This window comes from Triticum urartu, chromosome 6, assembly GCF_003073215.2.
Source record: "Triticum urartu cultivar G1812 chromosome 6, Tu2.1, whole genome shotgun sequence".
NCBI lineage: Eukaryota > Viridiplantae > Streptophyta > Magnoliopsida > Poales > Poaceae > Triticum > Triticum urartu.
In genome coordinates this window covers 231,011,835-231,083,923 of record NC_053027.1, presented here as the reverse complement: position 1 = coordinate 231,083,923, position 72,089 = coordinate 231,011,835, and positions in this window count along the sequence as shown.

Here is a 72,089-nt window from a genome sequence, read left to right as displayed (position 1 = left end):
AAGGGTAGCCCCCGAGTATCGTTCGGGGTACCCGTTGCTTTCATTAAACCCAAAAGGTAGCGATACATACGTGAATATGTCTAACTGTAAAATGAGCGGAGGATCTCTACATTCCAAGGCCGGCTTGTCTCTTCACCGGCTGTGTCTTTTTTGCGCTCGTTCAGTTCTATGCGTCGATGAGGTAGTATGCGTTTCAGTCATAGAGAGCCTTGCTGATGATGATGGGGCCCTCTTAAGAGGAGGCCAGCTTGTGCTGGCCGGCTGTTTGCTAAATGAGCCAGAGCACGAGGTCTCCCTCGCGGGAAGCGAGGGGCTTGATCTTCTTGTTGTGGTAGTGGCGCATGCCTTTCTGGTAAATGGCGGACCGGTTGAGGGCCAGTAGGCGCGCCTCCTCGAGCAGGTTGACACCGTCTTCGCGGGCTTCCTTGGCCTCGGCCTGTGTGTACATGGTCACCGAGGTGAGTCGAACTCGATGTTGGTGGGAATAATTGCTTCGGCTCCATAGACAAGGAAGAACGGGGTGAACCCGGTCGAATGGTTGGGCGTCGTCCGAAGACTCCAGAGGATGGTCGGCAACTCATTGAGCCAGCGGCCAGATGAGCGCACGAGGGGATCGACGAGTCGCAGCTTAATTCCGGCTAGGATCAGGCCGTTTGCCCGCTTGACCTGGCCGTTGGACTGGGGATGTGCGATGGAGGCCAAGTTGAGCCGGATGCCGGGTGTGGAGCAGTATTGAGCCGGATGCCGGGTGTGGAGCAGTATTGAGCCGGTGCTCCCTTGGCGAAGTTGGTGCCGTTGTCCGTGATGATGTTGTGCGGGACACCGTAGCGAACCGCGATGTCTTTGATGAATTGGATGGTTGTTAGCCCGTTGAGTTTCTTGATCGGCCTTGCCTCGATCCACTTGGTGAACTTATCGACGGCCACCAGCAGGTGCGTCATGCCGCCTCGGGCAGTTTTGAAGGGCCCCACCATGTCGAGCCCCCAGATGGCAAAGGGTCAAGTGATCAGGATGGTTTGGAGGGCTGATACCGGCTGGTGGATGCGTTTGCTGAAGTATTGGCAGCCCTCGCATTTGAGGACCAACTGCTAGGCGTCCTTCAGGGCCATGGGCCAGTAGAAGCTGTGGCGGAAAGCCTTGGCCACCAGGGACCTCGAGGCGGCGTGGTGCCCACACTCGCCCTGGTGGATGTCGAGGAGGATCTCTATCCCCTTGTCTTGCTCCACGCATCGCTAGAACACGCCTATCGCGCTACGCTTGACGAGCTCGTGGTTGATGATGCTGTAGACAGATGCCCGGCGCTGCACTTGGCAGGCCTCGGTTTTGTGCATGGGGAGCACTCCGCTCTCCAGGAAGGCGAGGATTGGTTGGGCCCAAGACGGAGCCGTCACCACCATGAAGACAACCACTTGGATGGGGTACGGGGCGATAGCCCCCGAGCCAGAACTGGCAGCCCCCGGGATTGTGTCGGCAGCCCCCGAGGCCGGGTTGGCAGCCCCCAGGGCTGGGTCGGGGCCGGCGACTGTTGAGGCCAGGGCGGCAGTCCCCGCGCTAAGGCCGGATCTCCAGGGTTGGGTGGGGGTACCGATGGTTCGTTCGAGATGAAGATGGACTCAAAGTCAGGAGACAGCTTGATGGACGGCTTCCGCAGGTGATTGAGGGAGACGCCGGGTGGCATCACCTGCCGGGTAGACCCTATCTTGGCTAGTATTTCGGCATCCTTGTTGTCTGCACAGGGGGACACAGAGGAACTCACATCCGTCGAATCCGCCAGTGAGCTGCTGGACCAGGAAGTGGTAGCTGGCCATGTTGGTGTCTCGGGTGTCCCACTCACCGAAGACCTATTGCACCACCAAGTCCGATTCACCGTAGCAGAGGATGCGCCAGATGCCGATCTCTTTGGCCAGCCGGAGGCCGCGCACGAGCGCTTCGTACTCGGAAACATTGTTGGAGGCAATGAAGTGGATTTGCAGTGCATACCGCAACGGGTCGCCCTTGGGGGAAGACAGCATGATGCGAGCTCCCAGCCTGGAGTGCATGTTGGAGCTGTTGAAATGCATGCACTAGTGCATCGAGCCAGGTGCCTGCGGTAGGCACTGGGTCTCTATCCAGTCGACGAGGAAGTCGGCCAGCACCTGGGACTTGATGGTGGTGTGAGGCTCGTAGAGGATAGTGTGGCTGGTAGCTCGATGGCCCACTTGGCCACTTGGCCGGAGGCATCTCGGCAGCCCCTGATCTTGCCGATGGGGGCCGTGCTCACCATGGTGATGGTGTGCTCCTAGAAATACTACTTTAGCTTCTTGGTGGTGAAGTACACGTCATAGCACATCTTCTAGTAGTGGGGGTAGTTCTGCTCGGAGGCGAGAGCACCTCGCTCAGATAGTACACCGGACGCTTGACCGACTGAACCCTGCCCTCTTCAGGGTGCTCGACCACCAGCGTCATGCTGACCGCCCGCGAGGTGGCGACGATGTACAACAAAAGCGGCTCTGTAGGATCGGAAGTATGTCTAGAGGGGGGGGGGTGATTAGACTACTTGACAGATTTTAGCTATCTTAGCACAGGTCAAGCAATCTACACACAGTTCAAGCAAGCATGCAAAAGAGTATATGAGCAGCGGAAAGTAAAGCATGCAACTTGCAAGAATGTAAAGGGAAGGGTTTGGAGGATTCAAACGCAATTGGAGACAAGGATGTTTTGGCGTGGTTCCGATAGGTGGTGCTATCGTACATCCACGTTGATGGAGACTTCAACCCACGAAGGGTAACGGTTGCGCGAGTCCATGGAGGGCTCCACCCACGAAGGGTCCACGAAGAAGCAACCTTGTCTATTCCATCACGGCCGTCGCCCACGAAGGACTTGCCTCACTAGCGGTAGATCTTCATGAAGTAGGCGATCTCCTTGCCCTTACAAACTCCTTGGTTCAACTCCACAATCTTGTCGGAGGCTCCCAAGTGACACCTAGCCAATCTAGGAGACACCACTCTCCAAGAAGTAACAAATGGTGTGTTGATGACGAACTCCTTGCTCTTGTGCTTCAAATGATAGTCTCCCCAACACTCAACTCTCTCTCACAGGATTTGGATTTGGTGGAAAGAAGATTTGAGTGGAAAGCAACTTGGGGAAGGCTAGAGATCAAGATTCATATGGTAGGAATGGAATATCTTGAGCTCAACACAAGGGTAGGTGGTTCTCTCTCAGAAAATGTGTATTGGAAGTGAAGATCTGTTCTGATGGCTCTCTCCACGAATGAAGAGTGGGTGGAGGGGTATATATAGCCTCCACACAAAATCTAACCGTTACACACAATCTTCCAAACTCGGTGGGACCGAATCGTTAAACTCGGTCGGACCGATTCAGCAAACCTAGTGACCATTAGGATTTTCGGTGGGACTGAGATGCAACTCGGTAGGACCGATATGGTTAGGGTTTGGGCATAACGTAATCTTGGTGTGACCGATTACACAAACTCGGTGGGACCGATTTTGGTAATAAGCTAACCAGAGAGTTGGTCAGGTAAACTCGATGGGACCGATTCTCTCTTTTCGGTGAGACCGAAATGTTACGAAAGGGAAACAGTGAGTTTACATTGCAATCTCGGTGGGACCGATCACTCACTTTGGTTAGACCGAAACATTACGAAGGGGAAACAAAGAAATTGCAATCCCATCTCGGTGAGACCGAGATCCCTATCGGTGAAACCGAATTGCTAGGGTTTGTGGCAGTGGCTATGACAAATGAAACTCGGTGGCGCCGGATGGAAAGAATTGGTGGGGCCGAGTTTGACTTTTGGTTTTGGTCATATGTGGACGTGGGAAGATAGTTGAGGGTTTTGGAGCATATCACTAAGCACATGAAGCAAGAGGCTCATTAAGCAACTCCTCATCCCTCCTTAATAGTATTGGCTTTTCTTATAGACTCAATGTGATCTTGGATCACTAAAATATAAAATGTAGAGTCTTGATCTTGAAGTTTGAGCCAATCCTTTGTCCTTATAATTTTGAGGGATTCACTTTCCTCATCCATGCCATGCCATCCATTGAGCTTTTCCTGAAATATTCATCTTGGAATAATGTTAGCTCAATGAGCTATATGTTGTAGGAATTACCAAAACCACCCAGGGATAGTTGCACTTTCAGGCTCCTTATCAGCCGGCGTGGCCAGGAAGGGTGGGGTGGAGAGCATGTGCTTGAGGTCGCGGAAGGCCTCGTCCGCCTGGTCGTTCCACTCAAACACTGACATCTTCTTCATCAGCTGATACAGGGGCAGGGCCCCCAGCTGGCTAAGAAACCGGTTGAGAGAGGCCAAGCAGTTGGTGAACTTCTGGACATCTCGCAGCCGAGTCGGCTTGTGCATGCGCTTGATGGCCTTGATCTTCTCCAGATTGGCCTCAATGCCACGCTCCGAGACGAGGAAGCCGAGTAGCTGGCCTACTGGCACGCCGAACACACACTTCTTCGGGTTGAGCTTGATCTGATACCGATGCAGATTGGCGAAGGTTTCCTTGAGGTTAGCTAGGAGCATGAGGTGTCGTTCTTCTTTGGGACGAGGACTGGATTGGCTAGCCACTCGGGGTGGAACACTCCATGATGAAGCCGTCTACGAGCATCCGGGTGATCGCCTCACCAATGATTCTTCGCTTCTCCTCGAAAAAGCAACGTAGCGGCTGACGGACAGGCTTAGGGTCCTTGCGGACATGAATTTTGTGCTCGGCGTACTCCCTTGGAACACCTGGCATGTCCTTGGGGGACCATGCAAAGATGTCCCAATTCTCACAAAGGAAGCCAACGAGCTTGCCTTCCTATCTTCTGCTGAGGTGGGTGCCCACAACAACGTACTCGCTACAGCTGGGGTTAGCCGGGTTGAGCGGGACCTTCTTGGTATCCTTGGACGGCTAGAACGAGGCCTCGCCAGCCGACTCCTTGGTCGGAGCCGGCACGGCCGGCTGCTCGCCAGCCAACGCCATGATCTGGTCGAGCTGGCGCCTCTCCTCAGCGATGACCAACAACTCGGCCAGCTTGGAGCCGGCTCGGGCACACTCTAGGAATTTCTTGTAGTCGTCAACGATGGTGATGAGGCCCTTGGGACCCGACATATTCAGCTTCAGGTAGGCGTAGTGGGGAACTTCCATGAACTTTGCTAGCGCGGGCCGGCGCAGCAGCGCGTGGTAGGGGCTGGCCAGGTCGACCACCTCGAACACGAGCGAGGAGCAGGAGAGGCCCGACACAATGCCGTGGAACACCGTCCGGGATGGCTCTAGCTGCTGCGCCTGGATGCCGAGCTTGGTCATTGTGTCGCGGTAGAGGATGTTGATGCTGCTGCAGCCATCGATGAGGACTTGCGAGAAGCGGCAGGTGCGCTTCTTAGCGACCATGGTGTGGTCGAGAATGAGAGCATAGCCCCTCGGCGTCGGCATGATGGCCGGATGGTCCTCCCGGGTCCAGCTGAGCGGGCCATCTGACCAGTGCATGTACTGAGGCACGACCGGGACCATGGTGTTCACTTCCTGCCGAAGCCGGCAATCATTGTGCTTGTCGCCGCCTTCGCTGGTGAAGACGATGTAGTAGGCGTTCGGGTTGGGGAAGGTGTCGTCACGCATAGTGCCAGCCGCCGGGTGCGGTGATACCTCTCCAACGTATCTATAATTTTTGATTGTTCCATGCTGTTATATTATCATTCTTGAATGTTTTACAATCATTTTATAGTCATTTTATATCATTTTTTGGTACTAACCTATTGACATAGTGCCCAGTGCTAGTTGCTGTTTTTTGCTTGTTTTTTACATCGCAGGAAATCAATACCAAACGGAGTCCAAACGCAGCAAAGCTTTTTTGTGGATTTTTTCTGGACCATAAGACACTGTATGGGCCAAGAAAGTACCTGAGGGGTGCTCTGAGGGGAGCACAACACACCAGGGCGCGCCTGGAGGCCCAGGCGCGCCCAGGTGGGTTGTGCCCACCTCAGTGGCATTCCGCACCGCCTCTTTGCTCTATAAATACCCTAATATTCCAGAAATCCTAGGGGAATCGACGAAAAATCAATTCCAGCCGCCGCAAGTTCCAGAAACACCAAATCCAATCTAGACACCATCGCGGAGGGGTTCATCATGTCCATTGGTGCCACTCCGACGATGCGTGAGTAGTTCTTTGTAGACCTGCGGGTCCATAGTTAGTAGCTAGATGGCTTCCTCTCTCTCTCTCTCTTGATTCTCAATACAATGGTCTCTTGGAGATCCATATGATGTAAGTCTTTTTGCGATGTGTTTGTTGGGATACGATGAACTTTGAGTTTATGATCAGATCTATGTTTTTATCCATGAAAGTTATTTGAGTCTTCTTTGATCTCTTATATGCATGATTGATCATAGCCTCGTATTTCTTCTCCAATATTTGGGTTTTGTTTGGTCAACTTGATCTATTTATCTTGCAATGGAAAGAGGTGCTTTGTGATGGGTTCGATCTTACGGTGCTTGATCCCAGTGACAGAAGGGGAAATGACACGTATGTATCGTTGCTATTAAGGATACCAAGATGGGGTCTATTTCTACATAAATAGATCTTGTCTACATCATGTCATCGTTCTTATTGCATTACTCCGTTTTTCCATGAACTTAATACACTAGATGCATGCTGGATAGCGGATGATGTGTGGAGTAATAGTAGTAGATGCAGGCAGGAGTCGGTCTACTAATCTTGGGTGTGATGCCTATATAATGATTATTGCGTGGATATCGTCATGATTATTTGAAGTTCTATCAATTTCCCAACAGTAATTGCTTTCCCACTATTGGCTATTTTTCTCGAGAGAAGCCACTAATGAAACCTACGGCCCACAGGTCTCTTCTTTAATATACTTGCCTTTGCGATCTTTTTTATTTGCTTTTATTTTCAGATCTATTAAACCAAAAATACAAAAATACCTTGCTTCACTTAATTTTATTTGCGATCTATTTATCATATCTATTACAACTTTATCACGTCTTCTCGCCAATTTGTGGCATCATTACCCGAAAGGGATTGACAACCCCTTTAACACATTGGGTTGCGAGTATTTGTTATTTGTGTGCAGGGGCTGTTTACGTTGTGTTGCTTGGTTCTCCTACTGGTTCGATAACCTTGGTCTCATCATTGGGAAATACCTACCATCGCTGTGCTGCATCATCCCTTCCTCTTTGGGGAAATACCGACGTAGTTCATGCAGGCATCAAAAGGAATTTCTAGCGCCGTTGCCGGGGAGGATCACGTCAAGATAGTCTCCCGTCAATGCGCTTTCTGGCGCCGTTGCGTGGAGACATCATCATCATCAACCAGTTTCCTAATCACAAATCTCATCTCCTCGCAATTTACACTATTTTCCATTTGCCTCTCATTTTCCTCTCCCCCACTTCACAAAAAATTGCCATTTTATTTGCCCTCTTTTTCGTCCGTCGTTTTCTCGTCAGATCTGTTTTTGAGTGAAATCTCGTTGAGCACCTTTTGTCGTTATGGATGGTTCTTCCTCTATTGCGTACACCCCCGAGAACGAGGTTCTTAACTTTAAACAAAGGGGAGGGGAGAATTTAAAATATGCTTGGTATAGGATTTGCAATGCTCATAATTGATCTATCCGTAAGCAATCTACCGTTGCCCTTCTTCATTGTTTTTATGTGGGCATCACCACTTGGTATAGATTCGTCCTAGGTATGATTAGCGGTGGAAGTTTCTTGATGTGTCCTTCTCTTGATGCATTTAATGTTTTGGGAAATTTAGTGGGTTCAGCACCACTCATGATCAATGAAACAATTTTGACTCTTGAGCATGTTATGGAAAGACTAGATGCTATTGAAAAGAAAATGCTTACCAAAGAACATATTGAAAACTTGGATAAAAACATGCAAAATTTCGCTACTAAAATTGGGTGAAAATTGGGAGAACTTTTTAAGCTGTTAAAAGAAAAGGGGACTATAGTTCATGAAAGAATGGAAGAAAGCCCGACTAGGATTAATAAACCGGAAGAATTTTTTACTAATCTAAGTATGGCTTTTGCTTCCGCCAAAACTCCCGTAAATATTGGTAAGACTACTCAAGTTACTAAAAACAAGGGTGCAACTTCTAGCAATAATAAAGTAGATCTTAAGATGATTAGTATCCATCCCAATTTTATTGAAGTTATAAGAGACCCTCTTTGCAAAAATGATTTTTTCAATCTCGTGCCTAGAAGTATTGTCGTTGAGAATTTATGTGCAAAATCCTTGAAAATTCTAAGTGTTTGGTCGAAGAGTTGGAGTCTAAAGATGACAAAACTTAGATCCTATGCGTTATGCCTAGCAAAGGGCGTAAAACGATAGCGCTCGTTGGGAGGCAACCCAACTTGTATCTTTGTGATTTTTGGTTTTCTTGATGTTTTCAATAAAATACCCAATTAGTCCTCTGATTAGATGTGTTTTTGTGGTTTAAATTAGTGTTTGTGCCAAGCAAGGCCTTTGGGAGGATTTGGGTGAGAGTTGATTTGATCTTGCTAAAAAATAGAAACTTTTACGCTCACGAAATTATTTTTCATGTTTATCAGTAGAGTGATTTTGAGTTGATTCTTTTTGCAGAAGATTAATAAACAAATTATTCACGTCGTCCTAATGTTCCAAAATTTTTGGAGTTACAGAAGTTTTCGAAGTAGTCAGATTTCTACAGACTGTTCTGTTTTGATAGATTCTGTTTTCTTTGCGTTGTGTGCTTGTTTTGATGATTCTATGGTTCTCTTTGAAGAATTTTTGCCATAGAAAAGTTGGAATACAGTAGATATAATGCAAAAATAAATTTTTAATGGGTTTGCAACAATACTTGTAGTAGTGGTTTGCTTTCTTATACTAACAAATCTCACGAAGGTTTTGTTGAGTTTTGTGTGATTGAAGTTTTCAAGTTTTGGGTGATATTACGATGGATGAAGGAATAAGGATTAGCAAAAGGCTAAGCTTGGGAATGCCCGAGGCACCCCAAGATAATATTCAAGAAGTAGCAAGCAACTAAGCTTGGGGATGCCCCCGAGTGGCATCCCCTCTTTCTTCTAACAATCATCGGTATTTTACTTGGAACTATATTTTTATTCGTCACATATTATGAGTTTTGCTTGGAGCGTCTTTTATGATATGAGTCTTTTCTTGTTTTTATTTGTGTTATAAGTCTTGAATCCTTACTGGACACACCTTTTTGAGAGAGTCAAAAAATTATGCTATGCTTCAGTTAAATTTTTAGAGCCTTGGAATTGCTCTAGTGCTTCACTTATATATTTTTGAGCACGGTGTGCTTTGTTATTTTTGAAGAAATGCTGTCATGCTTCACTTAGATTTATTTGGGAGTTAATAATTTTTTTAAGAAATTCTCTCTTGCTTCACTTAGATTATTTTTGAGAGAAAAGAAATATTATGCTCATGTTCTTCACTTAAATTTGTTTGAGCTTTTCAAAAGAAACATATGAAAATAGTCCCAAAATGATAGATATCCAAGGAGGATATAATGAAAACTTTCATGAAGATCATTGAACAAAATAAACTTGGTTCTTCGTAATGGTTTTGAGATATGACGATGCGATATGTGAGTCATGTTGATGAGTAATTATGCTTTAGTAAGAATATTGGTGTTAAGGTTTGTGATTCCCTATACAAGCACGAAAGTCAATAGTTATGCAATGAAATTACATCCTACTTATGGTGCGTTATTCAGTGTTACTTATGCTGAATGCTTGGGTACGAGATTTTTTTGTTTCTTGGTTGGACGCTTCTCAATCTTTTTGCTAGCCTTCATTTTGCACTAAGTACGATCACTACTTGTGCATCCAAAACCCTTTAAACCAGTTTTGCCATATGAGTCCAGTATACCTACCTATATGTGGTATTCCAGTGCCGTTCTAAGCAAATTTGCATGTGCCATCTCTAATTTTCAAAATAAATTTCTCTTTTTGTGTGCTCGTACCGCTCGCGAGGCGGTGAGGAGTGGCCGATGTTTTCCATGCTAGATGTGTTATTCTCACGACGAGTGTTTATTCACTTGTCATTGCACGAGAGTACGACAAAGGTATTAGGGATGCCCAGTCGTGAAATGAAAAATGAATTTACTTTATGTTGTCAAATAATAAATTCCTTGGAAAGTGTTGGTATGGAGGGCACCCGTGGATACGGTTAGCCATGGAAAGTGAAAGTATGGTGGAAAAAGGAATAAACTTTATTTTCTATTTGGGAACCGCCTATGATGTATCTAGCATGGAAAGCATTGGAAACTCTAAGTCATTTTCGTTGGTGGGAAAAGTATGCCTCCCAAAATGATTTTATCTCTCAATTTTCGCTTTGAGCTCTGGCACCTCTACAAATCCCTACTTCCCTCTACGAAGGGCCTTTCTTTTACATTATGCAATTTTTATTTTTAATTTGAGTCTCCATCTGCACTTATAAAGCACCAACTAAGGGGCACTATGATCGTATTTGAGCATTGGGTGTAGCTAATATTCGAGTGTGTTTCATGAATGGATCAATGATTGAGCATGATGGGCTAGGGATAACTTGATTTAGTGTTGATATTTTGAAAGACATGGTTGCTTGTTGATATGCTTGAGTATTAAAGTCTTCATGTCAAAACTAGACTATTCCTTTGAACCATATAAAAGTCCAAATGTCCATGCTACAAAGAAAAGATTATGTGATGAACACGTTAGGCAGCATTCCGCATCAAAAATTCTGTTTTTATCATTTACGTACTCGAGGACGAGCATGAATTAAGCTTGGGGATGCTGATACGTGTCCAATGTATCTATAATTTTTCATTGTTACATGCTGTTATATTATCATTCTTGGATGTTTTACAATCATTTTATAGTCATTTTATATCATTTTTGGGTACTAACCTATTGACATAGTGCCCAGTGCCAGTTGTTGTTTTCTGCTTGTTTTTTACATCGCAGGAAATCAATACCAAACAGAGTCCAAACACAGCGAAACTTTTTGTGGATTTTATTGGACCAGAAGACACCGTATGGGCCAAGAAAGTACCAGAGGGGTGCTCCGAGGGGAGCACAACCCACCAAGGCGCGCCTGGGGGCTCAGGCGCCCAGGTGGGTTGTGCCCACCTTGGTGGCCTCCCACACCGCCTCTTTGCTCTATAAATACGCCAATATTCCAGAAACCCTAGGGGAGTCGACAAAAAATCAATTCCAGTCGCTGCAAGTTCCAGAAACACCAGATCCAATCTAGACACCATTGCGGAGGGGTTCATCATGTCCATTGGTGCCTCTCCGGTGATGCGTGAGTAGTTCTTTGTAGACCTATGGGTCCGTAGTTAGTAGCTAGATGGCTTCCTCTCTCTCTCTCTCCCTCTCTCTCTCTCTCTTGATTCTCAATACAATGGTCTCTTGGAGATCCATATGATGTAAGCCTTTTTGCGGTGTGTTCGTTGGGATCCGATGAACTTTGAGTTTATGATCAGATCTATGTTTTTATCCATGAAAGTTATTTGAGTCTTCTTTGATCTCTTATATGCATGATTGATTATAGCCTCGTATTTCTTCTCCAATATTTGGGTTTTGTTTGGCCAACTTGATCTATTTATCTTGCAATGGGAAGAGGTGCTTTGTGATGGGTTCGATCTTACGGTGCTTGATCCCAGTGACAGAAGGGGAAATGACACGTATGTATTGTTGCTATTAAGGATAACAAGATGGGGTCTATTTATACATAAATAGATCTTGTCGACATCATGTCATCGTTCTTATTGCATTACTCCGTTTTTCCATGAACTTAATACACTAGATGCATGATGGATAGCGGTCGATGTGTGGAGTAATAGTAGTAGATGCAGGTAGGAGTCGGTCTACTAATCTTGGACGTGATGCCTATATAATGATCATTGCCTGGATATCGTCATGATTATTTGAAGTTCTATCAATTTCCCAACAGTAATTGTTTTCCCACTGTTTGCTATTTTTCTCGAGAGAAGCCACTAGTGAAACCTACAGCCCCCGGGTCTCTTCTTTAGCATATTTACCTTCACGATCTATTTTATTTGATTTTATTTTCAGATCTATTAAACCAAAAATACAAAAATACCTTGCTACACTTTATTTTATTTGCGACCTATTTATCCTATCTATTACAACTTTATCACGTCTTCTTGCCAATTTGTGGCATCGTTACCCGAAAGGGATTGACAACCCTTTAACACATCGGGTTGCGAGTATTTGTTATTTGTGTGCAGGGGTTGTTTACGTTGTGTTGCTTGGTTCTCCTACTGGTTCGATAACCTTGGTCTCATCACTGAGGGAAATACCTATAGTCGCTGTGCTGCATCATCCCTTCCTCTTTGGGGAAATACCGACGTAGTTCAAGCAGGCATCATGCAGCGGCGAGGGGGAGGAGGCGGCTGCCCCGCACCCGACGCCGGAGGAGGGGCGGAGGGAGATCGCCCCTCATTAGGCCCCAAGTAATGGCGCACTGCCAGAGCGTGTGCATGGATGGCCTCGCGCCACTGTGGTGCTTGCAGGGAGCGTCGAGCATCTGCTCAAAACTCATGGCGGGTTGCCAGGCAGTCTTGTCGGTTCGCTGATGCCGGCCGCCGCCCTGCTCGGCGGGAGGTGCCTGCCGGCCGCAGCGACAAGGCAGTTGTCATAGCAGGGAGCCGGCTACTCTCCCTTGCATTTGTTGTCGGGGTGGTTGTTCTGCTGGCGGTTGTTCTCGCCAGCCGGCTTGGGGGTGGCGCCGGTAATGTCCACCACGACTTGGACCTTCATGGCAGCGGCCGTGGCGTACTTGTCCGTCGTGGCCATGAGCGCGGCCATGGTGGTCGGCTCAGAGCGGAGGAGCTTGTGCTTGAGCAAGGTGTCGTCTCGACACCCGTCCATGAAGTATTGGATGGCCTGGACCTCATGGACCCCTCGCAGCTGTTCCAGAGCTCGGTCTAGCGCGTGAGGTACTGGAGGCCGGTGATACGTCTGCAATGTATCTATAATTTTTGATTGTTCCATGCTATTATATTATCTGTTTTCGATGTTTTATATGCTATTTTATATTATTTTTGGGACTAACCTATTAACCAAGAGCCTAGTGCCAGTTTCTGTTTTTTCTTTGTTTTTGAGCCTCGCAGAAAAGGAATACCAAACAGAGTCCAAACAGAATAAGACCTTCGCGATGATTTTTCTTGGACCAGAAGGCACCCAGGAGACTTGGAGACCAAGTCAGAAGAGCCACGAGGCAGCGACAAGGGGGGAGGGCGCGCCGGGGGGGGGGGTAGGGTGTGCCCCCTACCTTGTGGGCCCCTCGGTGACCCCCTAACCTATATCTTCCTCCTATATATTCCCAAACCGCTAGAGGCATCCACGAAAACACTTTTCCACCGCCGCAACCTTCTGATCCCGTGAGATCCCATCTAGGAGCCTTTTCCGGCATCCTGCTAGAGGGGTATTCGATCACGGAGGGCTTCTACATCAACTCTATTGCCCTTCCGATGAAGCGTGAGTAGTTTACCTCAGACCTACGGGTCCATAGCTAGTAGCTAGATGACTTCTTCTCTCTCTTTGATTCTCAATACCATGTTCTCCTCGGTGTTCTTGGAGATCTATCCGATGTAATCTTATTTTGCGGTGTGTTTGTCGAGATCCGATGAATTGTGGATTTATGATCAGTTTATCTATGAATATTATTTGAATCTTCTCTGAATTCTTATATGCATGATTTTATATCTTTGTAATTCTTTTCGAACTACCGGTTTAGTTTGGCCAACTAGATTTGTTTTTCTTGCAATGGGAGAAGTGCTTAGCTTTGGGTTCAATCTTGCGGTGTCCGTTCCCAGTGACAGTAGGGGCAGCAAGGTACATATTGTATTGTTGCCATCGAGGATAAAAAGATGGGGTTTACATCATATTGCTTGAGTTTATTTCTCTACATCATGTTGTCTTACTTAAGGCGTTACTCTGTTCTTCATGAACTTAATACTCTAGATGCAGGCATGAGTCGGTCGATGTGTGGAGTAATAGTAGTAGATGCAGGAAGGAGTCGGTCTACTTGACACGGATGTGACGCCTATATTTCATAATCATTGCCTTGGATATCGTCATAACTTTGCGCTTTTCTATCAACTGCTCGACAGTAATTTGTTCACCCACCGTATTATTTGCCATCCCGAGAGAATCCTGTAGTGAAACCTATGCCCCCCGGGTCTATTTTCCATCATATTAGTTTCTGATCTACTATTTTGCAATCTTTTACTTTCAGATCTATAAACCAAAAACCCAAAAATATTTTATCTTTTGTTTATCTATCTCTATCCGATCTCAGTTTTGCAAGTGACCGTGAAGGGATTGACAACCCCTTTATCGCGTTGAGTGCAAGTTGTTTGATTGTTTGTGTAGGTATAGGTGGCTTGTGCGTTGTCTCCTACTGGATTGATACCTTGATTCTCTAACAGAGGGAAATACTTATCTCTACTTTGCTACATTACCCTTTCCTCTTCAAGGGAAAAACCAACACAAGCTCAAGAAGTAGCAGGAAGAATGTCTGGCGCCGTTGCCGGGGACATCTACGCCAAGTCAAGACATACCAAGTACCCATCATAAAACTCTAATCTCTTGCATTACATTATTCGCAATTTGCCTCTCGTTTTCCTCTCCCCCACTTCTAAAATGATTTTCAAATAGATTCGCCCTTTTCTTCGCCCTTCTTTCGTTCGTCTTTTCATTTGCTTTTTGTTTGCCCATTTGCTAGATTGGTTTGCTGTCACTATGTCTAAGTCTGGGGAGATTATCGTTGAAAAGGATAGTAGTAACGATGAGGGAAACTTTGATGATTTTGCTAATATTAATCCTCATGAAGAATCTACTACTTTGCACACTGAAAAACTCTGCATAGGTAGCGGCAATATTATTGGAAAAGGGGTTATTCAAGATTTCTTTACTTGTGTCGGTGCATTACCCACGTTAGGTTGATCTATTCTCCATAAAACTAATAGTCTTGCGGATGCTATATCTTTGCTTATAGTTGAACTTGAAAGACAATTTGTTCATATGCATCCATGCATACAAAGGATTTTTCTAGAGTTTTCTAATATTGAGCATTCTTTTGTTAAGCGCGCCAGCACTATATTTCTAGCCCATGAGTTTAGATTTATTATGAAAGAAGCTAGTGAATTTTTTGCGCATTACAAAGTAGATGGTGGTCGTCCTCCCATAGAGGGGATTCTCTTTAACCAAGAAGAAATAATGCATTTGCGATCTCTCGATCATGTTGCTTATAATGAAAATTTGAGAAAAAGGGTCCCCACTGATGTTTTAGTTGTCACAACCCTAGCTTTGGCCTTGCTTGTCATTGCATCATCATCTTGCATCATGTTTAAATTTCTCAGAAACTTGAAATGGGGACTGACCAAACCCTAGCAACAAATGAATTCAAATAGGCTCAAATAAAATCACTTCCAATAAACCCAAAGTGACTTCAGGAAAAGTCCATCATTTTTGAAACTGGTGAAAACCTCTGACAAAAATTGGTGCATATTTTCCCTAGGTCATTTCAGGTTTTTGGATTAAATCATAAGTATTTGAATTGGACCATTTAATGGCTATAAATTTTTTAAATGCTTCAATAATTCTGAAAACATTTGAGGGCTATTAGTAAACATTTTAAAAGTGCCCACAAATTTTCTCAGGAGTTTTAAAAATGGTTTAGTATTATTACTAAATCAAAAACAGAAAAGCAAAATAGAAAATAGAAACAATTAATAAGAGAGAGAGAAGGACTCACCTGGGCTTCTCTCCTGCAGCAGAGCCGGCCCAGCTCCTGATCTGGCCCAGCCCACCAGAAGGACAGAGGCGCGTGGCCACCGCGCGCCGGCACGCGCCCGAGCTACCTCCTGCTTCCGCCGCTTCTGGAGCCAGCCCCGAGTGCCACGCACTCCCTCTCGACCCCCTCACTCTCTCCCTGGCCCCCTCCCCCTCCTCTGCTCTCTCCTGCAGCACCACCGAGCGCGTTCGCCGCTGCCGCTCGCCATAGCCATGGCCACCACCTCTCCCATGCCCCCTGGAGCTGCCCACGAGCTCCGCCTCGTTCCTCTCCTCCTCCTCATTGAGCCTCCCGACGCCGGAAGCCCCAAAAACGTCGCCGTCCTCATCGTGTTCACCATCGGGCACCGGAGATCGCCGCCGCCGATTCATCGTCCACAGGGCTTCCCCGAGCACGCTGGCCATCCCTACGGCACCGCTGTGAGCCCCCGAGCGTTTTCCCCCTCTCCCCGCAGTCAATACCATCATCTAGCCCGCCTAGCCACCGGAGCCGAGAGCTCCGTGCCACCGGCCATGGCGCCGCCATGGCCAGAGCCCGAACCAGCCGCCCCCGAACGCGTCATCGTTATCCCCGCCTTTGTAGGAGCCCGTAGCCACTTCCAGCTCCTCCTCCCGTACACAACAACGCCGTCCCGGCCAACTCCGTGCGGGAGCCGCCACGGATGTCCTCGTCGCCGTCAGCTCCGGCGACTACGCGACCAACCAGTGGCACCGTTGGACGCAGCGCATCCCCAGGGTCCCGTAGAATCCACCCGCGCGACGAATGGTCGTCGGAACAGAGATTCCGGCGTGCCTCCGCCGTCGGTTGAGGTCGCCGGCGGCCTAACACTGCCCGGCTGACGTGTCAAATTATACTAAACTAATTAGTCACTAACTACCCTCCCTAGTCACTGACATGTGGGCCCATGCCCCGCTGACACTTTTTAGTTAGGATTAAATTAGCACTAACAGTCTCTGTTAATTAGCCTAGTCACTGACGAGTGGGTCCTAGCGTCAGGTTTGACCTGGGCTGACGCTGTTGACTCGATGACATCATTCTGATGTCAGGATGACGCAGTAATGCTTTCTGGGATTTTAATAAATCAGAAATGATTTATTATTTTCAGAAAATGCCCAAAACTTCTAAAAATCATATAAAATCAACCGTAGCTCAGAATAAAATAATTTATATATGAAAAATTATCAAAAAATCCAATCTATCCATTTATGCTGTTTTCATGCATGACAAAGCAACTTAACCTTGCTGTATAGATCAAAACATGATAATGCACATTATAAATTCATAACTTGAGTTTGGATTTGAACCCTTGGTTCAAATTAGCTCAAATCCTTCTGGTTATAGTTGCATTAGCTCAAATCACATCATATTGCCATGTCACATTCATGCATCATATTGTGCATTGCATTGATTGTGTTCTTCCTTGTTTGCCGGTAATTGTTCCCTCTCGGTAGACGCTGCTCCGACGCTGTGATCATTGACACTGATGAAGACTCAATGTTATCTTCAGAAGTGCCAGGCAAGAAAAACCCCCTTTTTCATTCCGATACAATCCCATTCTCTCGCTCCTGCTCCCTTTTACTACATTAGGACAACAACGATTCAACTGTTACATGCTGCGGTAGTTGAATCCCTTTCCTCTGCATGACCTGTCATTGCAACGGTAAATAGATGAAACCCACTAGCATGAGTAGAAGTTGTTTGAGCCCTGATGTGCCTACTCATGTATGCTTGTTTGTCATGCCTGCTACTGCTTAGAGTTGAGTCAGGTCTGATTCACCGGGGATGAATTGGAAAGTTGTGAACATGTCCTACTGTTGAGAGCTAAGTGTGTGAACACGATTTGGTAAAGGTAGCGGTGAGAGGCCATGTAGGAGTACATGGTGGGTTGTCTCATTGAAACCATCCTCAGGAACTGAGTTCTGTGTTTGTGATCCATGAACAGTTACTACCACACATTGGGTTCTGGTAACTCGACCCCTCTCGGCTTATTAACCGCCTCGATCTTTGTCCAGGAGTTGCCACTAGTTTCTGGTGTTTGTAGGTTGTGTTAGTAGTCTACCAAGTGGCACCCGGTACAGGTGGGCTTGGGACAGACTAGGCACCGTGGCACGGTGTACCAAGCGTAGATCCATCCGTCGAGGTGGGCTTGGGAACCCTGCACACATCGTTTGGGGCCGTGAGCGACACCCCGGCCGGATCTCCTTGCGGATAGAACCCGAATAGGCGATAAACCTGGACTAGAGACTTGTGTGGTTAGTCAGGTTGTGGCCGACTCCCTCGCCAGGCTTCCGCTTGAAGGTTGCCGAGATACACGACGTGTACATGGTGGTAAGTGGCGAGAGCGTGTGTGAAGAAGTACACCCCTGCAGGGTTAACATCATCTATTCGAATAGCCGTGTCCGCAGAAAAGGACTTCTGGGTTGCCTGTACAGTTCATAGACAAGTGAAAGTGGATACTCTAAAATGCGCAAGATAAGCGTGATTGCTATGGATGGCGTTCTCGTAGGGAGATGGGATCGGATCCATAGTGGTGTATTGATATGGTGAATATGTGGACTCGTGTGCGCCACCTCAAAAGAGTTACTTGCAGTCGTAGTTCAGGATAGCCACCGAGTCAAAGCTGGCTTGCTGTAGTCAAACTCCACCACCCCTTTATTGATACCGATGCATATGTAGATAGTTCTAATGTAAGTCTTGCTGGGTACATTTGTACTCACGTTTGCCTATTTTATGTTTTGTAGAGAGACGTCAGTCTCGCTAGTAGTTCCGTGTGGACTTCGGCGTTTAGCTTGATACCTCAGCTATGATCTTGTGCCCTCGGCAGGATCTGGTAGATAGTCAGTCTTCTCAGCCTTTTTCATTTGTAGATGTCTGTACTCAGACATGTTAAGCTTCCGCATGTGCTTTAACTTGTATGCTTTGAATGTTGGGTCATGAGACCCATGTTTGTAATATCTCGCTCCTCGGAGCCTAATGATTAAATACTTGAGTCGTAGAGTTATGCTGTGATGCCATGTTGTATTTACACATATCGAGCATATTGTGTGTATGATTGAAATGCTTGGTATGTGTGGGATTCGACAACCTAGTTGTTTATCCTTGGTAGACTCTCTTATGGAGAAATGTAGTCTTGTGCTTCCATGAGCCATAGTAGTCCGCTACAGCCCGGTTCACCAGAGTCCTGCTAGCCCAGCACTACTGCTCCGGAACACTTGACTGGCCGGCATGTGATTCACTTCGTTCCTATGTCTGTCCCTTCGGGGAAATGTCACGCGGTGACATCCAGAGTCCTGCCTAGCCTGCTACAGCCCGGTTCACCGGAGTCCTGTTAGCCCAGTGCTACAACCCGGATTCGCATGCTTCTGACCGACATGCTCGATGTTGATTCATGTATGCCTGTCCCCGTAAGTTAGTGCCACTTTGGGTTCACGACTAGTCATGTCGGCTCGGATTCTCTGTCATATGGATGCTAGCGACACTATCATATACATGAGCCAAAAGGCGCAAACGGTCCCGAGCCATGGTAAGGCAACACCCATGGGAATACCGTGCGTGAGGCCGCAAAGTGATATGAGGTGTTACCGGCTAGATCGACGTGACTTGGAATCGGGGTCCTGACATTTGTTGATAAAATTACTGAACTTAATGATAATTTTGCTATACAAAACAATTGATTGGGTTTCTCTCTTGGAAATAAGCTCGTGACTTTTTGGCAAAAGAACGCTTACAATGATGAGTTGGTCATACAATATGAGGGTCTGAAGGAGGAACCTATTCCTCCCGAGCCTGATCTTCAGGATCCTTATCCCATTAAATTTAGCCATTTTGACTACTTTTGCTTACCACAAAGAAAACTTGCTGCTGAACGAAGGGAATACGAGATAAGCTTTCGAGATTTGCCTTATTATTACTACGACAATACCTAGATCTATTTGTGTTTTTATGCCTAGCTAAGGGCGTTAAAAAATAGCGCTTGTTGGGAGGCAACCCAATTTTATTTTTGTTCTTTGCTTTTCGGTCATGTTTTTCAATAAGAAAATCATCTAGCCTCTGGTTAGATGTGTTTTTGTGTTTTAATAAGACCTTTGGGATGGCTTACGGTGATAGTTGTTTTGATCTTGCTGAAAAACAGAAATTTCTGCGCCCAGGAAAATAATTTTCATTTTGTACAAAAGAGTGATTTTGATCTGATTCCTTTTCCACAAGATTGGTACAAAAATTGCCCAGGTTGTCCTAATGTTTCAGAATTTTTGGAGTTACAGAAGTATTCGAAGTTTCCAGATTTCTACTGACTATTCTGTTTTTGACAGATTCTGTTTCTATGTGTTGTTTGCTTAGTTAATGAATCTGTGGGTAGTGTCGGGGGCTACGAACCATGGAAAAGTTAGAATATAGTAGATATTAAACCAATATAAATAAATAATGAGTTCATAGAAGTACCCAAAGTGGTGGTTTAGTTTCTTATACCAACGGATCTCATAAGATTTTCTGTTGAGTTTCGTGTTGTGAAGTTTTCAAAATTTGGGTAAGGATTTGATGGACTATGGAATAAGGAGTGCCAAGAGCCTAAGCTTGGGGATGCCCAAGGCACCCCAAGGTAATATTCAAGGACAAACAAGGGCCTAAGCTTGGGGATGCCCCGGAAGGCATCCCCTCTTTCGTCTTCGTCTATTGGTAACTTTACTTGAGGCTATATTTTTATTCACCACATGATATGTGTTTTGCTTGGAGCGTCTTGTATGATTTGAGTCTTTTCATATTAGTTTGCCACAATCATCCTTGCTGTACACACCTTTTGAGAGGGACGCATATGAATCGTGATTTATTAGAATACTCTATGTGCTTCACTTATATCTTTTGAGCTAAGCAATTTTGCTCTAGTGCTTCACTTATATCTTTTTAGAGCACGGCGGTGGCCTTATTTTATAGAAATTATTTAATTCTCACGCTTCACTTATATTTTTTGAGAGTTTCGCTAAAAAGCATGGTAAGTTGCTTTGGTTATAAATTTAGTCCTAATATGATAGGCATCTACGAGGAATATAATAAAAACTTCCATATAAATGCATTGAATACTATGAGAAGTTTGATTCCTTATTATTGTTTTGAGATATAAAGATGGTGACATTAGAGTCATGCTAGTGACTAAATGTGGATTGTAGAAATACTTGTGTTGAAGTTTGTGATTCCCATAGCATGCACGTATGGTGAACCATTATGTGATGAAGTCGGAGCATGATTTATTTATTGATTGTCTTCCTTATGAGTGGCGGTCAGGGACGAGCGATTGTCTTTTCCTACAAATCTATCCCCCTAGGAGCATGCACGTAGTACTTTGTTTCAATGACTAATAGATTTTTGCAATAAGTATATGAGTTCTTTATAACTAATGTTGAGTCCATGGATTATACGCACTCTCACCCTTCCACCATTGCTAGCCTCTCTAGTACCGCGCAACTTCCGCCGATACTATACACCCACCATATACCTTCCTAAAAATAGCCACCGTACCTATCTATTATGGCATTTCCATAGCCATTCTGAGATATATTGCCATGCAACTTTACACCATTCCATTTTATTATGACAGGTTCCATCATTGTCATATTGCTTTGCATGATCATGTAGTTGACATTGTATTTGTGGCAAAGCCACCTTTCATAATTCTTTCATACATGTCACTCTTGAGTCATTGCGCATCCCGGTACACCGCCGGAGGCATTCATATAGATTCATATTTTTGTTCTAAGTATCGAGTTGTAATTTTTGAGTTGTAAGTAAATAAAAGTGTGATGATCGTCATTATTAGAGCATTGTCCCATGTGAGGAAAGGATGATGGAAGCTATGATTCCCTCACAAGTTGGGATGAGCCTCCGCACTTTATGAAAAATAGAAGAGGCCAAAGAAGCCCAAATAAAAAAGAGAGGCCAAAGAAGCCCACGAAAAAATGAGAGAAAAGAGAGAGGGGACAATGTTACTATCCTTTTTCCACACTTGTGCTTCAAAGTAGCACCATGATCTTCATGATAGAGAGTTTCCTATATTTTCACTTTCATATACTAGTGGGAAGTTTTCATCATAGAACTTGTCTTGTATATTCCAATGATGGGCTTCCTCAAATTGCCATGGGTCTTCGTGAGCAAGTGAGTTGGATGCACACCCACTTAGTTTCTTCTTGAGCTTTCATACACTTATAGCTCTAGTGCATCCGTTGGATGGCAATCCCTACTCACTCACATTGATATCTATTGATGGGCATCTCCATAGCCCATTGATACGCCTAGTTGATGTGAGACTATCTCCTTTTTGTCTTCTCCACAACCACCATATTCTATTCCACCTATAGTGTTATGTCCATGGCTCACGCTCATGTATTGAGTGAAAGTTGAAAAGGTTTGAGAACATCAAAAGTATGAAACAATTGCTTGGCCTGTCATCGGGGTTGTGCATGATTTGAATATTTTGAGTGATGAAGATGGAGCATATCCAGACTATATGATTTTTTAGAGAGAGCTTTCTTTGGCCATGTTATTTTGAGAAGACACGATTACTTTATTAGTATGCTTGAAGTATTATTGTTTTTATGTCAATATTAAACTTTTGTTTTGAATCTTATGGATCTGAACATTCATGCCACAATAAAAAAAATTACATGGACAAATATGTTAGGTAACATTCCACATCAAAAATTCTGTTTTTATCATTTACCTACTCGAGGACGAGCAGGAATTAAGCTTGGGGATGCTTGATACGTCTCCAACGTATCTACAATTTTTTATTGTTCCATGTTATTATATTATCTGTTTTGGATGTTTTATATGCAATAATATGCTATTTTATATTATTTTTGGGACTAACCTATTAACCTAGAGCCCAGTGCCAGTTTCTGTTTTTTCCATGTTTTTGAGCCTCGTAGAAAAGGATACCAAACGGAATAAAACCTTCGCGATGATTTTTCTTGGACCAGAAGACACCTAGGAGACTTGGAGACCAAGTCAGAAGAGCCACGAGGCGGCTACAAGGGGGAGGGCGCGCCCCCCTACCTTGTGGGCCCCTCGATGACCTCCTGACCTAGATCTTCCTCCTATATATTCACATATATTCCCAAACCACCAGAGGCATCCACGAAAACACTTTTCCACCACCGCAACCTTCTATTCCCGTGAGATCCCATCTATGGGCCTTTTCCGGCATCCAGCCGAAGGGGGGTTCGATTACGGAGGGCTTCTACATCAACTCTATTGCCCTTCCGATGAAGCATGAGTAGTTTACCTCAGACCTACGGGTCCATAGCTAGTAGCTAGATGGCTTCTTCTCTCTCTTTGATTCTCAATACCATGTTCTCCTTGATGTTCTTGGAGATCTATCCGATGTAATCTTCTTTTGGTGTGTTTGTCGAGATCCGATGAATTGTGGATTTATGATCAGTTTATCTATGAATATTATTTGAATCTTCTCTGAATTCTTATATGCATGATTTGATATCTTTGTAATTCTCTTCGAACTATCGGTTTAGTTTGGCCAACTAGATTGGTTTTTCTTGCAATGGGAGAAGTGCTTAGCTTTGGGTTCAATCTTGCGGTGTCCTTTCCCAGTGACAGTAGGCGCAGCAAGCCATGTATTGTATTGTTGCCATCGACGATAAAAAGATGGGTTTTACATCTTATTGCGCTTGTTTATTCCTCTGCATCATGTCATCTTACTTAAAGTGTTACTCTGTTCTTCATGAACTTAATACTCTAGATGTAGGTAGGAGTCGGTCGATGTGTGGAGTAATAGCAGTAGATGCAGGCAGGAGTCGGTCTACTTGACATGGACGTGATGCCTATATTTCATAATTATTGCTTGGATATCGTCATAACTTTGTGCTTTTCTATCAATTGCTCGACAGTACTTTGTTCACCCACCGTATTATTTTCCATCTTGAGAGAAGCCTCTAGTGAAACTATGGCCCCCGGGTCTATTTTCCATCATATTAGTTTCTGATCTACTATTTTGCAATCTTTTACTTTCAAATCTATAAACCAAAAACCCAAAAATATGTTATCTTCTGTTTATCTATCTCTATCAGATCTCACTTTTGCAAGTGACCGTGAAGGGATTGACAACCCCTTTATCACGTTGGGTGCAAGTTGTTTGATTGTTTGTGTAGGTATAGGTGGCTTGTGTGTTGTCTCCTACTGGAGATACCTTGGTTCCCTAACTGAGGGAAATATGTATCTCTACTTTGCTGCATCACCCTTTCCTCTTCAAGGGAAAAACCAACGCAATCTCAAGAAGTAGCAGTCAGACTCCTCCGGCCCCTGGATGCACATGGCGAGCTATCAAGGTTAGTCGATCCGCTTGTAGGTGCCAGTGAAGTTGCGCACAAAAGTCTACTCGAAGTCGAGCCAAGAGTTGATATTGCGAGCCGGCAGGCTTTTCAGCCACGTTAGGGCTCATCCCTGTAGCGTGAGGGGGGAGTAGCGCACGGCTAGGCACCGGTTGCCACCCATGATGCCGACAATGGTGGTGTAGTCAGTGAGCCAGTCCTCCGGCTTGGCAGTTCCGTTATATTTGGGGGTGTCGCGAGGGAGCGTGCATCCTTTGGTGAAGGGCTCATCGTGGATGCGCGAGCCGAAACAGCTTGGGCCGACTGCGTCATCCTCCTCCAGCTGGAGGGAGGGGGCCAACTACTCGATGTGGTGACGAGCATCGTCGTTGTTGATGTTGCGCGGGCCCAGTCGGCCGGGCGCGACGGCCAGATGGCGGGGGAAGGTCCTGCCGACGTCGAATGTCCGTAGCCGGCCCGTCACCCTGGCTGTCGCCGACTGTGACAGCGCAGTCACGCCGAGTCCGACCGCTCTAGGTCCTCCAGGATTGGGCTTTGCTGGGACGCGGAGAAGACGCCTGCTGGGCGTCCCGGGGGTCAGGGTCCTGGGAGCAGCGAGAGCCGGATGCCACAGGGGCCTCCAGGCGCTTCTGTTGCTCCTTCACAACGGTGAGAAGCTCGCTAACTCATGGACGCCTCCGTGGCATGCATGTTCTTGATGGGGGTGTCATAGACGGGTGGGACCACGCCCAGCACGCGACTGAGGCCTGCACCCCGGGCACGCACCTCGGCAACCTGGCTAGGCTTGGCCACAGCCGGCGTGAAGCCGTAGCAGCATCGTGCTCCCACTGAGCGGACTCTAGTGCGCGCTGCGTAGTAGCAAGTGCCGTGGCCTCGTCCAGCAGGCACACGTGTTCGTCGTCGAGCCGGGCCTTGGCTAGGGTGGCGTTGGCGTCGGTGGCAATGGGGATGCTGAGGTTCTACAGCATCACGCGCAGCGGGTCGGTCTGGTTGGCACAAGGCGCTGCGGTCATGGCGGCAGCGGCCTTGGCCGCGCCGCTAGCTGAAGAAGAGGTAGAGCCGGTGGTCAGCACCTCCACGCGGGTGCAGAGATCCGCCACGACGCTAGAGATTGTGTAGCCGACGTGGACGGGGGAGTCAGTGACGCTGAGCACCCCATTGGGGTACTCGCCGAGGGTGAGCGCGACAAAGACGCGCAACATGCCGAGAGGGTGATGGAAGAGGCGACAAGGCTGACCAGGGCCGCAAGGAGCGTGGGGACCAGGCCATGCATAATGCGCTCGCCAGAGTCAGTGAAGGGCCTTGACCGGAACTTGACTCCGGCCGACACTGCGAGCAGCCCCACAATGGGCGCTAACTGTCGTGGTGATCTCATGGCAGATGACATGGGATGGCTAAAAGTCGGGGGTTACATGAGGACGCTGGTGGGTTCCAGAGGAAGGGTTGGCACGCGCTGGTGTGTGACACGAGATGTAGCCAGGTTCGGGGCCCTCCGTGGGAGGTAACACCCCCAGTCCTGCTGAATGGATGATATGCACTGGGTCACAGAGTTGCTCCTGGAGCTGTTTGGGTGGAGGAGAAAGAGCGAACTGGTCCTCTACCCTGCCTTGTATATGTGTGTGGATTCTCCTGATCTCAACCCCTCTGTATGCAGGGGCACCAGGGGGTCTTATAGGCCCCCCCGGGGTTACAATGGTAAAGTTACATGGGCGTAGGGCCCTGGTGTCATCCTTTGGGAGCCGGCAGTGGGGGCCGCTAGGCCTACTGGGTCCGTCGGGTGTGGGTCTCACCGGTTCAGCCGGGAGTGGGCCATACCGGGGCCGCCGGGCGTGGGTATGGCCGGCTGGTCGGCACCGTGGCACGCCCTTCCAGGCGTCATGGGGCGGCCAGCGCCGCCCGCCCGCCCTAGATGGGGGCGTGGGATGCACTGTTGCTGTGCCCGTCATGGGGCTGGTGTAAAGGAGGGCACACTATGGCCATGCCTGCTTGTCGTTGGTAGTTGTCTTCTAGTGGCCAGCCAGCATGCGCTAGCCGGCTGGGCGGGTGGCCGCACCCAGCCGGCTTGCGGCCTAGCTTGCCCCGATGTTTTGAAGAGGGATTCGGGTTCCGTTGCCTGCCCAGGGGTCATCCCCCCGACAATATGAATGCCTTTGGCAATGTATCAGGATGTGCAATGATGCTAGAGTAACATTTATGAAAATGATGAATGGTGACTGAGCCACAAATACTATGTCAGCTATATGATAATGCAAAGCAATATGAGAATGAAGATGTATGCATAATAACGTAATAGTGGAAATTGCACAGCAATATATCGCCGAATGGCTATGGAAATGCCTTGATAGGTAGGTATGGTGGCTATTATGAGGAAGATATAAGGAGTCTTATGTGTGATAGAGTGGCTCATATCACGGGGTTTGGATGCACCAGCGAAGTTTGCACCAACTCTCGAGGTGAGAAAGGGAAATGCGCGGTACCGAAGAGGTTAGCAAATTGCGAGAAGGTGAGAGTGCCTATAATTCATAGAATCACATTAGTCATAAAAGAACTCACATACTTATTGTGAAAGCTTATTAGCCCTCGAAGCAAAGTACTACTACGCATGCCCATAGAGGGATAGATTGGTAGGAAAAGACCATCGCTCGTCACCAACCGCCACTAATAAGGAAGATACTCAATAATAAATCATGCTCCAACTTCTTTGCATAACTAGAGACTATACGTGCATGCTTCGGGAATCACATACCTTAACATCAATATTCTTACTAAACCACAATCGTTCACTAGTACCCCCACATATTACCATCTCAATATCGAAAAACTATTGCAAGGAATCAAACTTATCATATTCAGTGATCTACATGAAAGTTTTTATTATATCCCTCTTGAATACCTATCATATTGGACTACAAAAATAAACACTTCCATGATGATACGTGTTTGTCATAGTAGGTCACGTTTTCTGTCATGCATGTACATCCGTGACGATTTTATGATAGAATCAAGATAGTCATACCAGTGTTGTTGTAGAAGTGTTCCATGACAATACTCAAATTATCATCAAAGAAGTGTCCACTTCCATGATGATAAATGTCGCGTCATGGAAATGTTTTCGTTAAGGGTGACCAACACATGGCATCTACCATAACGGGTCACCATGAAGCTATCGGATTTGGTTTTGGATCTGATAACCCTTAACAGCCATGACTAATGGCGATTTTCCACGTGTAAAATTCTCATTGGCCAAAGGAACAACATGCCAGCTCTGCGTTGGGATAGATGTCATCCACCCAATGGATGAGACGCGCCTATGATACGTCGACACATGGCATGGCCCAACACAGGCCATATATAGTTTAGAAAGGCTGACCCATTTGACTTGGTCAAAATCTAGCAGACTGGCCCATGGAAAGCCTGTTAATGGTCTGTTCGCATATAGCCCATTTACGACCCAGTAACTCACGGCCCGTTATGGCCTTTCTGAATTCAGCTCAGCAGCGTCATGTGGGTCATGCAATATAATTCTAGCCCGTTGTAACTTCCGGCCCATGTATGGCCCATGACGTCTTTCAGCCCAAATGAGGCCCTTTGTAACTCTGGGCCCTTTAATGACACGTGGTGAATCTGGACCATAATGAACAGTAAATCACATTACACCCATTAAGGGCCCATTATTCACCTGGGCCATTTCCAGGCCATGCTATCTTTTGGACTTCTAAGGGCCCATATATTTGGGCTCATTTCTAGCCCTCGTTACTTATGGTCCATTACTAGCCTGTTCCGCAAATGGGACAAATTTAGCCCGTGGTTATAGTCGACCCGTTTGTGGCCGTAAGCCATTGGGTCATCTTCATATCGTCATGTATTATGGCCCATTAATGACCCATTATGCCTGTCGATAGAATTAAGCATGTGATACAACCGGCCTGTTAACCTGTTATGGTCGGTCCCATAGACGGACGATTCCGAATTTAGCCCATTTATGGCCCATATTGCGGTCCATTATTGGTCCACGAATAGTACGACCCATGTGTGGCCAATCGATCATACGGCCTATAGAAGGCCCATGGATCCTACAGACCATAGGAAGCCAATGGTTACTACAACAGGTAGTAGGACCATGGTTAGAATGGTCCGTATGTGCCCATGGTTATTGTGGCCTAGTTCTCAAAAATATAAAAGGTTATTGTGGCCACTAGCAGACCGCGGAAAAAGAACTACAGTGACTACAAGCAAACAAATAACAAGGCAATAAGGAAATAAATAAGCAAGCAACTTATGCTAGGCTATTACGGCTATTACACATATTACATCCACTAGGCATCAAAGTTCACCACCAGTGCAAATATAGGGAACACATCAGCATATTACATACACTGGGCATCTAATTGGACACCAGTGCAAATAAACGCGGAAGGAAAACATGTCCATAATAGAAACAACTTCATAACAACTCAAGAAACATTATCCTGGGTATCCACCATGCTTACAATAAGCTTAGCAAGCTCATTAGTTTTCTCTTATTTGGTGCTAAAATCCTCCAATGCTTGCTGTTGCACCAGAAAGTATGCATCCAAATTCTGCAGGGACTTCCTCAGTACTTCGGCTTCTCGTCACAGCACAACTGATTGACGTCTTTCAGCTTGTAGTTCACACTCAAGAAACCAAACTAATTCAGACGGCGAGTTCTAAGAGCTTGTGCTAGCGGTAGTGGCCAGTAACTCGAACACTGTATCAAGAAAGGACTTTGGGGTTGTCTCACTGTCTTCAAGATAGTTTTTCTTATTATTTTATCATCTTTGTTGGAGACCAACAAGGTTGTCTCACTATCTTGAACCTTATCTGCATTACTTCCTTTATCATTACTTAATGGGGTACTCTTATCCAATATTCCGTCGGCACTCTAAAAGAAGAAACAAGTAGACACATAACACGATTAGCATGTAGTATATGAAACTCATTTTGGTGAACCAGTTCAGTAGTAAGGTGGACATGATTAAACTAACAAGTCTTATATTGCGAAGTAGTGGTAATAAAAGCATCAAACAAACATATATCTATGTGCATTGAAAGAATATAAGTGTGGGAAACCACATGGCACAACAAGATTTCAGATGGGTACCATGGCTATACATGTACAACTGACAACACTATTGGCTATGTTTTGATGCTAGTAATGTGCATGAAATGAGGACAACTGTCTACATAATTGAAATTGAAATCAACATAGAGCAATTTAGAATAGTGAACCAGTTAAACAAACATGTTTAAACATACCTGTTGTACCATTCAAGTTTTGATTGGATAATTAAATTTAGAAATTAGTTGGTATGAGTAAATACAGTGATACAAGAGCAAAACAGTATGCACCATAGCTATGGAATCTTACCTAAGAACAATTGTTCTTCAGGTTTAAGCACTTATTCTACAAGAACAAAATACAGTAAGACACAGGCATATAGTACTTCAAAATGAAATATGATCTCGTAGACCCTACCAGATTCTTGGGTCTAGACCAGTACAAAACAAGGTGTTCCTAGTCATCCTCTCGTAAATGTGTCTCCAAAGAAAGTAAGATAATTTGCTGAGTTTCCTTGCCAGTGAAGTATGTTTTCTTCAGGTAACTCCGATACTACCGCAAAGCATACTTGAAGATAGCACAGGTATTAGCACAGGTTACCTGATCCCAAGTTTCCAAATCGGTCCTTCTCTATAGAGAAAAATGGGAACATTTGATGTGTTATAATCAGCAGGGAGGTAGAAACTATGGGACACAATAAAGTAATTGCCATGAATAAAATTACTTAAACATAACTCCTGGAGGAACACCTGCAACTGGCTTTTTCCTTCATCTTCAGTATAATATTTCCATGATGGGAAGATACACACACATAGGATTTAACAACATCAAATGTGATAGACGCTAAACTACAGATGAGTGGTTGTGCTTCGTCCACGGGAATAGGTGTACTAACTGGTGGAGTTGGGGTTCGCCGTGGTAGTCCTGGCGCTTTGGGCACTGGAGCTGCCTTACTAATGGCTCTTGTTTGGGAGCTCTATGGTGGAAACGGTGTTGTGTCAACTAGAACAGGGTTACTATCTGCTAGGATTGGGTTATACTGGGTGAAGCTAGTTCTCTACCCATTGAAATAGGGGTACAATCTGCGAGAGTCTAGGTTATGTGTGGTAGGGTTGGTTCTTCTGCAAGTACAACCGAGGTGCTGTCTTCATCGACAGGTAGCACTATTTTATTTGAAGACCGTGTTTTTACTCTACTAGATACTGCCATCACCCCTCCAATTCAAATGGCTGATAAACAAGAAAAGTAGTTGAATGTACAGAGCTTGTATGAGACACAGATGCAATAGATAGTGAGGAACAAAGAGGGCATGAAATAGTTCACATATATGTTGTTTAACTAAACAGGATAGCATGACATAATTTCACAGATATGATGTCTATCTAAACTGGATATGATGACATGATTCAAAGATATGATGACTAACTAAACAGGATGGCATGAGATAATTAAATGATGTCTTTAGTAAACAAGTTTGCATGACATAATTCGCATACATATTATCTAACTAAACAGGATGGCATGATATAATTCACATATGCGATTTATATACTAAGAAGATGGCATTCACATATATGATGTCTGAACTAAGCACATAGTGTTGAATATTGTGTATATGATGTCTAAACTATGCAATGCAAGACACCATATGCATGATACAAGCAGTATAACCCTGCCAAGTTAGAGCATACACCTCGGAGTGGGGGGGGGACAGGACTGGTCATCTGTCTCTGAATCCTCCTCTGAGGAGCTATCTGGACTCAGCAAGATATCTATTTCGGCAGGTAGCAATGTCTGGTCTGAAGACTTTGTTTTCACTCCAAATTTTTCCATCACCCACTCAAATGACTGATTCACGGGAAGAGTAGTTGAATGTACAAAAATTGTCGACAAATGGAAATGTAATGAAAAAAGGAATGGCAAGATATAATTCAAATATATGATGCCTGGCTAAATAGGATGACATTGCATATTTCACATATATTATGGCTGGCTAAAAAATATGACATTGCATAATTCACATATATGATATAGAAACTAAACAGGTGGCATTACAGAACATGTCTAAACTAATCAAATGATATATATGATATCAAAATTAAGCAATGCAAGGCACCATATGCATGATATGACCAACATCATCATGCCAAGTTAGAGAAATCAGCCCGGGGGTAAATAGGAGCGGTTAGCTCCCTCAGAATCCACCTCTAAGTAGCTATCTTCCTCTAGATTACAATCTGGAGGAGGGGGAGGGTGTGCCATTGCACCCACCATGGAGCGATGTCTGCATGACATTGTATTGCCGCGCAAGACTCTTCTCTTTTTCTCTACATGTTCAACATGACCGTGTAATATAACTAACATGCATACGAAAAAATATAGTGAGATTATGTAAGGAGAGCATGCAAAAATTTAGAGTGATGGTAACAACTAGTGGATAGATCCAAAAATAATGATAGCAGGCTCATGATAGCTTTAATTTAATAAAAAGGTAGATGATGTCTGCTTTACTGTTTCTTTCCCACCCAAGATGAACTACATAGTACATACCCTAGATGAACCAGATAGTAGACAAAGATACTATTCATTGATGCCTCGATATGTGCCCCAAGCATTTTAAAACTCAAGTTTGAACATTAATTTGGACCTGACTTGGAGTCTGCGAGGTGAACATGGTGATAAAATAGCAAGTAATATTAAGCAATGCATAACGTAAGCAAAAACAAAAGAGTGCGACCTCTCTTGCGGACTCGTGTTGTAGGACTGAAAGTATGTCTAGAGGGGAGTGATTAGACTACTTGACAAAATAAAACCTAAAATCTTCCCATTTTAGTTGTAGGCAGATTTTAGCAATTCTAGCAAGTCAAGTATCACCCTACACATGCAATTGTAAGAATGTAGCAGCGAAAAGTAAAACATTGCACATGTAAGTAAAGGAGGGGTTCAAATATTTCAAACGCAATGAAGACACGATGATTTTTGGCATGGTTCCGATAGGTGGTGCTATCGTACGTCCACGTTGATGGAGACTTCAACCCACGGAGGGTAACGGTTGCGCGAGTCCACAGAGGCTTCACACATGAAGAGTCCACAAAGAAGCAACCTTGTCTATTCCACCATGGCTTACGTCCACGAAGCACTAGCCTCACTCGAGTAGATCTTCACGAAGTAGGCGATCTCCTTGCCCTTACAAAATCCTTGGTTCAACTCCACATGATCTTGGAGGCTCCCAAGTGACACTAACCAATCAAGGAGACACCACTCTCCAAAAGGTAATAGATGTTTGTTGGGGAAAACAAACAGGGGTATATACTTTCCCCTAACTCGTGCACGGACAGGACTAGGCCATGCCAGAGTACAAGAAACCAAGACCTTCGAAAGATCAACATGTAGATCAAGAGGACCAAGGTCAAGCCAGAGAAACAAGATAGCACCAGGAGAAAAGCCTCCCTTGCCGGGCAGACGAGCTCGGCGAGGGTGGGGTCGCCCCCGGAAGAGAACATCCAAGACGTCCCGGCAGGGCCTGCCGGGACTCGTGGAGGCAAAAGCCACCTCACCCAACCAGTGCGACACGACCCACGTCATCAATCAGTGCGGTGTCAAGCCACAAAGTGATTAAGTGGCAGCCATTGCCACATGGCAGCCTCTTTCTACAGGAATACCTACAAACGACACCCGTCCTGTGACGTGTCAAGCAAGCAGGCATGAAGCTGGCAAAATAGCCCGGCAAGGCTTTCCGGGCAAGCAACGATGTGATGTTGAGCGGCGCATTTAATGCGCTCTGTCAGCCTGCAGAGTTAGGTACGATAGCACTGTTTGTTGTCTTATCAGTGCATAATGACTGATTTGCCATTGTGGTGACCCCTTAATCTATAAAAGGAGGCCCGTGGAAACTAGAGAAAGGGGTTAGAAGGTTCGAGACCCATACACTCATATGCGCGTAGCCACCATCGCCCATAGGCAACCCTGCCAGGTAAGTGTACTGTGCTCCACCACCATTCTTCCACCATCAATCCACCAAAGCAGGAGTAGGGTTTTACGCCTCACGGCGGCCCAAACCTGGGTAAAATTGCTCGTGTGATTTCTACCATGCCGCCCCACGCTCTTCTGCTCTTTGTGCAATGTGACATCCCCCCTGCCGAACCAGCAAGGGACCCTTGGTCCCATAGGTGGTCGTGGTTTCCCACGACATCTTTGGCGTGCCAGGTAGGGGTATCACTTGCGTGAACCTGAATGCGCGGGCAGCGCACCCTATCCGTGGTAACCAGCTCAAAGCTTTTGGCGTCTATGACACCTACGAAGATACAAAGACCAAATGGAGCCGTCCCCACGCCTGCATTATTTTATCACTACATCCCGCCGTAGCCGCAGCTACGGCAAATATTGGTGCTGACGGTGATGTGCTCCCCTCGGCGGCCCATGCGGCATGCCCGCTGTTCAGGCGCCATTTAGGGAAAGGGGGCAATGCGAGCGGGTGTGAGGTCCCTCTTTTCCGTCCCTTCCCTTCGTCAGTGGTTGAGCCAGCTTGGCCCTGGCATCCTCAATGCCGATGATTACCGCGCAATACTCGGTCCAGTATTTGCCCTGTTTCGGGAAATCCTGAGTGAAGTGCTGGTATGAATCTATTGATTGATGCCTCGGCCAACGTGCTATAGCAAGGCTGTCTGCATGGACATGATCCATGCGACAACCGCCGCCTAGCTGTTTTGAAGGGGGTGGAGGAAAGGAAGGGGGATGGAAGGTCCCGACACCATACCCCACTACCCGCCAGACGCACATGGCGAGTATCGAACTCTGCCGGGAACGAGAGAGCTACCCGTTTGGGTTCCGCTCCTCCGGACGTCACGAGCACACCAGGCACGCGTGGTCTGGCGGAGAGAAAAGGGACTAAAAACAAAAAGCTAAGTCTACATCGCCATTTCTTGTTGATGCATTTAGATTTTTGCGGTTGTTTACCCCTTTGGCTTTATTAAGTGTTCGTACCATGAAAACCTTCATGTGATGGAACCTTGGCCAGTTTCTTTGATTGCACCATCGTCCTGTCCCGAGCCATACTCGAGGGATGAGAGGCTGCGTCGAGAGCTGCCTAGGAAAAACCTGCCGGGACACATCCACGCCAAGATGAGTGTTAAGGGCCAGACCCTTATGACAATCATGGCAATATGATACCGGCAGGCATCCAGAACAGACATAGGGATTGATCATGCGAACGCAAGCATATAAAGCTCAAAGGGATAAGCGCGCATTTGGGATTCAACAGAGAATATCAGTTCCACGCAAACACAAGAGATATAGTGCCTAAACACGAAGCATATGTCATGTTTTATTACAGGATAACACATGACCAACAACGGCCCGTTACTTGCTCTGGCGGTCGGGTGAAGCCGTTTCAACATGAAGGACCCTGGCGGCCCGAGAGGCGACTTTCTCCTTAGCAGTTGTGACATTGGCGCCCGCTGGCGGCTTCTTGAATCCGTCATCAAGATCGAGGTCCGGATGGCGGCAGGCGATATTGCTCAAGACCATGAAGAGGGCGTCGTGGGCAAGCTTCTGAGACTCGGTCATGAAACGCTTGACCCTCCCCTCTTCATGCACCTTTAGTTTCTTGATTAACTCATTAAAGAAGACTCCCAGCTTGGCGCTTGGGACCTCGTGCTTGCTGACCGAGAAAGTTAGGACATCCATACCCATCACCATAGCTTGGGCAGCAAGACGCTCGGCGACGTTGATCAGGCTCTTGATCCAGAGGCTGACTTGCTCGGACTGATTCTTCAGTTTAGCTTCCGCATCTTTCCGGAGACGCTTGGCGGTCTCCAAATCCTTGGATAGCAGCTGTTGGCGGGATTCAATGGACTCTGCCACGCTCTCCAAGGAGTCGATCCTGGCCTTCATGTTAGTGATGGTGCCGCTGGCGGTCTCGAGAATCTGGGTCTTGGAGGAGAGTGAGGGATTCCTGGACTGTGGGGTCCTCGGGGAGCCAGCCTATGTGACATGGGCCGGACTGATGGGCCGTGAAGATACAAGATAGAAGGCCTTCTCCTGTGTCCGGATGGGACTCTCCTTTGCGTGGATGGCAAGCTTGGTGTCCAGATGTATAGTTTCCTTCCTCTGTAAACCGACTTTGTACAACCCTAGTGCCCTCCGGTGCCTATACAAACCGGAGGGCGTAGTCCGTAGGGACAATCACAATCATACAGGCTAGACATCTAGGGTTTAGCCATTATGATCTTGAGGTAGATCAAGTCTTGTTACCCCTATACTCATCAAAGTCAATCAAGCAGGAAGTAGGGTATTACCTCCATTAAGAGGTCCCAAACCTGGGTAAACATCGTGTCCCCTACCTCCTATTACCTTCGATCCTTAGCTGCACAGTTCGGGACTCCTTACCCGAGATCTGTCAGTTTTGACACCGACATTGGTGCTTTCATTGAGAGTTCCATTGTGCCATCGCTAGAAGGCTCGATGGCTCCATCGATCATCTACAACAATACCGCTTTGAGGGAGACTTTTCTCCCCGGCCAAATTTTTGTATTCTGCGGCTTCGCACTGCGTGCCAACTCAATTGGCCATCTGGAGAAGATCATAGCTACGCCCCTGGTCATCAGATCAGTTTTGGAAAACTAAACTATGTCGTTGACATCCGAGGAGACTTGATCTTCCAAGGGTTCGGGAAGCCAATTGCCGCTCCGGCCTCAGATCCGGAGCGCACCACCAGGTCCGAAGACGGGAGTTTAAAGCTCGCCGGACTCTCTGCGGCTATAGAGCCTGTCACCGGAGAACCGGAGGGGATTGCATCACCGGCAGGCCTAGGGTCACGCCAGGCTCCTTTTATCCTCATGGAGCCGGACTCTCCTGCGGACACCAACTCCGAACTCTTGAGATCCGCGTCATATGAGCTTGTCCAGGGAACTTCTGTCCCGCCCTGCTCCACAGACTCTCGCTTCCCTTCCCAAACCTCACTCTTAAACGAGGCCCTGTACTTAATGCGATCTCTTGCCATTACAGAAGAATCGCTACCAAACTACGCCCAGCCCACACTAGGGGCTGAGAGCGGGGAATTTTACGTCCCACCGATCACCCACTTCATAGCCACTGTCGAGGACTTAACCGACATGCTCGATTATGCTTCCGAAGACATCGACGACATGGACGACGATGCCGGAGAAGAGCAAAGCCAGAACCTGCAGTTTACCGGACGCTGGATGGCCACTTCCACATATGACATGTACATGGTGGACACACCCAAAGAGGATGATGGCGATGGTGGTAAGGATCCAGTCGCGAAAAAGACAGTAATACCGGCACCGGAGACAACAATAATCCGGATAACGCCGAAGACCAAGAAGCCCCTATCGAACCAACATCCGAGCATGGTGATTGGGAGGATGGGCAAGTGAACCCCGACGATCCTATCGGGAACGAGGTCTCGGAGGATAGCAACTACTTACCGATCTCCGAAGAGGACGCGAGCCTCAGCAACGAAGATTTCATCATGCCAGAGGAACCCCTCGAACAAGAGCGCTTTATGCGCCGACTAATAGCCACTATAAGAAGCCTGAAAAAGAAGCAGCAAAAGCTTCAAGCTGATCAGGATCTGCTCAATGATAGATGGACCAATGTCCTGGCAGCCGAGGAATACGGCCTCGAATGCCCAACTAAGAGTTACCCGAAGCGCAAGCTGCTACCCCAATTTGACGATGAGGCCCCAGAGCCTATATCGCCAACGTGTAACACTGCCGATGGACCTGACCGACCACCACGTGGCCGGGATAGAGCGGCAACTCAAGTCGAACACCAGCCTGCACCACCCCGCCATAAAGGCAGAGAGACAGCGGCTGCAGGATACACTTATGACCTATGACAGGACCTGGATAATAGAGCCGATCAGACCAGATCAATCTATGGATCAAGGGGGCATGCCCCAGCGTGAGAAGATGACCATCAGGCCTGGCGCGCAAGCACACCTTCACCCGGGCCGAAAACCGCATATGGACCCCATCCGAACTGCATCGTGATGTTGCCCGATATAGAGGCGCCGCACACCCACTATGCTTCACCGATGAGGTAATGGAGCACCAGTTCCCAGAAGGGTTTAAACCCATGAACATTGAATCATACGATGGCACAACAGATCTTGCGGTATGGATTGAAAACTTTCTTCTCCACATTCACATGGCTTGTGGTGACGATTTACACGCCATCAAATACCTCCCCCTAAAACTTAAGGGACCAGCTCGGCACTGGTTAAACAGCCTCCCAGAAAACTCTATTGGAAGCTGGGAAGACCTGGAGGATGCCTTCAGAGACAACTTCCAAGGCACTTATATCTGGCCTCCGGACGCCGATGACCTTAGTCACATAGTCCAGTAGCCCGAAGAGTCAGCCAGAAAATTCTGGACCCGGTTCCTAATTAAAAAGAACCAAATTGTTGATTGTCCAGACACCGAGGCTCTAGCAACCTTTAAACACGACATTCACGATGAATGGCTCGCCTGACACCTCGGCCAAGAAAAGCCGAAGTCCATGGCAGCCCTCACATCACTCATGACCCGCTTTTACGCAGGCGGGGATAGCTGGTTAGCCTGTAGCAGCAACAGTACCAGCGACCCTGGCACTTCTGAAGCCAGAAACAGAAACGGCAGGCCCCGACGCAATAAAAACAACGTCGGAGCAACACTGACAATGCCGACGACACGATGGTCAATGCCGGATTTAGTGGCTCCAAACCCAGTCAGCGGAAGAAGCCATTCAAAAGAAACACAGATGGTTCATCTAGCCTGGACCGAATACTCGATCGACCTTGCCAAATTCAGGGCACCCCTGACAAGCCTGCCAACCATACCAACAGAAGTTGTTGGGTCTTTAAACAGCCCGGTAAGTTAAACACCGAGCACACGGGGAAAGGGTCGCCCAACGAGGATGACGACGAGGAGCCTCGCCCACCGAACATAGGGGAACAGAAGAAATTTCCCCCAAGGTCAAAACGGTGAACATGATATACGTTACTCACATCCCCAAGAGGGAGCGCAAGCACGCTTTAAGGGACGTCTATGCGATAGAGCCAATCGCCCCAAAATTCAACCCATGGTCAGCATGCTCGGTCACTTTCAATCGCAGAGACCATCCGACTAGTATCCATCATGGAGGTTCAGCCGCATTGGTCCTCGACCCAATTATCGATGCATTCCACCACACAAGAGTCCTCACGGATGGCGGCAGCAGTCTTAACCAGCTCTATCAGGACACATTCCGCAAAATGGGTATTGACTCGTCAAGAATCAAGCCCACCAAAACTACCTTAAAAGGAGTAATACCTGGGGTAGAGGCATGCTGCACAGGCTCAATCACATTGGAGGTCGTCTTCGGTTCGCCGGACAACTTCCGAAGCGAAGACTTGATCTTCGACATCGTCCCTTTCCACAGCGGCTATCACACATTGCTTGGACGAACTGTGTTTGCCTGCTTCAATGTGGTCCCGCACTATGCCTATCTAAAACTCAAGATGCTAGGACCACGCGGTGTTCTAACTGTCCATGGAAACATGGATCGCTCACTCCGTACTGAGGAACACACCGCAGCCCTCATAGCGGAAGTACAGGTCGGCCTTATCAAGCCAAACTCCAAATCGGCAGTCAAGCCCCCGGACCCTGTCAAACGAGTTCGGACTACCCTGCAGAATGACAGTCCAGCTTGTCAGGAGCTCTATTAGCAATTCAGCCTCTGTCTTAGCCCCAACTGAACAACGGCATATGTACCGCGTGCACATAACTACGCACTAAAGGTACCATGGGCGAAGATGGGGGCATGTGAGGAATAAAATCCACAATACGGCTCGACCGTACCTGGACCCTCATATCGGCCTTTTCTTATCTTTATTTTTTCAGGTTCCCTACAACCCACAACACCTTTTTATGGTGCCAAGATCCCTTTTCACGGCCCCTCATGAAAAAATGTTCATTGATCCTCTCAAAGGATCACACACCGAGGCGAAAAGCAGCGCAGATGTATGGCAGAGTATCTAAAGGATCTTCAAAGATCGCCTCTTCCTCTTTTTAGTACCTGTACACAGCTTTCCCTTGTGCTCGGCATGTAAAAATAGCCTCCATGCTTATAGCATTATCTGTACAAATACATTTTGATGTATCAATCAGACTATAATGGAAACAGCCTTTCGCCCAACCTATTTGGTACTGGCTTATTTCTTAATTTGTATTCCTTCTTCTTCTCTAGTCCAATTGTCATGTACACCTCGGCACCACTTAAATCACCGGAGCTCCATTTAGCCGCGTACACTTCTTCAAAATACAATAAGTCCGAACACTTTTTATAGTACAATTCGGCGTCCTGAATATACCATTATATGCATCGGCTCCGAATCATGTCTTTGGTCAATAGTTGGGTTGCCCGGCTCCTGTGGTTACTACCTTACGTTCCGCTTGTTCGGCTAAGGTAGTAAAGGGAGAACTACTGCTATTGTGTTTCTGGCTCATTCGGATAAACACCTCAGTAGAGAAAGCCAAAAACTGACTTTCATGATGCGGCGAGAGCTGGTTAGCTATTCGACGAATAATTGAAATTTCTTGCGATTTTTTTTCCGTGTTATGCGACGGACCGGTCTTCACCGGGACGGGCGTCTACAACACCCATGTTCGGACCATCGAAGTACTACCAGGGGCTGCGTCTACAATCTTATTGTCAAACTCCTATGGCTAAGTGAGAGTAATAAAGCCGCATGGTCCGATTGCCTGGTTCGCCGCACTAACACCTCCTTCAAGGACCAGGTCGTTGGGTTAAGTGTGTTTTTGCGCTGTTCCGAACACCCCCGTACTATCTATGTGAGGGGCTGAAGCCGACGACTGGCCAACTCTTAGATTCAACAAACGGCCGCAACGGAGGGAAAATATTTTCAGATGAAACAAGAAAATATTATACAAAAGCCTTGTTTTCATAATACAAAGTTCGGGCAGCACAGATACATTCATTCAAAAATGATGTCCTTCAAACACTGGCCCTCTACAATGCGGGATCCTTCAAGGACGTCGTTGAAATACCGCTCCGGCATACGGTGCTCCTTGCCTGTGGGCGGTCCCTCGGTTGCAAGATTGGTGGCATTCATCTTCGCCCACTGCACCTTGACACAGGCGAAGGCCATCCGGGCACCTTCGATACAGACTGGCTGCTTTAGAGCGTCAAGCCGTGGGCAGGCATCGACTAGCCGCTTCACAAGCCCAAAGTAGCTACTGGGTATGGGTTCGGCTGGCCAAAGATGGACTATAATATCCTTCATGGACATTTTGGGACCACCCTATGCAGCTCGGTCAGCTGTTTCAGCTAATCACTAAGGGGCACAGGATGCTCTGGCGCAAGGTACTGCGAGCAGAACAGCTTCTCTTTTGAGCTCCCCTCTTCGGCTCAAAAGAAATCCGTAGCATCAGCAATACTTCTAGGTAGATCCGCAAACGCTCCTGGAGAACTCCAAATGCGTGTCAGAAAGGTGTACTTTCTCCTTGCAAATTTGCTCTGCACATTAAAGGCCTTACCCACCGCGAACTGCTTGGCCTCTTGGATCTCCCGACAAGCGCCTTGGGCTTCAACCCGGGAATCCTTTGCACTTTGGAGCGCCGTAGCAAGTTCGGACTCTCGATCCGACACCTTGCGCTCCAAGGACTCACATTTGCTTATAGCATCCGTGAGCTCTTGTTGGACTTCATCCAACATCGCTTCATGTTTTTGGCGGGCGGCTCGCTCCTCGTCCGCCTCCTTCTTGGCCTCGGCCAGCGCACTCTTGAGGGCCTCAACCTCAGACGCGTCAACTATGAGCGTAATCATAAAGCTCATTTAGATAACAAACCGGAACTCATATCATTTCAGATACGCTTCGGTATCACATACCTTGCTTTTCCTCCAACTTCCGCTTTAGTTCGGAAAATTCAGCGGCATGCGAGGTTGCCGCTAGCATTGAAGCCTATTCATCAAAAGAGACATATATGTTAGCTTCTGTGAAGCATTATTCGATCCTCTGTTCGGCCTTTCTTCGCAAACTCCAAACAAAGTCTCAGGGGCTACTGTCTATACATAGGCATTCCTTTTACAAACAGCCAAAAATATATTACGTCACATACCTCAAAGCCTGTTAAAAGGCTGGTATAGGCTTGGTTCAATCCGTTTTTAGCGGACCGAACCTTTTCAACCACCATACCCATAAGGGTACGGTGTTCCTCCACAATGGAAGAACTCTGAAGAGCTTCCACCAGAGTGTCCGGCACCTCCGGATTGATAGAGGATGCCGGTGGAGAGGGCGCGCCCCCTTCTCTCGAAGGAGGCTGCTCGCCCGATTCCGTAGCCGTATGGATCTCCAGAATAATATTCGGTTGGGGGCCTAATTGAGCATGGCCCCCGTCGCCGGTCTCCATGGGGGTCGATTTCCCCCTCTTTTCAGCAACAGAGGTATTACCCTCCGTCGCCACCTTCACGGCCTCCTGCACGTCCCCGTGACCTGGAGAGGTTCTTCGGGACAACACCTTGGTGTTGTCCGTAGCAGTGGATGGAAAGATCTGCGGAGGCGACTCGCTCTCCATCGCGTTCGGCCCTAGCAAGTTCCTAGATGACGATGATCGTTGGGGAGATCACGAGCTGGGCTGCAACGCGCAATTCAATATGTTAGAACAACAAGGCATGAAACCGGATATATGAACGGTGTCTTTGGATACTTACGATCCGGCCAGGGGCTTCGGCCTGGGGTGCCACTCGGGGATGGCATCGACATCTGTTTCGGAATCATCCGAAAGGGAGAGTTTCCCCTTCTTGGACGCCTCCGCCTCTAGATCTGCGGAAGCCACCCTTTTCTTCTTCCCCCCCTTAAGGGAGAGTTGCTCTCTTCCTCCTCTTCATCTTTGTCATGAGAGGAGAGAGTCTCGGTGTCTTTAGACACGATGTTTGAAGTGCCCTTACGGCGGAGGACACCTCTGGCCTCCTTGCTCTTCTTCTTGGCCTTCTTCTCCGGCGCCTGATACGGCGCCGGAACCAGCATCTTCATCAACAAGGGGATGGCTGGGTCTTCGGGCAGCGGAGCCGAACATTGGATCCACCCTGCTTTCTTTGCCAGCCCTGTGGGAGTAATGGAAAGTTCAATATGCTTCTTGGTAGGGAGCCGGTGGACTATATCTGTGGCCAAGTACCTAGTTTCTCGGAGCTCCTTGATGTTCTCCTCTGTAACAGAGGAAGCCATCCACTTGCCCTGCGCTCCAGATCCGGACATGGCTAAGAGTGTTTGGTGGTGGTGGAAAAGATTTGAACTTGGGGCTGGAGCTCGAATGGTAGATGGGCTGAGGAGGAAGAAGCCGTGGGGTAAAAAGACGGATCCTTATCTTCTTATAAAGACAGTGGATACCAAGCGTCCCCTCATAAGCCTTAAATCTCTCCTATTCCCAAGGGGACATGTGAATGGCACGGTTGGATTACCCAAACCCCTATTGATGAGAATCCCGTGATAAGGGGACACGATCCCTGCTTTGACAAGACGTGCTTATGATCATGCCTCGAAACACGAAGTAGGGCTGTAAAACGGTTCAGAATACTAACAAGGCCAGGACATAACGCCTCACCGAAAAAATAGCCTATGGACGTGACTTACTTTGTTTTAAGTATTTTTGCCCTTATAGCTTAAGGTTGTAATTATTAAATAGAGCCGGATACAGCTATCATGTGCGGAGGACTGCTTTAGAGTATTCAGAGAAGGAACCTGCCTTGCAATGCCGAAGACAATCTGCACGCCAGATACATCGTCATTGAATCCCGGTTCATGGGCTACTAAGGGAGTCCTGGACTGTGGGGTCCTCGGGGATCCGGCCTATGTGACATGGTCCGAACTGATGGGCCGTGAAGATATGAGATAGAAGGCCTTCTGCTGTGTCCGGATGGGACTCTCCTTTGCGTGGATGGCAAGCATGGTGTCCGGATGTATAGTTTCCTTCCTCTGTAAACCAACTTTGTACAACCCTAGTCCCCTCCGGTGCCTATATAAACCGGAGGGCATAGTCCGTAGGGACAATCACAATCATACAGGCTAGACATCTAGGGTTTAGCCGTTACGATCTCGAGGTAGATCAACTCTTGTAACCCCTATACTCATCAAAGTCAATCAAGCAGGAAGTAGGGTATTACCTCCATTAAGACATCCCAAACCTGGGTAAACATCATGTCCCCTGCCTCCTGTTACCTTCGATCCTTTGCCGCATAGTTCGGGACCCCCTACCCGAGATCTGCTGGTTTTGGCACCGACAGAGAGCTGCGACTGCATGTCAGCCAAGAGAGCCTCTACCTTTCGTGCTTCTTCTGTGAGAGCCTCCACCTCCTTGGCGCCCCCAGCAAGACCTTCCGTCAATTTTGCCACCTGCTGGTCGAGATCAGTCTTGGCGGCAGATGCGGCAGCCAGGTCGTTGGTGAGTTTCTTCAGTTGAACGGCAGAATCAGCAGCAATGGTGTCCGGGGCAGCTCCGTGCTTGTCCTGCAGTTCCTTCGTGCGCTGACGCACAAGGGCCTCCAGATTGTCATCCTTGGTGTGAAGAGTGGCTTCGAGTTTCTCCTCCTGGAGAGAGATTTCTTGCTCTCTGGCGTCCAGGGATGCCTTGCGGTCCGCCACGCGCGCATCACGGGCCATGACGTCTTCCCTTGTCATAAAGAGCATCTCTTGCTGCCTCATGAGCACCTTGAACTGCTTATCATGACACTCACACAGCTCCAGACATTTGTCCTTCAGCTTCTGGTCCACCATGCTGGCGGACTCGCGTCTGTCGGCGTTCTGGGAACGGGGGTCCCCACACTTGCCTACATGCGGCCTGTGGCGTGGCTCAAGTGGTGGCGCAGTACGGCCCATCTTCATCAGCGCAAGACTCAAGACCTTCGCGAGGGGCCAAGCCTCGCAGGGCGGACAACGCAAGACTTACTCAGGAACGGCCTCGCTAGGCAAGCTCGCGAGGAGGCAGAGAGATCAAGGCGGGGTACCTCACGAGTGCTCGTGATGCAAGCCATGACGAACGAGACCAGGCGGGCGCCAGGCGGGCGCCGGCCTGCGCAGTGTCCTTGATTCCTCTTTGGTGCAAAGGGGGCTAGCACAAGCGTGGAGTATCGAGGCTTCAGCAAAGGTTGCCATTTCAGTGCAACGAGACCAAGACCAGCAGAGCGGCAGGATGGAGGTCACCGTGGAGCCCAAGACGGCGTCATCGCCAGTGCCTTTGGTAGCCGAAGACCAACTTTAGTCAGGATAACCTGTACTAGATGTTCCCCTTCAAAATGGCCATTGTTGGCGCCCTTCCTGCTCAATATTTGGGAAGAGGACCAGGGCCTCCATAAATAGGACTAGCCACCACAGTAGGAAGGGACGATCAGATCGAGTGCTCACTAGACCTAGAGGCGATCAAATTCACCAGAGCAGTTCATCGCACCAGCTCAAGAACACCTCTCGCGAGGCTATTCATTCTTGTACTGTTCATTATCAGCCCCTGAGGCAATCCACCACACCACACACTGGATTTGGGTATTACACCACAACGGTGGCCCGAACCAGTATAAATCTTTGTGTCCCTCGTGTTGTTCATCGTTTAGCTAGATTCTCGCGAGGCGATCGGACATAGATCGGTAGGGGAAAGATTTCCATGCGCACCCTAGAGTTTGAACCTTAAGGGTCTGCCGAAACCCAACATCCGACATTTGGCGCGCTAGGAAGGGGTGCGCCAGAGCTCTCCCTTCCGTCGACCCATTCTCCATCAGCACCGTGCTCCGCCCTCATGGCGAGCAACGCACGCCTGCTTTGGCTGTCGACGCCAGCGCGGGAACCAGGGGGCTCGGAGCCCTGGCCCCCGCCTTGCGACAGGTGCGGTGGCCGAACAAGTTCAAGCCAGACATGCCGCCGCGCTACGACGGCGCGGCCGATCTGCTGGCCTTCCTGCTAGCGTATGAAGAAGCTGTCCTCAAGGCCGGAGGCGATGACAAGGTCATGGCTAACTGGCTGCCCATGGCCCTCACCGGCGTCCCATGCATCTGGCTGCTCCACCTGCCAGTGGCTTCTGTGGCTTCCTGGGAGGAGCTGCGCAACCTCTTCCTCGCCCATCATGCTGCGCCGGCACCCCCTATCGTCGCAGCCCTCTTGGGTGGATCGCAGGCACCACCTTCAAGCCACCATGTCAAGCCGTTCGTCCGCCAGATCGGCGCCGCCCTCAAGCGCCGTGAAGCCCCCTGGGCTGGGTGGCACCCAAGGCTGATTTGACCTTCAGCTCGGACGATCACCCCTCCAACACCGCCTGTTCGGGCGCACTCCCGATGCTATGCACCCCCACCATCTGGCAGGTGGCCGTCACCAGGACCCTCATCGACGGTGGCGCCGGCCTTAACGTGCTCTTGGTGGAGGCCTTCAGCCTCCTACACGTGCCGCTAGAGCGGCTCCAACCCAGCAGTCCCTTCTTAGGTGTTGGAGGCAGTTCCACCGGCTCCCTGGGGCAGATCCGCCTCCCGGTGACCTTCGGCACCCACGACAACTTCCGCACGGATCTGGTCGACTTCGACATCGCCCCCATCGGCCCCCCATACAATGCATCCTCGGCTACCCAGCCTTGGCCCAATTCATGGCAGCGACTCACCTGTCTTACAACCTCATGAAGATGCCCGGGAGCAGCGGCGTCCTTACCGTGTCCGGAGACACAAGGGATGCGCTGCAGGCGCTCAAGCTCGCTTTCAAGACGGCCGCGGTGGCGCAGCCCGCCAGCGCAGATACCCTCGAGCCCAAGGGGGCTGCGCCGGCAAAGAAGAAGCAGCTATTCAGCCAAGACAAGGCGGAGACCAAGCAAGTATCGGTCGACGAGGATGGATCCTCTGGCGCCACCTTCACCATAGGCGCCAACCTCGATCCTAAGCAGGAGGAGGCCTTGGTGAAATTCCTGCGCGCAAACAAGGAGGTGTTTGCGTGGGAACCTGATCAACTAGCAGGGGTCCCAAGGGATGTGATTGAACACCATCTCAACCTGTGCCCCAACGTGCGCCCCGTGAAGCAGAAGGCAACACTACAAAAAAAGACACATCCGTGACATTTTGGGCCGAACGAATTTTTTTCTGTCATACATATGAAACTTCTATGATGATAATTGTGACAAAACCCGGTATCATCATAGATGTGGTGGGCTCCTACTTCTATGACAAAAAATCATGACAGAAAATGGGCTTTTCGTCCTGGGCGGGCCGGAGACGCAGCTGCATGACATTCTTTGGGCCGTCCATGACGGAAAAAACCATGGTAGAAGCGAGGGGGAGGAAAATTTCGGGGAGTTCCCGGTTACGGTGGGAGGTCGGGGGCCGAGCGATGCGCGTTTCTCTCGTACACGTACGCGTGTGTGTGCGAGGCGTTGGCTCTAACTGAACCCGAGCGAGGCGTTGGGCTCTAACTGAACCCGAGCGATTGCACTGCAGGCTACGCGTTACTGAACCCGAGCGATCGATCGATGGCTGTTAATTGAACCCTATTGAGCGATTCCTTCACTACTGCTGCTAACTGAAGCTGATCGATTGGATGAACAGTGAGCGTTGCGGGGGGGGGGGTTTGGATGAACAGTGAGCGGTGGCGTTGCCTCTGGATGAACAGGACCCCGTGGTGTGGTGGAGGGCTGGATGAACATTAGACGGTGGAGGGGTGCCCATGGCGGGGTGGTTGAACAGGACCCCATGGTGTGGAGGGCTGGATGAACAGTAGATGGTGGAGGGGGGCCCGTGGAGGGGTGGTTGAACAGGACCCCGGCCGTGGTGTGGAGGGCTGGATGAACAGTATACGGTGGAGGGGTGGTTGAACAGTAGCCGGTGGAGTAGCGCGCGGTGGAGGCTGGATGAACAGGAGCCCGTGGAGGCTGGAGGAGGTCGACGGTAGCCCGTGGAGGCTGGAGGAGGTCGACGGTGGAGATGAACAGTATCTCGTGGAGTCCCGTTTTGCGGTACGCCACACCCCTCCCGATGAACAGGACCCCCGTTTCGACCGTTGTGCTCCAACACAAGTCTGTTTCGTCCGTTTTGTGGTACGCCACACCCCTCCCGATCAACAGGACCCCCGTTTCGACCGTAGGAGGTCCGTTTCGTCCGTTTTGCGGTACACCACACCCCTCCCGATCAACAGGACCCCCATTTCGACCGTAGGAGGTCAGTTTCCTCCGTTTTGCGGTACGTGAGACCCCTCCCGATGAACAGGATCCCGTTTTGAACGTGGCTGGTCGAACACAAGGCCGTTTCCTCCGTTGTGCGGTACGCCAGACCTCGTTTCCATCGCCTGTTCCGTCCAAGCCCTCCCGATGAACACGACCATGCATTCTGTTCCGACCCAGTCGGTTGGCTCCCACGCGTTCCGTTGCCTCCCGATGAACACGATGCATTCCGTTGCCTCCCCATGAACACAACGCATTCCGTTGCCTCCCCATGAACACGACGACGACGCTGTTTCTCCGCTCCGACCCAGCCATTTTCTTTCTTGCACCCTAGCCGCTATACGTACATGTACATGCTACGTGCGCGCCTCTACATCCACCAGTATGTACGTACACGTTCACGGCCAGAATGACAACACTACGTACGCTTCGACCAGGTGGGTCCCGACTGTCAGGCACTTCCTTGCATGCAAAGATGTAGCTGGTGGGTCCCAGCAGTCAGGGGGGTGAATCGTTTTGTTTTTTTTTGCCCGGAGGCACTTCCTTGCGTGCGAAGGTGTAGCTGGTGGGTCCTAGCAGTCAGGGGGGAAACGTTTTTTCGCGAAATACGGTGGCCCGTCCGGTGGGTCCCCGCTGTCAGGTGGAGGAATAATTATTTTGCGCATAATAAGGAGGCACTTCCTTGCTGCGGCCGTGGACCCAGCTGTCAGCGTCTCCACGCACAGTACTCTTCCGATGGAAGTCGGTCGTTGACCACATTGACCACGCCGCGCCGAGAGCACCACGGCGGTGGACGACGGCGAGGCCTAGGAAGGGGACGAGATGGAGGAAAGGAAGACTCGGCAGTTGTTTCCCACGCGGAGGGGAGTACAACTGTACGAGGGTTTACTGGTTCGTCTGCCGTCGCTGGAGAATAACAGCAGGTGTGGGTGAGTAGAGGGATGGCTAGGCCAGCGATGGGAGTACGGTCGGGCGGTGAGGCCTGCACGGCAGCACAGCCGGCCGCGGGGAGGAGGGAGCGGGCAGTCCCGCCGGCGCTTGTTTGAGCGGCTGGAGCAGGAAGAGCAGAGATTGAAGAATCACGACGGCCGTTGGATGGACATCCAACAGTCTGTGCTTGTGCGTCAACCTTTTTTTAGGAAAGCCTCAAATCGGTGGAAAACAGCATATAGCCCATCTGCCATTATTTCTAATAATTTACAGCCCATTTGCTAATTCTTAAGGTTTTTTTGGAGCCCATATTCTTTTTGTTAGCATTACAACCCATATTGTGGCCACGGTTAAAAAATTATACGAAATTTTGCATATTTCGGTGTGGTCTGAACTGTTTTTAATCCCGAAATTTCGACTCACATTCAAACTGATTTTAAAAATAAATGTATATCAATATAAAATCCAAGAAATTCTCCACGCATAAAAATTAATGTAATTTAAAATCTTGAAATGGAAAAAAAGATATTTGAAACTAATTGCCGGTTTGATGTGTTTTAAAAATGTACAACCCATTTCTTATTACTGATGGGCCATTTTCTCGGCCAGCCGAATGAAAGCTCTCCTCGTCTTGAAAGATTTGCAGCCCAACAGGCCTGACAAAGCGACTTACTTGGCAAATCACAAAAAAACTAGGCTGTGGCTGTGGACCCAGCTGTCAGCCTCTCCACGTACAGTACTCTTCCGATGGAAGTCGTTCCTTGACCACGTTGACCACGCCGCACGAAGAGCACCACGGCGGTGGACGACGGCGAGGCCTAGGAAGGGGATGACGCGGAGCCGGGGAAGACGCGACAGTGGAAGCCCGCGCGGAGAGGAGTACGAGGGTTCACTGGTTCGGCTATGGTGTGAGGCTGCCGTCGCCACAGGGCCTGGCCAGCGGTGGGAATAGTAGGGGGCGGTGAGGCCTCCGCGGCAGCACAGCCGGCCACGGGAGGCAGGAGCATGCGGCACGACCGGCATTGCTTTGGGCGGCTGGAGCAAGAAGACCAGAGGTTGAAGAAGCACTACAGCCATTGGATGGACATCGTACGGTCACTGGAGCTAGAATCGTTCATATTGACTAAGTTGACAAAGCCCTCCGTCCCTGTCAACTTAGTTGGTCCACAAGTCATCCTCCCACTATGGTGGGTCCCAGCTAGCAGGGGGTATTCATTTTTTTGCATAATAAGGAGGCACTTCCTTGCGTGCGAAGATATAGCTGGTGAGTCCTACATGTCAGCGGGGGGAACGCTTTTTTCACGAAATACAGAGGCCCTTCCGATGGGTCCCAGCTGTCAGGTGGAGGAATCATTATTTTGCGCGTACAGTCCACGGCCGATGGATGTCGTTCGTTGACCAAGTTGACCAGGCCGCGCCGAGAGCACCATGGCGGTGGACGACGGCGAGGCCTAGGAAGGGAACGACATGAAGCCGGGGAAGACTCGGCAATGGTTGCCCACGCGGTGGGGAGTACGAGGGTTTACTGGTCCGGCTGCCGTCGCCGGAAAATAACAGGAGGTGTGGGTGAGTAGAGGAATGGCCTGGCCAGCAATGAAGTAGGGTGGGGCGGTGCGGCCTGTGCGGCAGCACAGCCGGCCATGGGAGGCGGGAGCAGGCAGTCCCACCGGAGCTAGTTTGGGCGGCTGGAGCAAGAAGGTCAGATATTGAAGAAGCATCACAGCCGTTGGATTAACATCCAATGGTCACTGCTACTAGAATCGTTTGTGGACTAAGTTGACAAAGCCAAAGTACACGTCAACCTAGTAGACCCACAAGTCAGCCTCCAAATCTGTCCCAAACAGCATACAGCCCAAAATTTCTAGCCAGATTCAAATTCATTTTAAATCTAAATATACCTTAATTTAAATTCAATGAAATTTTACCTGCACAAAAACAATGAAATTTAAAATATCAAAATCCGAAAGAAAACAGTATGTTGGAACTAATTGCCTGTTTGCTGTATTTTTTCATTTTACAGCCCATTTATTATTACTCATAGCACATTTCTTATTACTTATAGCCCATTTTCTGGGCAAAATGCATCCCTTCTCGTCTTGAAAGATTTTCGGCCCAGCAGGGCGTAGAAAAGCAAGTAGGCCTATGTTGGTTATTCTGCAAAAAACAAAATAGCTGGCTAGCCATTTTCAGAAAGGAAAAAAACAAACCGGGCTGGTCATGTGCTAAACCTATGAAATAAAAGCCTGGGCTAGACGGGCCACGGGTCCCGCACAACCCAGTTGATACCCTTCTCCGTCCCAAAAAACTACTGCGCGCGCTGCTGGGTCCCTACTGTCATCCTCACCATGTACAGTCATCTCCTTATTCCTCTCAGTTGTTGACCATGTTGACCACACCGGAGGGCGGTGCCGCGGCGAGCGAACCAAGGCAGAGGACGATGGTGAGGTCTCGGACGGGAATGAACAGGAGCCGGGGAAGATCACAGCCAGCCGTGGGAGGCGGGAGCAGGCAGTCCCGCCGGTGCTGGTTTGGCTTTGGCGGTTCGAGGTTGGCACAAGGTTGAATGTCAATCCAACGGTCAAGGTTGGCACAATTTTTTGTTGACTAAGCGTACACCAAGTAGCATACTTTTTTATATATAGGAAGAAAACTGCGAGGAAAATGCGTTCGTCTGCCGTCCTCCTCACAGGGAACGTTCGCCACATAAGTGACTAGCACCCTTGGTTTTCAACCGAGAGGTCTTGGGTTCGAGTCCCAGGAACTCTCAATTTTGTCCTCCTTCCTTCCTCGCAAAAAGGGAAAGAAAATCAAAGACTTGGGAAGGTGTACAGAACAAGCTAGTGTACCAGTAAAGAGACGTTGCCGAGTTTTAGAAAAAAGAAAGACGTGCTCCTGTAGCTGGTTTGAATCCAAACCTAGACTATGACTATATATGGTGCTATGCTACTCTGCAAGTAATGAAACTGACATATCCAACGTTCGCTTCTCCTCTTCTCTACTTACTCTGCCGAGCATCAGAGGCTCTGGCCGCAGCAACCATGTCCGCTGGCTGCTCGTCCACCTGCTCTTCAGCAGGCAACAACCAGATATGCGCCAAGTCGCCACCCGTACCATCGCCCGTGGGTCTCATCACACCCCCGCCGGCACGCGCACCGCAGCCAATTGCTCATCGCAACCCGCTGCCGTTGGTGTGGTGCCACTGCTACAAATCACGCAGAGTCATCCGTCCCGTCTCAACCACAATCCACAACCCTGGCCAAGTCTTCTACAAATGCCCGAATCATGGGGTAATAATATGTTTAAGTGTTGTTCTGTTGCTTTCAGTTGCTAATTTTTTAATAGTTTGGTTGATGATCTTCCAATTTGATTCGTGCAGAAAAGGGAAGATTCGTGTGATTTGTATTTCTGGGAAGTTGCTGATGTGGGGGAATGCAACTACGCTGATTATTTGGTTAGCCGAGGAATCCCAATACCAGTAGGTTGGGGTGTTGGACAAGTAACTGAAGGAACGACAGAAGAGGAAGATGCAGAGCAGAAGGTTAAAGATGCAGTTCCTCTGATCATGGGAAAGCAACAGCTGCTGAACGGCCTTGACAACAATGAGGAGATGAAAGAGCTTGTGAAGATAATGGGCAAAATCGATGTGCTCTGTAGGATGATTGTCTCTTTATTTGTAGTGTATGTAGCACTCGTGATGTATTCAGTGGCTACGACATGAGCACTTTGCTGAAACTAGTAATGAATGAAACCTGTGTAGCAGGCTGGGCGTAGTGTTGTGAACATCTAATCATTTCTATTAACGGAAATCAGGGGGTATCACCTTTTGCTCATATAAATAAATAAATAGCAGAGGCCCCGTCGGGTCAGCTTTGTTCTCATTCGAAGACGTCGAGCAAATTGCAGTCCAACAGCAAACTATGTCATCAAATTCAAGTTTCACAGCCAAATATGAGTACAACTAAACAACAATGTCATCATGTTTTAGTTGTCATACAATCACCAAACGCAAATCAGCATACATAACAAGTGATGTTCTCACAGCAAAATACTAAACAACATGTTCATCAGGTTTCAGTTGTCATAGCAAACACAATTGCACATAGTAGATAAAAAACATCTTCTAACAGGAAAATACGACAAAAGCAATGTAATCATCATCCGCAGCAGCAGCGTCAACATCTTCGCCATGTGTATCAGTCTGAATCGTAATTCCCCACGGTGTCATCTTCTTCTTCGTCCTCAACATCCTCGAACGTTGGCTTCTTCTTGATCAAATCTTGTATGTCCACAGCACGACATGCAATCTTTTCGCCGGCGTCATTGACATGATGGTTCTCAAAGATATTAGGAACATCTGTGTTATCTTGTACATCAGGAGCAGTGTAAGCATCATCTTGTTGTGCAACTTCATTAAACGAATTCCTCTGCTCAAAACTTTGCAATACTCTCCAGTCATCACTACGTGCAAATGTGTCTTCCAAGAAAAATATCTGTGTTGCTTGATTTGCCAAAATAAAAGGCTCGTTGGTCTGGTACGCCACCTTGACATTGTTGGATTTGAAATAATCATCAGCTCTGGGTTTTGCGATCCTGGAAAACAGGTTATATCAACGACAACACAACAGAATGACACACCAATGATCCTCGAAACTGGAGATATACTACAACTGAACAATGTCTGTTATGTTAGCATACATTTCAGCTGTCTCTTTGTCATACGTATCTGTGCTCATGATGGCACTGTTTTGTGTCTTCCTGCCTTCGTCTCGTGCAAGGGTGTTGTAGCGCACATCTCCAACAACGCAAGATTCATAATGTAGTACCCGAGTATCAGGACCCATTGCTAGTGAGTAAAGGGCATCATCAACTGCCTGCCCATCCTACCGCATCTTCTTAACCTATGGTTAGAAAATAGACAAGCTGATCATCTTATGTACTCAATATATTAAAAAAAAAACTGACAGTGCACTTCAAAAGCTTACATGGTTCTTGAACCATTTTCGCAAATCCTGCCATAACCAGTTTGTCAATGTTTCTTGGATTTTGCGGCAGTAACTGAAGGAAATATGCCCTAGAGGCAATAATAAAGTTATTATTTATTTCCTGATTTCATGATAAATGTTTATTATTCATGCTAGAATTGTATTAACAGGAAACATAATACTTGTGTGAATACATAGACAAACAGAGTGTCACTAGTATGCCTCTACTTGACTAGCTCGTTAATCGAAGATGGTTATGTTTCCTAACCATAGACATGAGTTGTCATTTGATTAACGGGATCACATCACTAGGAGAATGATGTGATTGACTTGACCCATTCCGTTAACTTAGCACTTGATTGTTTAGTATGTTGATATTGCTTTCTTCATGACTTATACATGTTCCTATGTCTATGAGATTATGCAACTCCCGTTTACCGGAGGAACACTTTGTGTGCTACCAAACGTCACAACGTAACTGGGTGATTATAAAGGTGCTCTACAGGTGTCTCCGAAGGTACTTGTTGGGTTGGCATATTTCGAGATTAGGATTTGTCACTCCGATTGTCGGAGAGGTATCTCTTGGCCCACTCGGTAATGCACATCACATAAGCCTTGAAAGCATTGCAACTAATGAGTTAGTTGCGGGATGATGTATTACGGAACGAGTAAAGAGACTTGCCGGTAACGAGATTGAACTAGGTATTGAGATACCGACGATCGAATCTCGGGCAAGTAACATACCGATGACAAAGAGAACAACGTATGTTGTTATGCGGTCTGACCGATAAAGATCTTCATAGAATATGTGGGAGCCAATATGAGCATCCAGGTTCCGCTATTGGTTATTGACTGGAGACGTGTCTCGGTCATGTCTACATAGTTCTCGAACCCGTAGGGTCCGCACGCTTAACGTTTTGATGACAGTTATATTATGAGTTTATGTGTTTTGATGTACCGAAGGAGTTCGGAGTCCCGGACGAGATCGGGGACATGACGAGGAGTCTCAAAATAGTCGAGACGTAAAGATCGATATATTGGACGACTATATTCGTGTTGGGGAACGTAGCAGAAATTCAAAATTTTCCTACGTGTCACCAAGATCTATCTATGGAGAGACCAGCAACGAGGGGAAGGAGAGTGCATCTACATACCCTTGTAGATCTCTAAGCGGAAGCGTTCAAGTGAACGGGGTTGATGGAGTCGTACTCGTCGTGATTCAAATCACCGATGATCAAGTGCCGAACGCACGGCACCTCCGCGTTCAACACACGTACAGTCCGGTGACGTCTCCCATGCCTTGATCCAGCAAGGAGAGAGGGAGAGGTTGAGGAAGACTCCATCCAGCAGCAGCACAACAGCGTGGTGGTGATGGAGGAGCGTGGCAATCCTGCAGGGCTTCGCCAAGCACCACGGGAGAAGAGAAGGACTTAGGAGAGAGGGAGGGGCTGCACCAAAGGCATAAGGGGTCTCTCAAGAGGCCCTCCTACCCTCACTATATATAGGGAGCCCAAGGGGGGGGTGCGCCAGCCCTAGGAGATCCAATATCCTAGGGGGCGGCGGCCAGGAGAGGTTTCCCTCCCCCCCAAGGCACCTAGGAGGTGCCTTCCCTCCTTGGGACTCTTCCTTAGGGTTCCCCTTTCACCCTAGCCGCATGGGCCATAAGGGAAGTGGCGCCCCAGCCCACTTTGGGCTGGATCCCTTCCCACTTCAGCCCATGGGACCCTCCGGGATAGGTGGCCCCACCCGGTGGGCCCCCGGGACCCTTCCGGTGGTCCCGGTACAATACCGATGACCCCGAAACTTGTCCCGATGGCCGAAATAGGACTTCCTATATATAAATCTTTACCTCCGGACCATTCCGGAACTCCTCGTGACGTTCGGGATCTCACCCGGGACTCCGAACAACATTCGGTAACCACATACAAGCTTCCTTTATAACCCTAGCGTCATCGAACCTTAAGTGTGTAGACCCTACGGGTTCGGGAGACATGCAGACATGACCGAGACGTTCTCCGGTCAATAACCAACAGCGGGATCTGGATACCCATGTTGGCTCCCACATGTTCCACGATGATCTCATCGGATGAACCACGATGTCAAGGACTTAATCAATCCCGTATACAATTCCCTTTGTCTATCGGTATGTTACTTGCCCGAGATTCGATCGTCGGAATCCAATACCTAGTTCAATCTCGTTACCGGCAAGTCTCTTTACTCGTTCCGTAACACATCATCCCGTGATCAACTTTTTGGTCACATTGCGCATATGATGATGTCCTACCGAGTGGGCCCAGAGATACCTCTCCGCTTACACGGAGTGACAAATCCTAGTCTCGATTCGTGCCAACCCAACAGACACTTTCGGAGATACCTGTAATGCACCTTTATAGTCACCCAGTTACGTTGTGACGTTTGATACACCCAAAGCATTCCTACGGTATCCGAGATTTGCACAATCTCATGGTTTAAGGAAATGATACTTGACATTAGAAAAGCTTTAGCATACGAACTACACGATCTAGTGCTATGCTTAGGATTGGGTCTTGTCCATTACATCATTCTCCTAATGATGTGATCCCGTTATCAACAAAATCCAATGTCCATGGTTAGGAAACCGTAACCATCTATTGATCAACGAGCTAGTCAACTAGAGGCTTACTAGGGACATGGTGTTGTCTATGTATCCACACATGTATCTGAGTTTCCTATCAATACAATTATAGCATGGATAATAAACGATTATCATGAACAAGGAAATATAATAATAACCAATTTATTATTACCTCTAGGGCATATTTCCAACAGTCTCCCACTTGCACTAGAGTCAATAATCCAGTTCACATCGCCATGTGATTAACACTCACAGGTCACATCGCCATGTGACTAACACCCAAGAGTTTACTAGAGTCAGTAGTCTAGTTCACATCACTATGTGATTAACACTCAATGAGTTTTAGGTTTGATCATGTTGCTTGTGAGAGAGGTTTTAGTCAACGGGTCTGAACCTTTCAGATCCGTGTGTGCTTTACAAATCTCTATGTCATCTCCTAGATGTAGCTACCACGTTCTATTGGGAGCTATTCCAAATAACTGTTCTACTTGGAGCTATTCTAAATTGTTGCTCCATTATACGTATCCGGTATCTCTACTCAGAGCTATCCGGATAGGTGTTAAGCTTGCATCGACGTAACCCTTTATGACGAACTCTTTTACCACCTCCATAATCGAGAAAATTCCTTAGTCCACTAGTTACTAAGGATAACTTTGACCGCTGCCCTGTGATCCATTCTTGGATCACTCTTGTACCCCTTGACTGACTCATGGCAAGGCACACTTCAGGTGCGGTACACAGCATAGCATACTGTAGAGCCTATGTCTTAAGCATAGGGGAAGACCTTCGTCCTTTCTCTCTATTCTGCCCTGGTCGAGCTTTAAGTCTTAACTTCATACCTTACAACTCAGGCAAGAACTCCTTCTTTGACTGATCCATCTTGAACACCTTCATGATCATATCAAGGTATGTGCTCATTTGAAAGTACCATTAAGCGTTTTGATCTATCCTTATAGATCTTGATGCTCAATGCTCAAGTTGCTTAATCCAGGTTTTCCATTGAAAAACACTTTCCAAATAACCCTATATGCTTTCCAGAAATTCTACGTCATTCTGATCAACAATATGTCAACAACATATACTCATCAGAAATTCTATAGTGCTCCCACTCACTTCTTTGGAAATACCAGTTTCTCATAAACTTTGTATACACCCAAAATCTTTGATCATCTCATCAAAGCATACATTCCAACTCCGAGATGCTTACTCCAGTCCTCAGAAGGATTGTTGGAGCTTTGCATACTTATTAGCATCTTTCAGGATTGACAAAAACTTTCCGGTTGTATCACATACAACCTTTCCTCAAAAATCGTCGAGGAAACAATGTTTTGACATCCTATCTGCAAGATTTCATAAATAATGCAGTGATCGCTAACATAATTCTAACAGACTCTTAGCATCGCTACGAGTGAGAAAATCTCACCGCAGTCAACTCCTTGAACTTGTCAGAAAACATCTTAACGACAAGTCGAGCTTTCTTAATGGTGACATTTACCATCATTGTCCGTCTTCCTTTTAAAATCCATCTATACTCAACAGCCTCACGACCATCGAGCTATTCTGTCAAAGTCTACACTTTGTTTCCATACATGGATCCTCTCTCGGATTTTATGGCTTCGAGCCATTTATCGGAATCTAGGCCCACCATCGCTCCTCCATAGCTCGTAGGTTCATTGTTGTCTAGCAACATGACTTCCAAGACAGAGTTACGTACCACTCTGAAGTAGTACGCATCCTTGTCATCCTACGATGTTTGGGAGTGACTTGATCCGAAGTTTCATGATCACTATCATAAGCTTCCACTTCAATTGGTGTAGGTGCCACAGGAACAACTCTTTGTGCCCTGCTATACACTAGTTGAAGTGACGGTTCAATAACCTCATCAAGTCTCCACCATCCTCCCACTCAATTCTTTCGAGAGAAACTTTTCCTCGAGAAAGGACGCGATTCTAGAAACAATCCCTTATTTCTTTTGAATTTGAGACAGGCGGTATACCCAACTGTTTTGGGTGTCCTATGAAGATGCATTTATCCGCTTTGGGTTCGAGCTTATCAGCCTGAAACTTTTTCACATAAGCGTTGCTGCCCCAAACTTTTAAGAAATGACAGCTTAGGTTTCTCTAAACCATAGTTCATACGGTGTCATCTCATCGGAATTACGTGGTGCCCTATTTAAAGTGAATGTGGTTGTCTCTAATGCCTAACCCATAAACTATCGTGGTAATTCGATAAGAGACATCATGGTATGCATCATATCCAATAGGGTGCAGTTATGATGTTCGGACACACCATCACACTATGGTGTTCCAGGCTGTATTAGTTGTGAAACAATTTCCACAATGTCTTAATTCTGTGCCAAACTCGTAATTCAGATATTCATCTCTATGATCATATCATAGATGTTTTATCCTCTTGTCACGACGATCTTTCAAACTTCACCCTGAAATTACTTGAACCTTTCAATAATTCAGACTCGTGATTCATCAAGTAAATGTACTCAACATCTACTCAAACCATCTGTGAAGTAAGAACATAACGATATCCACTACATGCCTCAGCACTCATTGGACTGCACACATCAAAATGTATTACTTCCAACAAGTTGCTTTCTAGTTCCATTTTACTGAAACCGAGGCTTTCAGTCATCTTGCCCATGTGGTATGATTTGCATATCTCAAGTGATTCAAAATCAAGTGAGTCCAAACGATCCATTTGCATGGAGTTTCTTCATGCATATACACCAATAGACAAGGTTCGCATGTCTCAAACTTTTCAAAAATGAGTGAGTCCAAAGATCCATCAACATGGAGCTTCTTCATGCGTTTTATACCGATATGACTTAAGTGGCAGTGCCACAAGTAGGTGGTACTATCATTACTATCTTATATCTTTTGGCATGAACATGTGTATCACTACGATCGAGATTCAATGAACCATTCATTTTAGGTGCAAGACCATTGAAGGTATTATTCAAATAAACAGAGTAACCATTATTCTCCTTAAATGAATAACCGTATCGCGATAGACATAATCCAATCATGTCTATGCTCAACGCAAACACCAAACTCGATGGTAGAGGGAGCTTGCGATGCTTGATCATATCAACATTGGAAACACTTCCAACACATATCGTCAGCTCACCTTTAGCTAGTCTCCGTTTTATTCCGTAGCTTTTATTTCGAGTTACTAACACTTAGCAACCGAACCGGTATCTAATACCCTAGTGCTACTAGGAGTACTAGTAAAGTACACATCAACACAATGTATATCCAATATACTTCTATCGACCTTGCCAGCCTTCTCATCTACCAAGTATCTAGGGTAATTCTGCTCCAGTGGCTGTTCCCCTTATTACAGAAGCACTCAGTCTCGGGTTTGGGCTCAACCTTGGGTTTCATCACTAGAGCAGCAGCTGAATTGCCGTTTCATGAAGTATCCCTTCTTGCCCTTGCCCTTCTTGAAACTAGTGGTTTCACCAACCATCAACAATTGATGCTCCTTCTTGATTTCTACTTTTGTGGTGTCAAACATCACGAGCATCTCAAGGATCATCATACATGTCCCCGATATATTATAGTTCATCACGAAGCTCTAGCAGCTTGGTGGTAATGACTTCGGAGAAACATCACTATCTTATCTGGAAGATTAACTCCCACTTGATTCAAATGATTGTTGTACTCAGACAATCTGAGCACAAGCTCAACAATTGAGCTTTTCTCCCTTAGTTTGCAGGCTAAGAAAATCGTCGGAGGTCTTATACCTCTTGACGTGGGCACGAGCCTGAAATTCCAATTTCAGCCCTCAAAACATCTCATATGTTTCGCGACGTTTCAAAACGTCTTTGGTGCCTCAACTCTAAACCGTTTAACTGAACTATCATGTAGTTATCAAAATGTGTATGTCAAATGTTCGCAACATCCACAGACAACGTTCGAGGTTCAGCACACTGAGCGGTGCATTAAGGACATAAGCCTTCTATGAAGCAATGAGGACAATCCTCAGTTTACGGACCTAGTCCGCATAATTGCTACTATCAACTTTCAACTAATTTTTCTCTAGGAACATATCTAAACAGTAGAACTATAACGCGAGCTACGACATAATTTGCGAATTCCTTTTGACTATGTTCAGGATAATTAAGTTCATCTTATGAACTCCCACTTATATAGACATCCCTCTAGTCATCTAAGTGATTACATGATCCGAGTCAACTAGGCCGTGTCCGATCATCACGTGAGACGGACTAGTCAACGTCGGTGAACATCTTCATGTTGATCGTATCTTCTATACGACTCATGCTCGACCTTTCGGTCTTTTGTGTTCCGAGGCCATGTCTGTACATGCTAGGCTCGTCAAGTTAACCCTAAGTGTTTTGCATGTGTAAAACTGTCTTACACCCGTTGTATGTGAACGTAAGGATCTATCACACCCGATCATCACGGCGTGCTTCGAAACGACGAACTGTAGCAACGGTGCACAGTTAGGGGAGAACACTTCTTGAAATTGTTGTAAGGGATCATCTTATTTACTACCATTGTTCTAAGCGAATAAGATGTATAAATATGATAAACATCATATGCAATCAAATAATAGTGACATGATATGGCCAATATCATATAGCTCCTTTGATCTCCATCTTGGGGCTCCATGATCATCTTGTCACCGGTATGACACCATGATCTCCATCATCATGATCTCCATCATCGTGTCTTCTTGAAGCTGTCTCGTCATTGACATGCAAGTCATGATTCTTATTACAAGAACATGATCAATCTCATACATCACATATATCATTCATCACATCCTTTTGGCCATATCACATCACATAGCATACCCTGCAAAAACAAGTTAGACGTCCTCTAATTGTTGTTTGCATGTTTTACGTGGCTGCTATGGGTTTCTAGCAAGAACGTTTCTTACCTACGCAAAGACCACAACGTGATATGCCAATTGCTATTTACCCTTCATAAGGACCCTTTTCATCGAATCCGATCCGACTAAAGTGGGAGAGACAGACACCCGCTAGCCACCTTATGCATCTAGTGCATGTCAGTCGGTGGAACCAGTCTCACGTAAGAGTACGTGTAAGGTCGGTCCGGGCCGCTTCATCCCACGATGCCGCCGAATCAAGATAAGACTAGTAACAGCAAGCATATTGAACAAAATCAACGCCCACAACTACTTTGTGTTCTACTCGTGCATAGAATCTACGCAATAGACCTAGCTCATGATGCCACTTTTGGGGAACGTAGCAGAAATTCAAAATTTTCCTATGTGTCACCAAGATCTATCTATGGAGAGACCAGCAACGAGGGGAAGGAGAGTGCATCTACATACCCTTGTAGATCGCTAAGCGGAAGCGTTCAAGTGAACGGGGTTGATGGATTCGTACTCGTCGTGATTCAAATCACCGATGATCAAGTGCCGAACGCACAGCACCTCCGCGTTCAACACACGTACAGTCCGGTGACGTCTCCCATGCCTTGATCCAGCAAGGAGAGAGGGAGAGGTTGAGGAAGACTCCATCCAGCAGCAGCACAACGGCGTGGTGGTGATGGAGGAGCGTGGCAATCCTGCAGGGCTTCGCCAAGCACCACGGGAGAAGAGAAGGACTTAGGAGAGAGGGAGGGGCTGCACCAAAGGCATAAGGGGTCTCTCAAGAGGCCCTCCTACCCTCACTATATATAGGGAGCCCAAGGGGGGGGTGCGCCAGCCCTAGGAGATCCAATATCCTAGGGGGCGGCGGCCAGGAGAGGTTTCCCTCCCCCCCAAGGCACCTAGGAGGTGCCTTCCCTCCTTGGGACTCTTCCTTAGGGTTCCCCTTTCACCCTAGGCGCATGGGCCATAAGGGAAGTGGCGCCCCAGCCCACTTTGGGCTGGATCCCTTCCCACTTCAGCCCATGGGACCCTCCGGGATAGGTGGCCCCACCCGGTGGGCCCCCGGGACCCTTCCGGTGGTCCCGGTACAATACCGATGACCCCGAAACTTGTCCCGATGGCCGAAATAGGACTTCCTATATATAAATCTTTACCTCCAGACCATTCCGGAACTCCTCGTGACATTCAGGATCTCATCCGGGACTCCGAACAACATTCGGTAACCACATACAAGCTTGAGTATTCTATAGTCTCACCTAAATAGCTTGGCGTAATCATGGTCATAGCTGTTTCCTGTGTGAAATTGTTATCCGCTCACAATTCCACACAACATACGAGCCGGAAGCATAAAGTGTAAAGCCTGGGGTGCCTAATGAGTGAGCTAACTCACATTAATTGCGTTGCGCTCACTGCCCGCTTTCCAGTCGGGAAACCTGTCGTGCCAGCTGCATTAATGAATCGGCCAACGCGAACCCCTTGCGGCCGCCCGGGCCGTCGACCAATTCTCATGTTTGACAGCTTATCATCGAATTTCTGCCATTCATCCGCTTATTATCACTTATTCAGATATATATTCCCTATAACCCTAGCGTCATCGAACCTTAAGTGTGTAGACCCTACGGGTTCGGGAGACATGCAGACATGACCGGATGACTCTCCGGTCAATAACCAACAGCGGGATCTGGATACCCATGTTGGCTCCCACATGTTCCACGATGATCTCATCGGATGAACCACGATGTCAAGGACTTAATCAATCCCGTATACAATTCCCTTTGTCTAGCGGTACGATACTTGCCCGAGATTTGATCGTCGGTATCCCGATACCTTGTTCAATCTCGTTACCGGCAAGTCTCTTTACTCGTTCCGTAACACATCATCCCGTGATCAACTCCTTGGCCACATTGTGCACATTATGATGATGTCCTACCGAGTGGGCCCAGAGATACCTCTCCGTTTACACGGAGTGACAAATCCCAGTCTCGATTCGTGCCAACCCAACAGACACTTTCGGAGATACCTGTAGTGTACCTTTATAGCCACCCAGTTACGTTGTGACGTTTGGCACACCCAAAGCACTCCTACGGTATCCGGGAGTTGCACAATCTCATGGTCTAAGGAAATGATACTTGACATTAGAAAAGCTTTAGCATACGAATTACACGATCTTTGTGCTAGGCTTAGGATTGGGTCTTGTCCATCACATCATTCTCCTAATGATGTGATCCCGTTATCAACGACATCCAATGTCCATGTCAGGAAACCGTAACCATCTATTGATCAACGAGCTAGTCAACTAGAGGCTTACCAGGGACATGGTGTTGTCTATGTATCCACACATGTATCTGAGTTTCCTATCAATACAATTCTAGCATGGATAATAAACGATTATCATGAACAATGAAATATAATATAATAATAACTAATTTATTATTGCCTCTAGGGCATATTTCCAAAGCACGCCCATAGAGGGCGGGCCGGCCTCCCCCCTTGCTCCTTTATATACAGGGGCAGGGGGGCACCTCTAGACACACAAGTTGATCAGTTGATCTCTCCCAGCCGTGTGCGGTGCCCCCCTCGACCATATTCCACCTCGGTCATATCGTAGCGGTGCTTAGGCGAAGCCCTGTGTCGGTGGCAACATCATCACTGTCACCATACCGTCGTGCTGACGGAACTCTCCCGTGAAGCTCTGCTGGATCGGAGTTCGCGGGACGTCATCGAGCTGAATGTGTGCTGAACTTGGAGGTGCCGTGCGTTCGGTACTTGGATCGGTCGGATCGTGAAGACGTACGACTACATCAACCGCGTTGTGCTAACGCTTCCGCTTTCGGTCTACGAGGGTATGTGGACAACACTCTCCCCTCTCGTTGCTATGCATCACCATGATCTTGCGTGTGCGTAGGAATTTTTTTGAAATTACTATGTTCCCCAACAGTGGCATCCGAGCCTAGGTTTTATGCGTTGATGTTGTGCACGAGTAGAACACAAGTGAGTTGTGGGCGATATAAGTCATACTGCTTACCAGCATGTCATACTTTGGTTCGGCAGTATTGTTGGATGAAGCGGCCCGGACCGACATTACGCGTACGCTTACGCGAGACTGGTTCTACCGACGTGCTTTGCACACAGGTGGTTGGCGGGTGTCAGTTTCTCCAACTTTAGTTGAATCAAGTGTGGCTACGTCCGGTCCTTGCGAAAGTTAAAACAGCACCAACTTGACAAACTATCGTTGTGGTTTTGATGCGTAGGTAAGAACAGTTCTTGCTAAGCCCGTAGCAGCCACGTAAAACTTGCAAAAACAAAGTAGAGTATGTCTAACTTGTTTTTGCAGGGCATGTTGTGATGTGATATGGTCAAGACATGATGCTAAATTTTATTGTATGAGATGATCATGTTTTGTAAGCGAGTTATCAGCAACTGACAGGAGCCATATGGTTGTCGCTTTATTGTATGCAATGCAATTGCGCTGTAATGCTTTACTTTATCACTAAGCGGTAGAGATAGTCGTGGAAGCATAAGATTGGCGAGACGACAACGATGCTACGATGGTGATCAAGGTGTCGCGCCGGTGACGATGGTGATCTTGACGGTGCTTCGGAGATGGAGATCACAAGCACAAGATGATGATGACCATATCATATCACTTATATTGATTGCATGTGATGTTTATATTTTATGCATCTTATCTTGCTTTGATTGACGGTAGCATTATAAGATGATCTCTCACTAAATTTCAAGATAAAAGTGTTCTCCTGAGTATGCACCGTTGCCAAAGTTCGTCGTGCCCAGACACCACGTGATGATCGGGTGTGATAAGCTCTACGTCCATCTACAACGGGTGCAAGCCAGTTTTGCACACGCAGAATACTCAGGTTAAACTTGACGAGCCTAACATATGCAGATATGGCCTCGGAACACTGAGACCGAAAGGTCGAGCGTGAATCATATAGTAAATATGATCAACATAGTGATGTTCACCATTGAAAACTACTCCATTTCACGATGATCGGTTATGGTTTAGTTGATATGGATCACGTGATCACTTAGAAGATTAGAGGGATGTCTTTCTAAGTGGGAGTTCTTAAGTAATATGATTAATTGAACTTTAATTTATCATGAACTTAATCCTGGTAGTATTAGCATATCTATGTTGTAGATCAATAGCTCGCGATGTTGCTCCCCATTTAATTTTTTATATGTTCCTAGAGAAAACTAAGTTGAAAAATGTTAGTAGCAATGATGTGGATTGGATCCGTGATCTGAGGATTATCCTCATTGCTGCACAGAAGAATTATGTCCTTGATGCACCACTAGGGGACAGACCTATTGTAGGAGCAGATGCAGACGTTCTAAACGTTTGGCTAGCTCAATATGATGACTACTTGATAGTTTAGTGCACCATGCTTAACGGCTTAGAATCGGGACTTCAAAGATGTTTTGAACATCATGGAACATATGAGATGTTCCAGGAGTTGAAGTTAATATTTTAAGCAAATACCCGAGTTGAGAGATATGAAGTCTCCAACAAGTTCTATAGCTAAAAGATGGAGGAGAATAGCTCAAGCAGTGAGCATGTGCTCAGATTGTCTGGGTACTACAATCGCTTGAATCAAGTGGGAGTTAATCTTCCAGATAAAATAGTGATTGGCAGAATTCTCTAGTCACCATCACCAAGTTAGTAGAACTTCGTGATGAACTATAATATGCAAGGGATAACGGAAACGATTCCCAAGCTCTTCGTGATGCTGAAATGGACGAAGGTAGAAATCAAGAAAAGCATCAAGTGTTGATGGTAAACAAAACCACTAGTTTCAAGTAAAGGGACAAAGGGAAGAAAGGGGAACTTCAAGAAGAACGGCAAGCAAGTTGCTGCTCAAGTGAAAAACCCAAGTCTAGACCTAAGTCTGAAACTGAGTGCTTCTACTGCAAAGGGACTGGTCACTAGAAGCGGAACTACCCCAAGTAATTGGCGGATAAGAAGGATGGCAAAGTGAACATAGGTATATTTGATATACATGTTATTGATGTGTACTTTACTAGTGTTTATAGCAACCCCTCAGTATTTGATACTAGTTCAGTTGCTAAGAATAGTAACTCAAAACAGGAGTTGCAGAATGAACAGAGACTAGTTAAGGGTGAAGTGATGATGTGTATTGGAAATGGTTCCAAGATTGATATGATCATCATCGCACACTCCCTATACTTTCGGGATTAGTGTTGAACCTAAATAAGTGTTATTTGGTGTTTGCGTTGAGCATGAATATGATTTGATCATGTTTATTGCAATACAGTTATTCATTTAAGTAAGAGAATAAATTGTTGTTCTGTTTACATGAATAAAACCTTATATGGTTACACACCCAATGAAAATGGTTCGTTGGATCTCGATCGTAGTGATACACATATTCATAATATTGAAACCAAAAGATGCAAAGTTAATAATGATAGTGCAACTTATTTGTGGCACTGCCATTTAGGTCATATTGGTGTAAAGAGCATGAAGAAACTCCATGCTGATGGACTTTTGGAATCACTTGATTATGAATCACTTGATGCTTGCGAACCATGCCTCATGGGCAAGATGACTAAGACTCCGTTCTCCGGAACAATGGAGTGAGCAACTGACCTATTGGAAATAATACATACTGATGTATGCGGTCCGATGAGTGTTAAGGCTCACGGCAAGTATTGTTATTTTCTGACCTTCACAGATGATTTGAGCAGATATGGGTATATCTACTTAATGAAACACAAGTCTGAAACATTTGAAAAGTTCAAAGAATTTCAGAGTGAAGTGGAGAATCATCGTAACAAGAAAATAAAAGTTTCTATGATCTGTTCGCAGAAGAAAATATTTGAGTTACGAGTTTGGCCTTCAATTAAAACAATATGGAATAGTTTCAGAAACTCATGCCACCTCGAACACCATAGTGTAATGGTGTGTCCGAACGTCATAACCGTACTTTATTTGATATAGTGCAATCTATGATGTCTCTTACCGATTTACCACTATCATTTTGGGGTTATGCATTAGAGACAGCTGCATTCACATTAAAGGGCACCATCTAAATCCGTTGAGACGACACCGTATGAACTGTGGTTTAGCAAGAAACCTAAGCTGTCGTTTCTTAAAGTTTGGGGTTGCAATGCTTATGTGAAAAAGTTTCATCTTGATAAGCTCAAACCCAAGTCGGAGAAGTACATCTTCATAGGATACCCAAAAGAAAATGTTGGTACACCTTCTATCACAGATCCGAAGGCAAGATATTCGTTGCTGAGAATGGATCCTTTCTAGAGAAGGAGTTTCTCTCGAAAGAAGTGAGTGGGAGGAAAGTAGAACTTGATGAGGTAACTGTACCTGCTCCCTTATTGGAAAGTCGTTCATCACCGAAATATGTTCCTGTGACTACTACACCAATTAGTGAGGAAGCTAATGATGATGATCATGTAACTTCAGATCAAGTTACTACCGAACCTCGTAGGTAAACCAGAGTGAGATCCGCACCAGAGTGGTACGGTAATCCTGTTCTGGAGGTCATGTTACTTGACCATGACGAGCCTACGAACTATGAGGAAGCGATGATGAGCCCAGATTCCGCGAAATGGCTTGAGGCCATGAAATCTGAGATGAGATCCATGTATGAGAACAAAGTATGGACTTTGATTGACTTGCCCAATGATCGGAGAGCCATTGAGATTAAATGGATCTTCAAGAGGAAGACGGACGCTGATAGTAGTGTTACTATCTACAAAGCTAGAATTGTCGCAAAAAGGTTTTCGACAAGTTCAAGGTGTTGACTACGATGAGAGTTTCTCACTCGTATCTATGCTTAAGTCTGTCCGAATCATGTTAGCAATTGTCATATGGCAAATGGATAAACAAAACTGCATTCCTTAATGGATTTATTAAAGAAGAGTTGTATATGATGCAACCAGAAGGTTTTGTCAATCCTAAAGGTACTAACAAAATATGCAAGCTCCAGCGATCCATCTATGGACTGGTGCAAGCATCTCGGAGTTGGAATATACGCTTTGATAAGTTGATCAAAGCATATAGTTTTATACAGACTTGCGGTGAAGCCTGTATTTACAAGAAAGTGAGTGGGAGCACTACAACATTTCTGATAAGTATATGTGAATGACATATTGTTGATCGGAGATAATGTAGAATTATTCTGCAAAGCATAAAGGAATGTTTGAAAGGAGTTTTTCAAAGAAAGACCTCGGTGAAGCTGCTTACATATTGAGCATCAAGATCTATAGAGATAGATCAAGACGCTTGATAAGTTTTTCAATGAGTACATACCTTGACAAGATTTTGAAGTAGTTCAAAATGGAACAGTCAAAGAAGGAGTTCTTGCCTGTGTTACAAGGTGTGAAGTTGAGTAAGACTCAAAACCCGACCACGGCAGAAGATAGAGAGAGAATGAAAGTCATTCCCTATGCCTTGGCCATAGGTTCTATAAAATATGCCATGCTGTGTACCAGATCTATTGTATACCCTACACTGTTTTGGCAAGGGAGTACAATAGTGATCTAGGAGTAGATACTGGACAATGGTCAAATTATCCTTAGTGGAATAAGGATATGTTTCTCGATTATGGAGGTGACAAAAGGTTCGTCGTAAAGGGTTACGTCGATGCAGTTTTGACACTGATCCAGATGACTCTAAGTCTCAATCTGGATACATATTGAAAGTGGGAGCAATTAGCTAGAGTAGCTCTGTGCAGAGCATTGTTGACATAGAAATTTGCAAAATACTTACGGATCTGAATGTGGCAGACCCGTTGACTAAACTTCTCTCACAAGCAAAACATGATCACACCTCAGTACTCTTTGGGTGTTAATCACATAGCGATGTGAACTAGATTATTGACTCTAGTAAACCCTTTCGGTGTTGGTCACATGTCGATGTGAACTATGGGTGTTAATCACATGGTGATGTGAACTATTGGTATTAAATCACATGGCGATGTGAACTAGATTATTGACTCTAGTGCAAGCCCCTCTGACTTCCTTTATACGGGATCTCCGTTATTATTTCAATAATAAATAAAGGAATATATTACTATTTACAAATAATAAGTACGATCTTAACATAATTGGCCTTTGTATTATGTACACACTTATGTATCTGTTTGTCTCACAGTGATCATACGGAGATGAACTGATCGAGCAACTAGTTTTTACCAATACAAAGGATTGCATAGACATGAGTTGTCATTTGTAGGGATCACATCATTAGGAGAATGATGTGATTGACTTGACCCATTCCGTTAGCATAGCACTTGATCGTTTAGTTTGTTGCTATTGCTTTCTTCATGACTTATACATGTTCCTATGACTATGAGATTATGCAACTCCCGTTTACCAGAGGAACACTTTGTGTGCTACCAAACGTCACAACGTAACTGGGTGATTATAAAGGTGCTCTACAGGTGTCTCCGAAGGTACTTGTTGGGTTGGCGTATTTCGAGATTAGGATTTGTCACTCCGATTGTCGGAGAGGTATCTCTGGGCCCTCTCGGTAATGCACATCACTTAAGCCTTGCAAGCATTGCAACTAATGAGTTAGTTGCGGGAGGATGTATTACGGAACGAGTAAAGAGACTTGCCGGTAACGAGATTGAAGTAGGTATTGAGATACCGACGATCGTATCTCGGGCAAGTAACATACTGATGACAAAGGGAACAACGTATGTTGTTATGCGGTATGACCGATAAAGATCTTCGTAGAATATGTGGGAGCTAATATGAGCATCCAGGTTCCGCTATTGGTTATTGACCGGAGACATGTCTCGGTCATGTCTACATAGTTCTCGAACCCGTAGGGTCCGCACGCTTAAAGTTTCGGTGATGATTGTATTATGAGTTTATGTGATTTGATGTAATGAAGGTAGTTCGGAGTCCCGGATGAGATCGGGGACATGACGAGGAGTCTCGAAATGGTCGAGACGTAAAGATCGATATATTGGACGACTATATTCGGACATCGGAAAGGTTCCGAGTGATTCGGGTATTTTCGGGGGTACCGGGGAGTTACGGGAATACGAGGAAGAAGCAATGGGCCTCATGGGCCAAGTGGTGGAAGAGAGGAGGCAGGGCGCGCCCCCCCTAGCCCAAACCGAATTGGACTAGGGGGCCGGCCCCACTTTCCTCTTTTTCCTCCTTCTCCTTCTCCTCCTTCCTTTCCTCCTCCTAGTTGGAGTAGGAAAGGGGAGTCCTACTCCTACTAGGAGGAGGACTCCTCCTCCTGGCACGCCCATAGAGGGCCGGCCGACTTCCCCCTTGCTCCTTTATATACAGGGGCAGGGGGGCACCTCTAGACACACAAGTTGATCAGTTGATTTCTCCCAGCCATGTGCGGTGCTCCCCTCGACCATATTCCACCTCGGTCATATCGTAGCGGTGCTTAGGCGAAGCCCTGCGTCGGTGGCAACATCATCACTGTCACCACGCCGTCGTGCTGACGGAACTCTCCCGTGAAGCTCTTCTGGATCGGAGTTCGCGGGACGTCATCGAGCTGAACGTGTGCTGAACTCGGAGGTGCCGTGCATTCGGTACTTGGATCGGTCGGATCGTGAAGACGTACGACTACATCAACCGCGTTGTGCTAACGCTTCCGCTTTCGGTCTACGAGGGTACGTGGACAACACTCTCCCCTCTCATTGCTATGCATCACCATGATCTTGCGTGTGCGTAGGAATTTTTTTAAAATTACTACGTTCCCCAACAAAACATCCAAAACAGATAATATAATAGCATGGAACAATCAAAAATTATAGATACGTTGGAGACGTATTAGGTAGCAGCGGAGACGGCTGATGCGGCGGTGCAGGGGCCACAGAGGAGGAAGCCATCCATGCCCGCATCTTAAAGAAGCGACAGCAAAGGAACATGTGTGCCCTCGCCCGAGAGCAGAATCGGACGGTCCGTGCCATGGCCAGACTGCCCCAAGGAGGAGAAGGAGGCCAGTGAAGGGTCAGACAACTCCGTGGATGAGCAGATCCGACTTGATCTGTACCGCGTCTTTGGCCGCTACTTCTGCGAGAGGGACGGCAAGGGCGTCGGGAAGGGCAAAGGCAGCCGTGGATGATCTTCTCCATAGCTAAACATGCCAAAACTGGGTAGTCCGATGGCACGTTCTAATGTAGTAGCCGGACGATGTGTGTAATGCATCGTTTTACGTAGTTGCATGAGTTTGTATGAATTTGAGATATGCTAATTGAGGTGTCCGATTGTGAAAAGAGAAATTTGAGATGTGACCAGGCATTGCTCGCGGATGCGCGTGTCTACAGACGTTTAAGGGACCGGATTTGCCAAGTCCGACTGTAGGTGCTCGTAGCACTAGCAAGCGCCAACCAACTCGGTCGATGCAGCCTCAATCGGCCGGTCATCGGGGCAGTGGAGGTTTTTTCTGTTGAGGGAAAACCATTTGGCGCTTTATTACTGGTTTGAAAAGATTACATCCTTCAAGATATGAGGAAGGACAAAGCTAGGCGGGTCATCATCCCACCAGTACATCAAGTTTAAATCATAAACATGTCTAGCAAGGAAATGTGCCAAAGTATGGGCCTCCCGAGAGCAATGCTCAAATCTTATAGATGGTATGTCATGAGCTAAATGGAAGCAATCTGCAAGTATTGGTGAATAAGGAGCCAGGATGTCTGATTCAACTAGTACTCTTGAGCATCCAATATGATGAACAAGCTGAAGACCACTCTGGACAACCAGAGCTTCTGCTGTCGCTGCACTTGTAATAAATTCAAATGGTTCAGCCACACATGCAATTGCTGTTCCGCAAGATTGCAGCAATGACGCCCGGCCCATATTCAAAGAACGATGCGTCTGTATTCAGTTTATATGATCCCGTGGTGGGTTTAATCCATACGGTTTTAATAGGGACACTTGATTGCTTCAATGTTAAATTAGTCGTAATCGCATGCATAGCAAGCTGTACTTTTTGGACTTTTCACTGTTTCCCCTTTTTGTGCCTGACGACGCTCCCACCAAATGTACCATGATGCCACTGCTACTGTTTCGTGTAGTCCCAGCTGACCAAGAACCGGAGAGGGACCTATCGGCCTCCTGAGAATGTCCTCCAGCACAACTGAGCCAGAACAATCAACCTGCACTGCTTGTTCTATGATTTCATCCAGTCCAAGAGCACGCCAAACCTGGGAGGCGCGTGGGCAGGTAAACAACAAATGCTTAATATCCTCAAGACCTGTTTGACATACTGGGCAGACCAGCGAGACCTTTATGTATCTACCAGCAAGTACGGCCATACCCGGAATGAGGCCATG